General features: G+C 34.0%; 2 protein-coding genes across 4 annotated transcripts; both read right to left on the reverse strand.

Moving 5' to 3' along the window:
- Positions 1-17,671: 17,671 nt before the first annotated feature.
- LOC131848778 (potassium voltage-gated channel protein Shaw) lies at positions 17,672-57,652 on the reverse strand. Of its 3 annotated transcripts, none has more exons than XM_059198714.1 (8): positions 57,539-57,652; positions 48,649-48,859; positions 40,299-40,416; positions 27,653-27,847; positions 23,978-24,658; positions 21,120-21,255; positions 20,507-20,638; positions 17,672-18,783 (listed from the first exon to the last, which is right to left on the reverse strand). In XM_059198714.1, the coding sequence occupies exons 2-8, from the start codon at positions 48,855-48,857 to the stop codon at positions 18,383-18,385; spliced, it is 1,872 nt and encodes a 623-aa protein (XP_059054697.1). In that variant the 5' UTR covers positions 48,858-48,859; positions 57,539-57,652; the 3' UTR covers positions 17,672-18,382. The 3 variants fall into 3 exon arrangements, with proteins under 3 accessions (XP_059054697.1, XP_059054694.1, XP_059054696.1); XM_059198711.1 differs by lacking the exon at positions 17,672-18,783 and adding an exon at positions 19,644-19,936; XM_059198713.1 differs by lacking the exon at positions 17,672-18,783 and adding an exon at positions 19,644-19,936 and having other exon boundaries at positions 57,543-57,575.
- On the reverse strand, positions 52,680-55,570 carry LOC131848807 (uncharacterized). Its single transcript, XM_059198742.1, has one exon. It carries the CDS (start codon positions 55,568-55,570, stop codon positions 53,015-53,017), a length of 2,556 nt encoding a protein of 851 aa, XP_059054725.1. The 3' UTR covers positions 52,680-53,014.
- Positions 57,653-70,696: the final 13,044 nt, after the last annotated feature.

Consider the following 70,696-nt stretch of genomic DNA (forward strand, 5'->3'; position numbering starts at 1 on the left):
ACGGTTATGAAACAATAAGCGATTATTATGAAAAAGTAGATTAACTTTAAACGATTAATATGCCAACAAAAATTTTCAATTAAAATTTTTACACAAAATGTGACAGCCCTGAAATACATACATTACATTGTAATACCAATTATTTAATTAATTACAAATGAAGATGAACGATAACCAAATTTAATTACAGATATGATGAATGTAACGCCCGTAGTCACACAAACCAAAAGTATCTCCAAGACAAACAATTCTGGCCTCAATCGATCAAATTAAATGGCTTTACCAAAGACATAAATAATACGCAATATACTAGATGTGAATTTATAAAAGTACAATACTGGGTACTTAGCAGAAACTCCTTATTAAATTAATTAATAAAAACTAAATAACCCTGGATATTTATTTTTTATTAATAATATAATAATATATATATATATATATATATAAATAATAATAATAAAAAATAAATAAACACAGCATCATCTAGTCCCACGGTAAGCAGAGCTTGTGTTTTACCCATAATACAAACTCTGCTTACCGTGGGTAACTGATATAAATACTTAGACTTCTTTTATAAATAAACTATCCGTGGAGTTATTCATGTAATCTACGGTTACCCCTTACCATCAAGCTGGCCCTCAGTTTGTTTACTATTCCAATGTGAGGATAGAACTCGCAACCATCCCAACATGAGGCCGTATGATAAATTGTCCGTGGCGTTATTCAGGTAATCTACGGTTACCCCTTATCATCAGGTTGGCCCTCAGTTTGTTTGTCATTCCAAATCGAGGATAGAATTGTGACCATCCTAACGCGAGGCTGTGTGCTAAACTGTCCGTGGTGTTATTCAGGTAATCTACGGTTACCCCTTGCCATCAAGTTGGCCCTCACTTTGTTTGCCATTCCAAAGTGAGGATAGAATTTGCGACCATCCCAACATGAGGTCGTATGATAAATTGTCCGTGGTGTTATTCAGGTAATCTACGGTTACCTCTTACCATCGAATTGGCCCTTAGTTTTTTTGCTATTCCAAATCGAGGATAGAAATGTGACCATCCTAACGCGAGGCTGTGTGCTAAACTGTCCGTGGTGTTACTCGGTTAATTTACGGTTACCACTTGCCATCAAGTTGGCCCTCAGTTTGTTTGCTTTTCCAAAGTGAGGATAGAACTCGCGACCATTCCAACATGAGGCCGTATGATAAATTGTCCGTGGTGCTATTCAGGTAATCTACGGTTACCCCTTATCATCAGGTTGGCCCTCAGTTTGTTTGTCATTCTAAAGTGAGGGTAGAGCTCTTGACCATACCAACATGAGGCCGTATGATAAATTGTCCGTGGTGTTATTCAGATAATCTATGGTTACCTCTTACCACCAGATTGGCCCTCACTTTGTTTGCCATTCCAAAGTGAGGATAGAACTTACGACCATGCCAAAATGAAACTGCCTGATAAACCTCTTTACCAATGAAGTAAATATAGCCCTTCCGCCATCATATTTTAGATCTGCATCAATTTATTTTGGAACAACAATCCCCTAAGGCGTCTAAGGGATTTATCATCCAATTTCATGTATATTGATTACCTTCTGTGGCATCCCAAAGGTTAAACGGAGCTGCTATGTTTACCTGTCTTCCTCTTTGTCTTCGAAATATATTCGTGCCGTTAAAAAAGTCAACGAGAAAAAGAGGTGACGTGAAAACTGATACCGTATCTAAACAATTTTAATAATCCAATTTATAAACGTCTGTTTTTTTATACCACGGTGGTGACAAACAAGCATACGGCCCATCTAATGGTAAAGCTTACCGTATCCTATGGTTGCCTGAGACACCAGTTGAGTCATGTGCGTGTCGCCTTTTATAATAGAAATATTTTTTATTCAAATTGGTCCAATTGTTGGATCAATTTGAATAGAAAATATTTCTCGCTTTATATTAGAATAGAATAGAAAATCATTTATTGAAATAAACTTCATTTAAGCACTTTTGAGTAATCATAGTTATTCTTCTTTTAATATACCGCTCATTCGGAAAATTGTCAAATATTAAATACACAATAAAATTAAATCAGCACTCGTTCACGAGTATGACGTATCAGTCAGCCATCACTGCACTTGACCATATTTTAGAGAGCCCAATGACCCGGCCTATTACGCCGCCACATGTCTGGACATTTAGTGAGCATGACGATGCAATCCACTCGACCACGTTGAGGAAATTTGTCGTAGAGATAAGTCCTTTTGCTAATATTTTTCAAATTGTCTATAATAAAAAGCAAGGAATAAGAACTGAGACTTTCTACCTATTATATATATTAACGCTTACAAGCATCCCGAATACAGTTCCTTTTTTTCTAGCTCTTGGAAATTAATTACAAAGTCATTTAGAGCAATAAATCTTACTAAAATTTCTATTTTGCACAATCAAGATACGATATTTTTTCTGTTATTACATACTGGTGTCTCGTAAATTATTAATTCAGTACAAAATTTATAGAGCGAACTCCAACACAGCGGGCAGATAAGAGAAACGGGTGTGCAATAAATCTACATGAGGGAGTGTTGCGATTTTTTCAAGGCTACTGTATCAATACTTGAGTTTAGAAAGTCATTCAATAGACAGGGTACGCACCCTGGGAATATTCAAGGCAAGGAATTTTAGAATAAAATAGTAAATTCGGTGACAGTGTTTAGGACAAGGAGGTTTAAAATAAAATAGTAATTTCGCTGATAGTGTATGGTCCGAGGAACATTGAGGACAAGGAGGGGAACAATGAGGACAAGGACTTTAAGAATAAAATAGTATATTCGGTGACAGTGTACCTGGGGAACATTGAGGGCAAGGAGTTTTAGAATAAAATAGTAAATTCGGTGACAGTGTACCCGGGGAACATTGAGGGCAAGGAGTTTTAGAATAAAATAGTAAATTCGGTGACAGTGTACCTGGGGAACATTGAGGGCAAGGAGTTTTAGAATAAAATAGTAAATTCGGTGACAGTGTACCCGGGGAACATTGAGGGCAAGGAGTTTTAGAATAAAATAGTATATTCGGTGACAGTGTACCCGGGGAACATTGAGGGCAAGGAGGTTTAAAATAAAATAGTAAATTCGCTGATAGTGTACCCGAGGAACATTGAGGACAAGGAGTTTTAGAAAAAATAGTATATTCGGTGACAGCGTACCCGGGGCACATTGAGGGTAAGGAGTTTTGGAATAAAATAGTATATTCGGTGGCATTGTACCCGGGGAACGTTGAGGGCAGAGTTTTAGAAAAAATAGTATATTCGGTGACAGTGTACCTGGGGAACATTGAGGGCAAGGAGTTTTAGAATAAAATAGTATCTTCGGTGATCGTGTACCCGGGGAACATTGAAGACAAGGAGTTTTAGAATAAACTCATTCACTCGAGTGCTCACACTATTAACTTTAGACACCATTTTCTGTTTAGCACTTATGAATAGTAAGCTTTTTGACTATTACTCTCTGTTGATGGAGACAACGGAACAAACTAAAACTTTATATGAGATAATGCAAAAAACAAAAGTTGCTTGGCGGTTGAAATAGGTGAGATTGAGGTACCTACGCTGATGACTTTTTACAAAGTTTACCTTCTACCTTTCGAAACGTGTGGATAAAACACTTCAGTTAAAACGGAAAAATTAAAAATTTAGAAAATCTGCTGAAGTATTTTACATAACAGAATCCTACAGTTTCTATAATTCAATGAGACGCCTCATACGAAGGAGCTGAGAACATGTTGTATATATTATTTAACTGTACACCTTGAAGTTATCTTGGTTTAAATAATTGAATCCGTACATCTTGTCTGTATATCTGCCTCCATTTTGCCTAATGTCGCAAGATACCGGCTGCGAATGTCCTACGTGCTGTACGATAAGATAACTTGAATGTAAACCTACGGCTGCTAAAATAAGTTGTATACTTACAAATAGGTATTATCGGTGTTAAGAAGCGTGAAGAAAGCCTAGGTCTAGAAATTTACTACCGAAGGTCGCGACTTCGATTCCTCGCAGGATACGAACATATTGTATTCATGAATATGATTGTCTGTATCGGTCTGGGTATTTTCTATGTATCGAAATATATATAACTCAAATGTGACTGACTGACTGATATAGTGATCTATCAACGCACAGCCCAAACCACTGAACGGATCGGGCTGAAATTTGGCATGCAGGTAGATGTTATGACGTAGGCATCCGCTAAGAAAGGATTTTGATTAATTCTACCACCAAGGGGATAAAATAGGGGATAAAAGTTTGTATGAAACATTGTCAATTTTAAACCGATCGGGCTGCTTGGATAAAGGTACTATGACGTAGGCATCCCCTAAGAAAGGATTTCGATAAATTCCACTCCTAATGGGATAAATTAACGTGAGCGAAGCCGCGGGAAAAAGCTAGTTGTATTATATGTTGGACTCTATTTTCATATTTAACCTCTCATTTGAATAGTGTATACATAGATAATGTACATTATTTAAGTATATACAAAAAAAAATGTAATCTTGTATTATTTGTGATATATTTCAGTTATTGTCTTACCGTAGTTCTCAGCTGTATTATAATAATATATCCCATAACTAGCTGTCCCGGCAAACGTTGTATTGCCTTAAAATAAAAAAAAAATAGGGGTGGACTACCCCTAATATTTAGGGGGATGAAAAATAATGTTGGCCGATTCTCAGACCTACTCAATACGCTCACAAAATTTCATGAGAATCGGTCAAGCCGCTTCGGAGGAGTATGGGAACGAAAACTGTGACATGAGAATTTTATATATAAGATATCATACCCATTATAACCTACTTATTATCACAATATAGATACCAATACAGTCGAGTGATCTGTTACACCGCTTATACATTACCATTCCAGAGTTTTATCAAATCATGGCTTCTTATCATTAAGCTCAGAGTCACTCAGATGGCAATGTCCTCTCCATTACGCTATGCTCGGAGTTTCTCTGCGTGATCGAATTAGAAATGAGGAGACCGGCAGAATAACCAGAGTGACCGACATAGCCCGAAGAATTGCGAAACTGAAGTGGCAATGCGCAGAGCACACAGCTCGTAGGACAGATGGCCGTTGGGGTAATAAAGTCCTCGAATAGCGACTGCGGACCGGAAGACGTAGCGTAGGAAGGCCTCCAGCAAGGTGGGTCGACGATCTGGTTAAGATCGCTGGAAAGCGTTGGATGCGAGCGCAGGACCGATTTTCGTGATGATCTTTGTGGGAGGCCTTTGTTCAGCAGTCTTCCGGGCTGAAATGATGATGATGATTTTTCTTATCCTGTAATTTCACTGCTATGTACCCTTCAACCGAAACAAGCTTATAAAGCAAGAAGCTTAACTACTGAAACAGGAGAAGTATTGATAACTAAATGGTATTCATTTTGGTCTCTCTTTTTGATGTCGGCTCAAAATTAACGTAATGAAGAAAATGCAACCCTACCTAAGCGCCTTGATTACCTATACAATATTTATAATCTGTGTCCATAAACAACCTTAATAGGCACGACGGTACCTAAAGGGCTATTAATCCGTCTGTGCCCTCTGAGATATGGACCCTAATCATTAATTACTGTTTGTACTTAGGTTACATTAACTGAATATTTAATGTCTTATATTCTTGGGGTATTGTAGTTGCATTATTAATATATCGAGTCTTAACACGAATATTAGGTCTACCCCGGTTTCGCACAGGTGTATTATAAATGTTTGAAGATCTCGTCTTATAATACACTTCTATATCCCTCTGATCCAATTCCAACGGTGATCGAAGTTACCAAGGCTTGAGCCGAGGTTCGAATCCTTACGGTGCCCTCAGACTAAAGTCGTATCCTGGTGTCAGATGTCAGTTGGCCTTCAGGCGCATTATAAATCCTTACGGTGCCCTCAGACTAAAGTCGTATCCTGGTGTCAGATGTGAGTTGGCCTTCAGGCGCATCATAAATCCTTACGGTGCCCTCAGACTAAAGTCGTATCCTGGTGTCAGATGTGAGTTGGCCTTCAGGCGCATCATAAATCCTTACGGTGCCCTCAGACTAAAGTCGTATCCTGGTGTCAGATGTGAGTTGGCCTTCAGGCGCATAAATCCTTACGGTGCCCTCAGACTAAAGTCGTATCCTGGTGTCAGATGTGAGTTGGCCTTCAGGCGCATAAATCCTTACGGTGCCCTCAGACTAAAGTCGTATCCTGGTGTCAGATGTGAGTCGGCCTTCAGGCGCATCATAAATCCTAACGGTGCCCTCAGACTAAAGTCGTATCCTGGTGTCAGATGTCAGTTGGCCTTCAGGCGTATCATAAATCCTTACGGATACGATCATAAATCCTTACGGTGCCCTCAGACTAAAGTCGTATCCTGGTGTCAGATGTGAGTTGGCCTTCAAGCGCATCATAAATCCTTACGGTGCCCTCAGACTAAAGTCGTATCCTGGTGTCAGATGTGAGTTGGCCTTCAGGCGCATCATAAATCCTTACGGTGCCCTCAGACTAAAGTCGTATCCTGGTGTCAGATGTCAGTTGGCCTTCAGGCGCATCATAAATCCTTACGGTGCCCTCAGACTAAAGTCGTATCCTGGTGTCAGATGTCAGTTGGCCTTCAGGCGCATCATAAATCCTTACGGTGCCCTCAGACTAAAGTCGTATCCTGGTGTCAGATGTCAGTTGGCCTTCAGGCGCATCATAAATCCTTACGGTGCCCTCAGACTAAAGTCGTATCCTGGTGTCAGATGTGAGTTGGCCTTCAGGCGCATCATAAATCCTTACGGTGCCCTCTGACTAAAGTCGTATCCTGGTGTCAGATGTCAGTTGGCCTTCAGGCGCATCATAAATCCTTACGGTGCCCTCTGACTAAAGTCGTATCCTGGTGTCAGATGTCAGTTGGCCTTCAGGCGCATCATAAATCCTTACGGTGCCCTCAGACTAAAGTCGTATCCTGGTGTCAGATGTCAGTTGGCCTTCAGGCGCATCATAAATCCTTACGGTGCCCTCTGACTAAAGTCGTATCCTGGTGTCAGATGTCAGTTGGCCTTCAGGCGCACATAAAGTCTTATGCCCTCAGACTAAAGTCGTATCCTGGTGTCAGATGTGAGTTGGCCTTCAGGCGCATCATAAATCCTTACGGTGCCCTCAGACTAAAGTCGTATCCTGGTGTCAGATGTGAGTTGGCCTTCAGGCGCATCATAAATCCTTACGGTGCCCTCAGACTAAAGTCGTATCCTGGTGTCAGATGTCAGTTGGCCTTCAAGCGCATCATAAATCCTTACGGTACCCTCAGACTAAAGTCGTATCCTGGCGTCAGATGTGAGTCGGCCTACAGGCGCATCATAAATCCTTACGGTGCCCTCTGACTAAAGTCGTATCCTGGTGTCAGAAGTCAGTTGGCCTTCAGGCGCATCATAAATCCTTACGGTGCCCTCAGACTAAAGTCGTATCCTGGTGTCAGATGTCAGTTGGCCTTTAGCCGCATCATAAATCCTTACGGTGCCCTCAGACTAAAGTCGTATCCTGGTGTCAGATGTGAGTTGGCCTTCAGGCGCATCATAAATCCTTACGGTGCCCTCAGACTAAAGTCGTATCCTGGTGTCAGATGTGAGTTGGCCTTCAGGCGCATCATAAATCCTTACGGTGCCCTCAGACTAAAGTCGTATCCTGGTGTCAGATGTGAGTTGGCCTTTAGCCGCATCATAAATCCTTACGGTGCCCTCAGACTAAAGTCGTATCCTGGTGTCAGATGTGACTTGGCCTTCAAGTGCATCATAAATCCTTACGGTGCCCTCAGACTAAAGTCGTATCCTGGTGTCAGATGTCAGTTGGCCTTTAGCCGCATCATAAATCCTTACGGTGCCCTCAGACTAAAGTCGTATCCTGGTCGCAAATGAGCCCTGCGCTACAGGCGCATCATAAATCCTTACGGTGCCCTCAGACTAAAGTCGTATCCTGGTGTCAGATGTCAGTTGGCCTTTAGCCGCATCATAAATCCTTACGGTGCCCTCAGACTAAAGTCGTATCCTGGTGTCAGATGTGACTTGGCCTTCAAGTGCATCATAAATCCTTACGGTGCCCTCAGACTAAAGTCGTATCCTGGTGTCAGATGTGACTTGGCCTTCAAGTGCATCATAAATCCTTACGGTGCCCTCAGACTAAAGTCGTATCCTGGTGTCAGATGTGAGTTGGCCTTCAAGCGCATCATAAATCCTTACGGTGCCCTCAGACTAAAGTCGTATCCTGGTGTCAGATGTGAGTTGGTCTTTAGCCGCATCATAAACCCTTCTGCGGGTTTGGAGTGCCATCTGCACTCGCCCCTTATCGTCCGGTAAAGCTGTAAAGGCCAGCTGCGCATTTAGAAGTAGTCCGAAAAATAAAATGTTCTTTCTGTACTGTAATACATATGCATGTATTATACATGTAAACCTTCTTTCCTTTAACTATCGTTTTTAATGTATATTATTTATATATAGAAACGTGGAGAGAGTTAAATACCTTTATTTATTATAAAATTATTCGTTAAAATTCGGTTAACATTATAAATAATGTAAACCTTCCTGTTCAGATTTAACAGTTAGAGACCTTATATAAATTGCTGAAAATTACTTTAAATTTATTTATTTAAACATATCCCCGAATACTCTCTATATAAAACTATTATTTTTTTTTACAATAATTGATGATATTTTATTCCAAGTGTAACGCAACTAATATTAACTTTATGTCAGATATTTTTAAATAAATTTATTTTAGAAAAACACGTAGTTGAAAAAGACGTACATTTATATTTACTGTAATAATAGAATAATCTGAGTAAAGTGGATTCGATTAAGGTTTAGAATTGAAGTTAACATTTAATTTAAGTGTGACTGAAGAAATTTAAAAAATATATTTTTATCCGGTTAGAAAATTTTTTGTTTTTTTTTTATTATTCTACTCATAGTATTAACATCGCATACAGCTATGACGCGCTCGTGATCCTACTGCGGCTGCGCGCCGTGCAATATTCTGCATCTGTGGCGAATTACGATTGCGCGCGAAAATAAAAACTAACAAATTAATTGTTATACCTGATTCTTAATTATTTTGTACTGTTCTACATACTATTTATGTCCGCAATTTACTGTCATTATAATAAAATACTTTTATATATATTTTTTGAACACATTGATGAAAATGCAGATAATAATTTTATATATCACAACAAATCAAATCTGTATATAAATACAGCTAGTATCCTAAACTAATAACTACTCTGTACTTTTGTTCAATGAGAATATATTCGTCGATGTTTTTCAATATAAAATGTGTTAGCGTCTTTTGGTGAGCAGAGGATCTTGATGGTGTAATTAAAATCGGAAATTCTTGGCTAGTTTTTTAATTTAATAAAAATGGTAAAAAGTGTTTGCGTATGCGATTGATTTCAAACTTGAACGTATAACGGTCAGCGTATTGACTCTGACCCGCTCGTCATAGTCGTAGAATACTGACGGATCTGACATATAAATATTTGTCAGATCCGTCAGTCATGACGAGCTGAAAACTCGACGTTGCAGGGTTGCTATATAAAAATAATATTTTGGGCCACACATAGTACAACCGCTCCTGAACAAAATGTTTTGTTTTCAATATTTCTTTTATTTATTGGCGTATTAATCTTCTAAAAAAAAAGGTTGTTGTGTAACACTAATTTATTAAGTCAAATCCTTACCACCGGTAGAAGGCTAACAAATTACTTAAAGAAGACTGTATCGTTGAAACAGACCCTCGTCGTGGGATAATTTCAAAACAAACATTTGTCCCCGTAAAGATACTGGTCCCAATTACGTCTCGTAGAAAATTTATTGGGACCCTTAATTGTGATGTTAAAACAAATGGATATGTAATAAATTATATTTCAGAATTTTGTAAATTATATTTTCTATTCGGGCATATAATGCGTAGGAATGTGGAGAATATTTAAAAAAAGTATTTATATATGAATGTGGATGGTTATAAGACAGAGAAAGGCCGTTTTTTTACCATTGCACTGCTCGCACCTATTGACAGGAACGTAAGTGGTCCCGGACAGTGCAGTTTTAGAGGAGCTTCCTCCCGTATACACTCAGATTGTGGAATGCCTTGCCGAGGTTGTTTCTCGAGACAGCATGTGGTTTTTCAAGAAGGGTATATTATGGTTTCTTAAGGGTCGGCAATGCGCACGTGACAACCCTAATGTCATAGTTGGTTTATATAACCCATACTATAGTAGTATGGATTATATAACCCATCCGATCCAATACGATACAACCAATACTACGATAGTGGCAAACGATGCGTGTTTGCCACTATCGTAGCAAACAAGTATATGCTATATACATATAAAAGAGATGAATGAACTGTGTGAAACATTATATAACAAGAAAGGTAGTGAATAACATGATGACTGCGAACAGGGATGAATGAATGGAAGCGAAAAACATATTATGTTGACCCCAAATGAATGGGATAAGGAAGAAGTAGATGATAAACTTGAGAATTTTTAATCGAACTGTATACAGCGGCGATCAGAATTTGGTAGCATTAAATATTTATTAAAATTATTTTTTTAAATGATTTTAATAATAATTTCGACAGTATAATAATAATAATAATAATAATCTCAGGACAATTCACACAGCGCCATCTAGACCCAAATTAAGCTAGCTAAAGCTTGTGTTATAGGTACTAGATAACTGATATATATATACATAGATTTTTTTTTGTAAATACATACATATTATACATAGATAATACCCAGACCGATACAAACAATCATACGTTAATTTGTTTGCAATTCAATTGCATAATGTAACAGACCATTCCGCGAGATTCGCTTTAGATACCAATGTTGTGAGGAATTTATATTGGTATTGGTTTTGAGTATCAGATATTGAAATTATATTTTTCATAGATAGATATAGAGGAAGTATGAAAGTGGCACCGGTGTCAGAGAGCTTGAAGAGTAATCGTCTATCATGGTATGGACATGTAATGCGTAGGATCGAGGATAATATTTTAAGAAAGGTGTTACATATGAATGTGGATGGTTATAAGGGCAGAGGAAGACCGAAAAAGAGATGGATGGACTGTGTGAAAGATGATATGTATAGTGTGATCGACAAAAATCTTTTGAGAATAAATGTGTGAGAAAAATAGTCATTATTTCGGGGGTCCCCTGAGAATGGGGGCCCTGGGCACGGACCATGTGTGCCCTAATGGTAAAGACGGTATTGGTCATATCAGGTACATCACCAATATTTGTTACACACTTCATGGCCATGTCAATGTTAGTCCGATATATACCAAATGTGTCGTATGATTCTTTTGAAATATTCCTCTAGCACAGCGTCTATGGGCTACGGTAACTGTTTATCATCAGTTTGATCGTATGCTTGATTGCCACAATCTTACTAGTATCATCATCATCATCATCGCAGCCCGGAACACGTCCACTGCTGGACATAGGTCTCCCCCAAAGATCTCCACGACGATCGGTCCTGCGCTGCTCGCATCCAATGCCTTCCAGCGATCTTGACCAGATCGTCGGTCGACCTTGCTGGAGGCATTCCCACGCTGTGTCTTCCGTTCCGTGGTCGCCACTCGAGGACTTTACTACCCCAACGGCCATCTGTACTAGTATTATTAACGCGAAAGTTTGTGAGTATGGATGGATGGCTCTTTCACGCAAAAACTACTTAACGAACTTTGATGAAACTTTACAGTATGTTAGCTTATACATCTGAATAATATAATGTAAATTGGGCGATATATGTCAAGTGTGATGCAGACGAAGTTACGCGGTTAAGCCAGTCATAGTATAGAGAAATAATTGTTGCTGTCAGCTTGTCTACCATTCTTTTTATAAACATTGTATTTTTGATATATGTTTTTTATATGTCACTTTTGACTCTCATTGTCTACCATTCTTTTTATAAACATTGTATTTTTGATATATGTTTTTTATATGTCACTTTTGACTCTAATTGTCTACCATTCTTTTTATAAACATTGTATTTTTGATATATGTTTTTTATATGTCACTTTTGACTCTCATTGTCTACCATTCTTTTTATAAACATTGTATTTTTGATATATGTTTTTTATCACTTTTTTATCACTTTTGACTCTCATCTTACTGTTACTTTCTCTTCGGTGTGAGCCATTTTGGAAAATATACACATTTTGTACTATTATTTACTACTATTACCAGAAACACATTTATATATATATACCTACATACTGTACGTACATAGGGATGACTTTATGCATTATATTGTAACGTGATTTACTAATTGTATTCACCCTTACCTGTTCTTTATCTTTGGCTCTGACCCGTTTAAATGTTTAACTTTATTGTTTTTAAATAACCAATGTAAATATAACTTTAATATTAAAGATAAATTCATGAGGTATCTGTTATTAGCTTTGCTAACTATGTAATACTATATATTGTCTATAAATGGTATAAGCTGTTGATTACCTAAAATAAATAAATAAATTTGATTTTTAATAAAATAGTAGTTATATTCCTGCTCCAGTCACAATAATATATAAATGAAACACATTGTAATTTCACATGTTTAATGAACAATATTTCAAATAATTTGTTCTTGTATTGTTCAAAATTGTATATGTATATATAGAACGCTATACAATAAGATACAAGCCCTGTTCACTCACTGTGTAAGCCTTATAATCTAGGTCATTGCTTAAGAAAGTTTACTTTCGATAATACATTTCAGCGATATTGTGACACCGCATTTTCATCAATATAGAAAATATTATATTTCAAACACATTTCAAATATACGTAGACACACGTTCATATCAGGGGAAAAATACAAAGTGGTATCATGACTAAAGTTTTGGCATCAGACATTTCTCATGAGTGATACATACTCCTGATAAATATCTGATACCAAGTCTTATATAATAATAATATATAAATAAATTTCCCGTTTCTGTTATGTTTCGGTTTCATGTTGGATAAATGACTTTAAAGACTTGGTATCAGATATTTCTCATGAGTGATACATACTCGTAATAAATATCTGATACCAAGTCTTATATAATAATAATACATAAATAAATTATCCGTTTCTGTAGTAAAATAAGTGCGTTCGCGTGGGTACGAGTTGTTTTAATACGATAATGCGCAAGTGGTACGCTATTCTGATACCCAACGTAGATGTCAGGTGGGTTCCAGGATGTATAATTTTGGTGTAAATAGTCTACATGTATTTTGTACACATTGATGAAAATGCAGTGTAAAACGCATACACATTATCCGATATGAATACATTTGTTTTATTGGATATGAACTCCCAAGAGTAGAGTAAATACGGTTTACTGCTGCGTGCACACACATTTACTTTTTAAATATATATCCTGATGTCTGTATCCAATAAAATTAATGATTTTGTATTTTCATATTACTTGAATAATGTGTATTCGCCTTTTATTAGTAAACTGACAATGATGGTCAAAAGTGGAGAGCTATCTCCGAATTAAATATTATTATGTATCTTGTATACTTGTATAATCAATTTATTATTATTTTGTTACATAATAAATTACTGAAAATAAGAAATAAAACAAAATATAATGTTTACAATACAATACAAATAAAAATTTAATATAAAGGTGATTTAAAATAAATTAATTAATATATAAAATAAGCATGCATCCCCAAGATGCAATTTTGTGTCAGTAATAATTTAATAGCATATATTATATTAATATGTATTTATAACATATTAATTATGATATAAATAATAACCTTGCACTGCTTATGTTATGTTTCATTTATTAAAAATTAATTGGACAACCCTTTTATTAATAACGGTATTTTTTATTATTTATATTTATATTATTATGAATGAGTGAGAATTCAAAAAATAATATTAAAGATACAGGTTTGAATATTCTCAATGTATACATATTCTCAAATATTCTCATATAAGAACATTCTTATATGAGAATATTTGAGAATATATAAAATTAATAAAAACAGTTAACAGTAATTAATACAGTTTAGTTATAAAGCCGTATCGTCTTTAAGAAATTAAGAAGCAAATTAAAAACCGAATCATTTCTCATGAACTGTAGCTCAGTTTATGAGAAATGATTCGGTTTTTAATGTGTTTATAAACATGTGATTTAGTCTGAAAATTAAAATAATATTTTCACTATAATTTTATTTATTGTATGTCGTTGAGTTACATGATACATTTCATTTAGGAATATCTTTTCTAATAAACCCTCTATTATTATGTTTTATAAACTTCCATCTTTGATGTATTTCAGGTACTATATCCTTCCATTACAAGCTTGTATCTATTTTGTGAAATAACTTATTCCATTAAAATAAAAAGGTTGTATTCCAGCTTTGAATAAAGAATGTGTTTTTTTCAGATTACTTTTATTTATATTACGTTACTTAATGGATTTGTATTATATTAGCCATCGTAATCTGATTGCGTAATAATCAACACTAGATTTCCAAACTCTATTAATTGCCTGATGATGCGTCTAGAGGAGAACAGATGTCGCAATGAGGACTTAGATCCAATAATGGTCGGAGTTTGATCACTAGTGGGGAAAGTCGTAACGCTTTCAGTAGCAGTGGTCAGGTTTCCGCACTGAATGTTTATGGTCTCACACATGCTAATGGTAGCGAAATTAAATAATATAATTGAAATCCATTAAGTAACGAAATGGTCTTCAACAAAATGACAACAAATTATTAATTATGTTCATTATGTTTTTCTTTTATATTGTAGATAAAGTTGCAAGTTGTTTCGTTAGTATAAACAGATAAATAATAATTTAAAATTAATATTCGTGTAGCTTCAGTTGATTTGTTTAATAAATAACGCAATGAATTACATAATTATATAAATTAATTATAATTAACACATATAATATTAAACAAGATACATTTTCATGTAACTTTAGTTGATTTGTTTAATAAATAACGCAATTTCTGAATTATATAATCATATAGATTAATTATAATTAATACATGTAATTTCAAATTATAGTTATCAAAATGTTTGCCTAAACAGATATTAACAATACAAAGGTATGCAAGTATGGTATACATACTAAAATTCTATATAATTATATATATACATTAAAGTAAGTTTCGTGCTATCTACATAACATTAGATTATTGCATTTTATGCCAATTATATAAACATGTATATTGTATATTAAAAAATGTAAAATAAAAATCCATAAACATTTTACGCGAAACAATATTTAATAATAAAACATATTATACATTCAATTATTACAATAACAGCGTTATAAAATGTTTAAGGTCCCCGTTTTTAGACATAAACATTCGTTTTATTATTAATATTTTTTTTGTGCCATTTCTCTAATGTTGCCAAGCAACAGAACATTTGAAAATTGCTATTTTTATTACACTTTCACAAAATCAACTGAAAATAGCCCAAGTTACTTTTTTTAACTGGATTGAATGACAACCTGATGGTAAGTGGTACCCTCGCTATGTGTGTGAGAAGTTACACCACCGCAAGTCTTCTTGTGACGTCAGTGGTACCACTCGTACGTTACCACTGATTTCACTGTTACCCATTAACCGAAGCCATTCTAACTAAGTAATAAGGTCTCATTTTGTCTAGCATATTTATATTAAATCGTTTTTTGTGTTTCTTATGTTTGCATTTATAAACAGTTTTATTATTATTATTATTTGGCGCCTGAAATAGATAAGATATACAAGTGATCCAGACATTTTTTACAATATCTACCTCAGTTAACTTACCTGCTTTAAGAAAATTATATGCATTTAAAGTACTCAATTTGTAGAACCGTGGCAATTTGCAATACTTCCTTTTCCTAAATTGGCCCCACCGAAAATCGAACCAGCATCCGTAAATGAGGTCTCACTGGCTTATCTTCACTCTATACATATCTTCTCATGTATATGAATGTATATTCATTCTTTATGCAGTTTATTTTGTGAAAGTGTAATATTCTCATATTGCATCGAATATTCAATTCAAGAAATATTTTTTTTACCTCTATCTAAACCTTAAATATAATATTAGCATTATAAATATCGTATTATATACACGTAAAATAAATATAACACCAAGAATGAAAGAAAGTGCCGATGATATGTGTTACTAGTGATTTTATAATTATGCATCTGTCAAGATATAAAATTATTAACGCTACTGTATTTTTTTTATGTACATACATTAAATTGTTTTTATACGCTCTCTTATATGAATACATTGAAATTGATTTAGTGTATTACACATAACGTGATGAGAAAGATCAAAAACTGGATCATTGTTTATTAAAAAATCAAGTGTGTTCAATAACTTTATTCGAATGATTTTGCTGCATTTATAAATCTGTACAAAAGATTGACATTTTCAGATTTTATACCATCTCTATTGAACAGTAAGGTCGATTGTTCATTGTACTTGTATTATAATTTGAGATTTCTGATTGTTAAAGGCTATTCATAATAAATGAGATAAAGACCTTAGGACTGGAAAATATAAAAATGTTTCATTCGATAACCATTTACATTTGCAGCGCATGTCCAATGAATTAACTCTACCATAATATTGAGAATGCTTTCTATCTAAGACTAACTGTGTCCGCGGTGTCAGTAAATGTCCCAATTTCTAAATCTTTCTATCTGTGTGTAATACATAAAACCTATTCCTCTCTCACTAATGGACAGTAAACTTTACTATGCATAAAACTGGTCATAATGATTATATATAATGATTAAATTTACTACCACTTTAAGTAGAAATTTCATTTATTGTTTCCCTTTAAGTATTATTACATTCATTATTGTTATTGTGTTTCATTAAGTTTTGATTTGTATTTTCATTATCTCTATTTATTTAAGTATCATCGTTAGTACTGTACCTTTTTAATGTTTTATGTATGTATCTATATATGTGAATTTAATGAATTTACCATGTTTCCGCCTTTGCGACAATTATTTTGACTTCATTTAGAGGTCTTCAGGATGTTTTCAGCGCGGAGTACATTAAATTTCCCGAACATAGTTATGAAATATTAGTGCGAAAATACATTTTTTTAATTTTCATACTTTTTACATATCATACTCCTCTCCTTCAGGTTGTTTATAAGAGATGGTTATAGCGATAACGTTTTTTGTTTTACTTTCCTACTTACTGTCTCCATTTTGTTACTTTTCTCTGTGCTCAAGAAAGAGTTTATTATTATATACACATGCTGATTTTATGTAGAATGTGGGCATAGAGAATTTATAATGATACTATGCAACCTTAGCAAGTTCGAATTGATTTATCTATATGACTATTAGACTAGTCATAATAAAATTGTAAATGATTGTAAAATAAATTGATCACATGATATGTAAATGTTATTCATTGTAAAAATATAGAAAAATGGTATGTAAACAACGTGTATATTTCATTATAAACATTTTATCAAGAACAACAACATATTTGAATTAATGAAATAGAATACGATAATGATATGTTTTGAAATTTAGTTATCATTATGACTACCACCAATCATTATTTATATTTATACCAATTTAAGAGAAACATTCAAAACTATTATAGTTGTAAACAATGAATTACTGGAACAATAGTAATTTCTACTTAAAGCGGTGAATGTTGCTTACATTCAATTCACTAGTTTGTGATAGGCAACTATTATTAACGTTATATGTGTAAAATAAGTGCTTTAAACACTTGTTACTACCTTATATCTATCACGGCCTTCAAATGCTGATCTTTCCTATAAGACGAAATTATCGAATATATTATAATCCTTTAATAAATCATAGCATTGCTAATTCAAGGCATTTCTCGCACATGTCCACGTAACTTGTGAAGTTATTACATTTGCAAATTATACACTTAATTAAAATTAGAACAATATTTCAAATATCTTACAGAAGAATGTTATGATAGCTCGCATTTCTTGCATATATTTATTTGTTATCACCAATTCTTTACAAAGTTTTGGAAGGTCTTATCTTACTTGTAGTAGTTGGTATTTATTTAGTTCTAATAGAAACTGAAATTCCAATTTTTCAAATACATACTCAGACAAGTTATAGTATGGTGATGACCATAATACTTTTTTTTTAATATATTTGAAATACTGAACTAATTTGCCTTATAAACCTTTCATAACATGTTAGAACATTCCAGTATACTTCGCTTAAGGAGAAAAACATCGAATGATCATGAGATTTGAAATCATTCTTAGTACTTACTATTGGTCTCATTGACATTATGTTTAATTTTGCAGTAGCGTTAATTTTTAATTAATAATACATTAGAAGTTATTGTTATGTAGAAGCTGAAGATTTTCTCTTCTCTGCTTTGTTTTCACGCATTTTGTTCTCATCAAGCGATTCGATTTTATGATCTCGTAACAACGGAGTCCTGGCATCTGTTTTCTCTTCATTCTTATCTATATAAATTTCATTTTTATAATTGTTCACTCTCACTGTATTATCGCTTTCCATGGATTCCTGTCGGCTAGTATTTCTGCTATTTTTATCGTTATCCCTTTTTTTGTCTTCAGTTTTCTCAGCGTGGAACGCCATGTTGTCAAAACATTGCGCTGGCACAATGTTAACCGATTTCATCATTGGTAACGCTATAGCTAGAGCCGGACTCATATCGCGAGGGTTAGGAGAGAGACGAGTAGTTACTGACAAGTCCATCCCTGGCATCAAGGTGGCAACTGGTAAGAAATAAGTAGATGTAAATATTTGTGACAGTGATAACACAAATACAATTAAGTTAAATGTCATGCATTAGCATGCTTATTTTATTAATGTTCAAAATTTAAGAAGTGTTACACTGAATTATTTAATTTTATTTATTAATACAGTAACTAACAAAATATTTTACATTATAATTTTAGAATAACATTTAAAACAACACAAGTGGTATATAAAACACCAAGGACAGGACAATAAGACAATTAGTACATTACAGACAAAAAAAAATAAAACACCAAATAGTGCATATAGGACACTTCGCAATATTAAGTTCGGAAACTTAACTTTCCTCCAGAGCGATGAATTTCTGTTTTTTACTTCAATTTCTAAATTCATTTTGTAATTAATTTCGCTGAGTGGAAGAAAATTAAATCGTTTATTATTAATGGAGTAAAAGCTTTATTAAAGTATACGTCAATACTGCATTTTATTTAGTGAGAAGTGTTAGTGTTATACGTAAGGATTTCTATAATGTGTACCGCTGTGTTTGGTTGTGGTTTCAATGCTGCAATTGGTATATTGTTTAGACGTGTAGCTGATATATGGTGATGGTTGCCTGAAAAAATATACTTATGGTAACAAATATTTATGAACTTAAATCTCGTAATCGAACTCACTAGTGACTAAACTAAATTAAACAAGAAATTGGCCACAATTCACAATGACGAATTATTGTACACAAAATAAGTTTACGATTTAAAATACCATTAATCTATGGAGATCTACGACAACACCGACAATGAAGGAGCAAGCAGCCAAGCAGCTAAACTATCTCGACATGGGAATTCACACAACATTCTCAAAAATCTCCAACCTTCTCCTTGCGCCGAAGCAATAGGACCTAAATGTGTCTCCGTTGTGCTGCTTGAAGATATTGCCAGTTTGTGCAATGATGATGATGATACAATGATATCGATGATTGGTTAGTGATGACTAAAGATTTGGTAGCATTCCTGTAAGCTAAGTCCGTGTGTGCAGGCGATATAGAAAGCCCGTTCGGAGACCCAACGACGCCAGTACTGTGTTTTGCTTTCTAAAGCATGTTTAAATTCTTTCTTTTGCAGTTGTTTGGTGTTGTTTGGATCATAGCTTCAAGCTCGCTACGATCACCATCTGTGGAGGATTACATTGCATAAGCTACAGTTAGTTGAGTGAGTAGCTCGTTTACATTAATATTAATTTTTGTGTGAATATTGTTAGTCAAAAAAAATTATAACTGTAATATTTCTATGTTTGCTGAATTATTTTTTGTACTTACAATATTCAGTTTAGATTATATTTTAAACGCATGATCACTAATATTATTATTTTTAGTCACTTGTTATTTATATGAGTGTAGTTATTTAGATATTATTCACATAAAGTGAAATACTGTGATAAGATTCTGTATTTTGTGAGAAAATTGCCAATTTGCTCTAACACATTTATTTTGTTTGTATATTTAATTTATATTTTCTACGTTGTGATTTATTACACTTAATGTGCTTTTAACTACTTGTGAGCTATCAAAACTTAAAGACCAATGCTAGCCTACGCATATTTACGCTTATAGAAAATTTCCCTTAACTTATATAATACAAGAGTCAGAAAAACTATGACAGTTTTCTAAAACTTCATAGTTTTATGAAAAATTAGAATAGACACGTTTGGATACAGTTAATATTTGCTTGTAAATGGTCTTACCCATGTTAGGTCCCATCATATCTTTGGGATGATTAGTTTTAATAGCGTTCATTCTACGATTGACCGCTTGGGCTCCCATACCGGGTGCCATGGGTCCTCCTCCTCCAGGAGCACCAGGAACTCCTGGAGCACCTATTCCAAAAATTATAGAACATGATCGTAACTGATCTGAGATTGTCAATAAATCATTATCAGACAAACAAACACATATTAGTTGTCAGTTAATATTAGTAAGTTAATAGCATATTGAAAGACAACAAAGGTATTAGAAATGAAATAATGATAAATGTTACTTCATAAGTGAACGCAATACCTTTAGCAATCACGTACCTAGTAATTTGAAAATATAATGACAATTACTAACATCTATAAATCTTAATTTATAAATATGTACAGTTTACTGCTGCACAAAAGTAAGTTGGGTATAGAATCAAGAATTTCAAATAAATGAATTGTTGCTGAGTTACAATGGTACTTCTTTATACAAAGATCTTCCGAACCTTCTTGCTTATTAATATCGTTATTTATTTTTATTTCTGGCTCATTTTCCTAAATTATACTCTATTTTATAGTCAAGATCTTTGTAATAAGTGTATCATTGAAAAGGACTTACGCATCGGTGGCCTCGCTGGTTCGACGTTTATGACTCTTCGCCTCTTCTTGGGCAATTTTGCCCTCGCTTGCGTGTGTGAATAGTACATCGCAAAGTTGGATACTATGACCGGCACTGGCAGAGCTATCGTCAGCACCTGTTCAATGCAAAATGTTATTAATATTGAGAAAATAATGTCAAAGTACAATAAAATTAGTCAGAGTATAACATGAAGAATCTGTGTAGCTTAGGAATTAGTTTAGACATATAAACTCCAAATTCTATCGAGGGCTCACAATTAATAGTAGAAGTATTATTACCAACATTTTTTGTCTTTTTTCTAGGTTCTTATATAATATTATTACCAAAATAAGAAATACTTAATCACAATTATTTAATAAGAAATACAGTTAATCATCTTTATGATTGGCTTTAAATATGTTTAGATGAAATATTAATTAAAATTTATGAATAATTTTTTTACACAAGATATATTTAATCATTTATACAAGTAAAGTTTTTATGTATTAATATTATTATCCCCATCGAACTGCAGTTGTTATCATCATATTTTTATATTGTTTTTAAAGAAAATACATTATAGGCTGATTAAAAAATCTAAACAATAAATAAATAGAAAGATATAATGCAATCATTTGTATTGAAAAATTTAACTACATTTCTCTAAAACACAATTTATAGATTAACCTAGATTCCCTATGTAGGTTCATCAATAAATTGTATTTTGGTTTTTTTTTGCCAGTTTACCTACCCTCTTTACTGTTTGTATGTTTTTATATAATTGTTTTAAAAGATACTGTATTTGTATTAACCTTTTTAGGTCAATAAAATTTTATTTTATTTTTTGTTCAAATATCTATTATTGATATATTGATATTCACAGTTCTTAATGCAAAGTTTATTATGAAATTTCGAACGAATGTACTTAAAAATTACTAGAAGCCCATAATGCTATTTGCCTTAATTAACTCTATTCTTATACGATCAATGTTTATAATCATTTGACTTGGTAATAATATGAGAATCCTAAATAAACATTTTGTTTTCACAGTATTACTTATAAAGTTGTAAACAATATACTAACTTCTAAGTAGATAAGCGTTTACAACTTTATAACTTCCTAGATGTTCTCACTATATTAAGAAATGGTTAAGGAATTTTTTATTTTCAGTTTTATTTTCGTGACCGACGTGCTTATTTTGAATGCAATATTTTTTTTTGAAAAAACCATTAGTTTTTTAGAAAGTGTATATTAATGTTTCTTAGGGGTCGGCAATGCGCACGTGACACCTCTAAAGTATTAGGCGTCTATAGATTACAGTAACCATTTACCATCAGATGGGTCGTATTGTTTGTCACATTGGTGGTATTTAAAAAAAATCTAAATTAATAATTTAGATTTTTTTTTAATTCTAAATTAATTAAATTAGATCTAAATTAAATTATATAAAATACACTTGAGGTATATATATATATTCACTCATTACTCTATGTATATAATTCAAAGGTGACTGACTGACATAGTGATCTATCAACGCGCAGCCCAAATCACTGGAAGGATCGGGCTGAAATATGGCATGCAGGTAGATGTTATGACGTAGGCATCCGCTAAGAAAGAATTTTGATTACTTATACCCCCAAGGGGATAAAATAGGAGATGAAAGTTTGTATGAAACTTTGTCAATTTTAAACAGATCGGGCTGAGACTTTGCACGCATAAAGCTACTATGACGTAGGCATCCCCTAAGAAAGGATTTAATAAATTTCACAGGGGATAAATTAACACGAGCGAAGCCGCGGGCAAAAGCTAGTTTATTATAAAATAACAAGAAAGTAAATAAAAATATACTTTCGAAAATATATAGATATATATAAAGAGATACAAAACGCTAGCTACAAATTTATAAAATAAAAAGAAAGAAGATGTTTCGTATAGGAAAAGTTGTTTTAAATATCAAAACTGCAAAGTAAGAAAGTGTACTTATTCTAAGAGCGATAAATCATTAATTTGCTATCATATCAAATATATGCGTTACATTACTCAAGCTACGAGTGGGAATTACTCCATTATTATAATACTCAAGAGTAAATGATATGCAAAATATAATATGAAATACGCTAAAGTCTTAAGGTGTTGGAATATCAAATATAATTTAATAATACGGAGTTAAACATAAATGGAGATCGTTTCATGGCTGAGAAATATATATTAAAATACACGCGCTATATTACTTTCATTGGCATTTGTCTGCTTATATTACTGTTAATGATATTCATAAGTAATATAATATTAAATTATCACGTAATATAGACTCTAAGGATATGTTAAGAAAAATACAATGAAAGTTAAGAATACAAATAGAATACTTAAATCTCTATTTACTTTGACATGACGTACAATACATAAATATGCATTGTTCACTTATATGATCTGGTGGTTTACCACATCGCTATATTTTCGATGGTCGCAGGTTCGATTTCTCGCATGGTAGAAATATTTGTATTCACGATTATGATTGTTTGTATTAGTTTGGGTGTTATCTATGAATATTACGTACGTATTTACAATGAAAATGTATTTAAGTATTCTATCAGTTGTTTAGTACCCACAACACAAGCTTTGCTTAACTTCGGACAAGATGGCACTGTTAAGGAAAGCATATGTAATATAAAATTTGCTTTATCAATTACCACTGAATGTGAATTACGGCTAAGAGAAATGACAATGAAAATTTAAATGCGCTTTCAAATCTTCCTTGTCTAAGAATACAAAATTTAGAATACTGAAATCTCCATTTACTTAGACATAAAATACATAAATGTGATAAATATGCATTTATTAAATTAAAAATACTTACACCAGCTAATGCACATAGCGCTCCAACAAACATGCCCACGTAGGTCTTCGGCGCCATATCCCCGTAACCTACAGTAGTCATGGTAACCAACGCCCACCACAGTCCTAATGGTATACTGTTAAAGTCATTATGAGGATTGGTCTGTATCCTCTCAGCGTAATACACCAAACTGGCGAATATAACAATACCGAGCACTAAGAAAAACACCAGTAGAGTCAATTCTTTGGCTGACGCTCTGAACGTCTGAATAAGAATCTTCAGACCAGACGAATGTCTCGTTAGCTTGAAAAGCCTCATTATCCTAATGATTGAAAAGAATTCTAAGATGTCTGCGTTCTCCACGTGAGACGCGTACTTTTGAAGTATTAAATCGATATAGAAACTCATTGTAGCTATATAATCGATGATGTTGACTGAGGACTTAATGAATTCGCACTTATTTGGCGATGATATGAATCTCACTAAGATCTCTAATGTGAACCACGCGTTGCACACACATTCAATGTAGAAGAACGCAATGTGAGCGTTTGTTTGTACTTTGTCCAACGCCCAACTCTGCGTTTGGTTCGCCGTCGTCACTGTATAGTTTCTTATCACTGGCACTCTCATATCCGGATGAGTTTTTAAGCAAAACGAGATTATGGACACACATATAAAAAACACTGATATCACCCCGATTATCTGGAAAGAAGAAAAAATTATGTAAAATTATAATTCAAATCAAATCTTAAATCAATTATATAGGACATTATAGTTTTACATTTTAGCGAATTGGGTGTTATTGTCATTTATAGGAAGTACAGTTCATAATTTAATAATTTCGTTTACTTCAGCTACCATTAGAATTTCTGAGACCATAAATATTCGATGAGGAAGTCTGCCCACCACTACTTTCGACTTTCGCCGCAGATTGGTAACGGAACAGTCAATACTAGGCTTCCAAACTCAATTCATTGCCTGATGATGCCTTGTTTAGAGTCGAAACACGTATCGCAATATGGATGTAGATACTGTAACGGCCAGAATTTGATCATCAATACGAAAGGTCCTATTGCTTCCAGTAGCAGTGGTCAGGTTTCCGTACGAAATATTTGTAGTCTCACATGTGCTACCAATAGTTGAATTAAACAAAACTATTAAGCAATACATTTTAGTCGCTCATGAACATCAAATTCATATTTTTTCCCTTCCTAAGAAATTCAACTGAAAGAATTATTTTTTTTAAAAACCAATTTATTAACATACTTATTTAGGTACCTACGTCTAACATTAAATGAAAATCCCGCGCATGAACAACCATTGCCATACACTTTAGTAATTTTGTAAGATTTAAGTTAAAATATAAATACAGTTTTGAATTCAATGTTGAAGCATTGGAAATAATTTACTGTTAACTTGGATATTGTAATCAATTGGTTCATTCACTACTTTAAAGTATGCTAATGGTATTACATGAAGTTCCCAAGTTCATGATTGTCTCAAAACAAAGGAAATCCACTTCGGTCAGAGGACTTTTGATTAACATAAATTTGAATCAAAATGGCCCTTAGGAAACTTTCTCCTAGATTGTTCTACAATATTTTACATTTTATAATGTTAAAGGATTACATTTACTCATTTAACGGTTTTAAAAGACTATTTTCGAACAGAGTGTGTTAATTACAGATTTTTTATTGTCTATTCATGTAAGGGCATATACCTAATTATATTTCTTTTTATAACATAGACAAGTAATTAAAGATTTGATTAATAAAACAGAAATACTACAATTCAATATTTTTTAAATAGTTTAAATAATAGATATGGGACACAGTTACCTAGATACATCAAAATAATAATTGCATTTAATAATGTCTAGTAAGACAAATCCAATATTATGTACTAAGCACTGCTGTGTCTAAACTGTGTCACCCCACCTTACATTTTCCTATTGTCAATTGGTATATAAGATCAATATTTCTATGTACATATTAAGAGCAACACACAAGTTTTTTACTCGTTCTTCTTGTGATAAAACAGCTTTCCGAATGAGCGATAGATTAAAAAAAATGTGATGACTATTCAAAAGTGCTTCAATGTAAGTTTATTTGAATAAATTATATTCTATTCTAATTATTATTTTGATGTATCTAGGTAACTGTGTACTATAATAGATAAATAGATAAGATACGTCTTAGAAAATTATTGATCCATTTTAAAAACAGAACTTTTGTTGTTCTGCATTACATACTTATTAATATATTAATAGGAGAACTTTACACAATAGAATATACAATATTTATTTAAATAAACCTAATAACATTTGAGAATTATCAGCTATCAGTCTCGACTTTGCATGGCTGAACATGTTTTGTACATAATAAACCTTCCTCTAGAATCACTCTATCTATTGCTGTAAACTGCAATAGTTTAAAAGATCTAAGCGAACAGAGAGCGGAAGCGACTTCATTTTATACTAGGTCCAGCTTTCAGAGATTAGCCGGAACAAACAGATCGACAGACAGACAGACAAAAATTGTAAAAAATGTTATTTTGGTATTTTTTTAAAATAAAACATAGCTTAAGAGTATCATATGCTATGTTTTATCTAAAAACATTCAGTGTTTAAATAAAAACAAGTAGAAAAAGTAATATGATGTGATATAACTGTATGATAATCTATTGTTCGATGTCATAACCGTTTAACACGTTGAGTCACCTTTCGATATTGAGGATTCTCTCATTTGTATTCATGAGGTATTCTGTTTGTATTACTCTGGCCTTTTTTTCTTTGTGTCAATACACCGGATGACTTTTATTACCATTTGGAGAAAGGTGAAGAATTGAAGGTCGCGGATTCGATTCCTCGCACAGTACAAAAAATTGTATTCATGAGTATAATTGTTTTTATTAGTCTGGGTGTTTTATAATATATTATGTATGTATTTATATGTATATATATATTTAAGTATTTATATCAGTTGTATAGTACCCGTAATACAAGCTTTGCTTAGCTTAGTTAGGGTTCACATCGATATTGTCGAACAATCTGATATTTTAAAAATATTAAAAGAAGGTAGTTTCTTTATTACTCGGTATCGTTAAACTAGTTGCGTATTACCCCCACTCATATTTTCTCTGTATAAAAGGGAGGGTTTTTGTAAGCCACGATCGATCACCCGTCCAATTCAACGGGGATCGATGTTACGACGGTCTGAGCCGAGGTTCGAAACCCTAGTGGTGCCCTCAGACTAAAGTCGTATCCGTCAGACGGGAGTTGGCCTTCAGCCGCTCCATAAGTCCTTCCGCGGGTTTGAAGTGCCATCTGCACTCGCCCCCTATCGTCCGGTGAAGCTGTAAAGCCAGCTGCGGCCAAAAGCATTAGAGTAGTCCGAAAAAAAAAAAGCCACGGCATTCGGTCTTTCAGCACATGATGTGCTGGTTGTATTTTAAATGCTAAAGTGAATTGTGTTAGAGACATAGTTAAATTAATGCTATATAGTTGTTATTTTATTATATATATATACATAGAGTTGATATATCTTACATTTGTGAATTGATTGTGTGAAGTTACGTAGTATCAGCATTGGTATTAATTTCTCCTTAGGTTAGGACTAAGGAGATAATAATCTAATATAATATCTAATCATGTATGTTATATATAGAGGTTATTAATATTATTGTATAAACACTAACCTTAGCGGCATTAGAACTGTACGGCTCGTCGAACAACGACCACATTTGTGGTTTCAACTGCTGCCACCAAGACACAGTTCCTTTATAATAGTCCTCCTCGAAACCAAACTTCCTCGCTACTTCTTCGTCCGACGGCTTCTCGGTATCCAAGTCCAGGCGGTCCAACACTGCCAGGGTCTCTTGGGTGTCCCGATGCTGGTAACAGAAATATTATTTTAAACTTTTACTATTACTCAATCAGTTGGTCGTGTATTTAATAATTTAGCTAAAGATAGAGAGAAGAAAAAAAGTAGTGCATATTGGTAGTTTGTGTTTACATATATCAAAAGTTTATCTTTTAGGGGTTGAAATAAAATAGGGATGCAAGTTTGTACGGAAATTCGTCATTTTTGAAATTGACATTGAGTACATGATATAAGTTTTTAATGATGTTTTATATATAAAATAATTTGCCTAAATAATTAAAAATCCAATCCGAAGTCACTTTTCTAAGCGGACAAAGTCGCTGGCACAGCTAGTACGTAATATTCGAACATTATATAATGTTATTTATATATAAAAATTCGATATTATAATTTTTATTCTGTCTCAAATGTTTGGTGTACAACAACGACATTTAATTCGTTATCAGACCTCCGCCGTGCATTACCGCAAAATTTTCCATTACGTATTCCAAGTACCTATTGTATTGGCGAAAAATTAAATTTTGAGAGAATTCTCAACCGACGAACATAACCGCAAATTCACAAAAGAATCTGGGTCATCGGAAACAAAAAGATCTTTATTATTGATTTTATATTAAACTATGTAGCTACTCGCCCCGTTTTGTTTATAATTGTAACCCATATTCCGTTGGGTTACAATTGTAAATTGCGTTGGATTAAATCATCATCATCTGCTTCTTCCTTATCCCATTTATTTGGGGTCGGCGTAATATGTTTTTCGCTTCCATTCATCCCTGTTCGCAGTCATCGCGTTATTTACTTCATTTCTTACCATATCATCTTTCACACAGTCCATCCATCTGTTTTTCGGCCTTCCTCTGTCCTTATAACCATCCACATTTATATATAATACCTTTCTTAAAATATTATCCTCATTCCTACGCATTACATGTCCACGCGTTAGATTAAATCTTAACTAGAAATATATAACTGATATTTCTATGGATGTATATTTAAATCTCTAAACTCTTCTTGTTTTTTTTTTATTTATTAACACACTTTATTGCTCCATATACCGAAAATACTTTTTTAATAAATATGGAATAGTGTCATTGCGTTTGGCCAAGGATGTTGCGGCCTCTTTGACAGGATTGCTTGCTGGCCGGTTATAAGACGTGACTAAGACTGACGAAAGAATTGACAAATAGAGACGACAAGAAAAGAGACGGACAATTACATAGAAATTTGAATAATTATATTTTACATTTAAAACAAACTCTCTTCTTTCATTACGACGACATTTTTTAACGGTTGGCCGAACAGCAGGCCGTTCAAGGCATCACACGTAAATGACTGGATCGATTCCGTTAATTCTTCCTTGTTGTGTTTGTTATTAGTCAGGAGGTTGTTACGAAAGAAAAAATTAAGAAAGATGTGCGGCTTTTTATATTTATTAATTACTAACTACTCGCCCCGGCTTCGCACGGGTGTACATGTATTATATATATAAACCTTCCTCTTGAATCACTCTATCTATTAGGGATAAGGAAGAAGCAGATGACGATGATGATGATGATATCAAATATATCCAATAACTGTTACACTTCCTTCTTTCTATAAAAAGAACAAACAATCTACAATTATGAATAGTAAATGCAATCTCTAAAATTAAAGTGGTTAGCATAAAATTTAATTTGCTTTTTCCCTGTGCTTTATGGCAAAATATAAAATGCAGTAAATGTACGTTAAATTTTTGCAGCTTCAGCAATAAAACGAAACTTCCTCTGGGTTTATTTATTTTAAAGGTAGTTTTAAAACTTGAATAAATAATAGTTTAAATGTACAAAGTAAAGTTATTAGTATTTAAAAATAACTGTGTAATGGTAAGAATAATTAATGACTCGGAAATGAACTTAGTTTTGTATGTATAACTGAAAAACTTTTCTTATGAAATATGCAGCAAAATCCTAATAATTGAAATATTTATTTGGTGTACAAAAATATTTAAAAAACAAAATTTATAAAAAAAATAGATACATACATCAAGAAATATATACAAACTAGCTTTTGCTCGCGACTTCGCTCGTATTAAGTTATCCCCTTAGGGGTGGAATTTATCAAAATCCTTTTTTAGAGGATGCTTACGTCATAAGTAGCTTTATGCTTGCAAAGTCTCAGCCCGATGGGTTTAAAATTGTCAAAGTTTCATACAAATCTTCACCCCCTATTTTATCTCCTTGGAGGTAGAATTAATCAAAATCCTTTCTTAGCGGATGGCTACGTCATAACATCTACCTGCATGCCAAATTTCAGCCCGATCCATCCAGTGGTTTGGGTTGTGTGTTGATAGATCACTATGTCAGTCACCTTTGAGTTATATATATTTAGATGCACAGGCGGGCTTTTTCCAAATGGAATAGTCATTCTTCTAGTCAACATTGCTATTATTTCAAAGAAGTTCATGACTTTTACAATTATCACTGTTGAAAATAGTAAAGTTATTGACAATAGGCTTCCACGATGTATTATGGTCTGGTGTTTTTATCCGAGGGGTTTTTATATCAGGGGCAGAAGCAAGGCTGAACCGATCATCATCATGAGAAACGCGAAATTTATACCAAAGAAATTAGTGGAAAACCGTGGGAAGTGAAAAGATCTCCAGCGACAAGGGAACATGATTCTTAAATTATGAATGAACGAATGAACGCAGAGTATTACCAGCCCACGGCTACTTCAGCTTGCAAATTCGTTTAACTATGTTCTCTGTAACTTTGTACTTCAAATTACTTCGGCTTTGATTTGATCCTATAGAGGAATTTCAACATAGCTCTTTCCTCAACTCGCTGCGTGAATTTAAGTTCATGCAATCGTTATATTGTGAATACACTTCTATCGTATTCTGTAACTGATACAATGCATTGATTAAAAACTTTTGCTTTAAAGTCTTAGCAAAGGTAGCAAATTCGTTAAACATTGACGATAATTTTAATTCTCAGGCGAATTATTTCAATCTTGGATTTTATATTTTAGCGCAATTTGATATAGCTCTGCGCACTGCTAGCTTCATTGGAGGAATAGTTGTATTGTAGGAGAAAACAGTTTGATAAGGTATAACTTAATAGGTCAGATATATTGTTAAAATACATATTCTGTCATCATCATCATCATCATTTCAGCCCGGAAGACGTCAACTGCTGAACAAAGCGCTCCCTCAAAAATCTCCACGGCGATCGGTCCAGCGCTGCTTGCAATCAACGTATTCTATATTGGGAACTTATCATTTTTATTAGATACTAGCTGACCCGACAGACGTTGTCCTATCTTAACTTTGTCGTATTATATGAATGTTGAAATGGCATTAGTATCATTACATAGTATAAAACAAAGTCGCTATCGTTGTCTGTCCGTCCCCTATGTATGCTTAAATCTTTAAAAGTACGCAACGGATTTTGATGTGGTTTTTTAATAGATAGAGTGATTCAGGAGGAAGGTTTATATATATAATACATATACACCTGTGCGAAGCCGGGGCAAGTAGCTAGTAATTCATAAATATAAAAATCCGCGCATCTGTCTTACTTTCTTCTTTTATAACAACCTCTTGACTAATAACAAACACAACAAGAAAAGAATTAACGGAATCGGTTCGACCATTTACACATATAGCCGTAAACAATTCCAGATTCATTAAAAAAAAGTATTTTCGGTATATGGAGCAATAAAGTGTGTTAAAAATTAAAAAAAATGAGAAGAGTTCAGAGATTTCAATACACATCCATAGAAATATCAGTTATACATTTCTAGTTAAGATTTAATCCAACGCAATTTATAATTGTAACCCAACGGAATATGAAACGGGCGCTGTAAAAGCAGAAAAGAAACACTAGGAACTCTAGAATATAAATGAAATGCTGAATTAAAAATAGAAATGAAAAAAAGTGAACGAGCGAAATGAATGAAAGAGCTCGTCGAGGTAAGAGTATTGTGTATCTAGGTAAAACAATTAACCTACACTCGAGTGTAGGTAAATCGGTTTTAAGGTTTAGAATTTATTTCAATTCACACAGCGTCCTAAAGTCCTATCCGTCACGCGCAGTTGGGCTTCAGCCATTCCATAACTTCTTCCGCAGGTTTGGAGTTCCATCTGTATCGTGCGGTGAAGTTGTAAAGGCCAGCTGCGGCCAACAGCATTGTAGTAGTCCGAAAAAAGAAAAAAAACAGCGCCATCTAGGCCCAAGCTTTGCGGAGCTAGTGCACTACAACTGATATACGTAGATGCATTTTTTTGTAAATACTTGCATAATATATAGAAAACACCCAAAACGACACAAAAATCCTCAAGGAACCCGCGATCATCGGAAGTACAGTATGCTATACCGCTAGACCACTGAAAGTTATAAAAGGTGGAAGATATCTATACCGCATTTGTATGAGTATAGTTTGTAATAATAAAAAAAAATATTAAGCGACTCCTCTATCATTATCTACTTCTTCCTTATCCCATTTATTTGAAGTCGGTACAATATGTTTTTTTCATCTATATGTTTCATTCACCCCTATTCATAAACATATACAAACGCATAACAGTGTTGTAAAATAATACATAGAACGTAGTAGTATAATATGAATGTGGATGGATGTAATAGGAGGGGACGCCCTAAGAAAAGATGGATGGATTGTGTGAAAGATGATATGAATAAAAGAAGAGTATGTTCAGATATGACGACCGATAGAGAGCAGTGGAAGAGAATGACATACTGCGCCGATCCCAAATATGGGGATAAAGACAAGGCAATAATGAATACATAGAACGTAGTAGATAAACCAAAAGTCTACAGAAATAAAGCACGTAATCCAATATAGAAGCGAATCGATAAAATGTTTCTGGAAGATCTATAAGGGTCTAAGAAATCATTACTGCCAGATAAAATGTCAGACAATAAAAACCAAGTTTATAGTAAGTAAGCACATAAACGCAATATTGCTTGTATTGGTTTTATGTACTTAACTATAGAGGCTGCGGAATGGCCTAATAGAGTAGAAGTTTTCCACCTTACTGCCAAAGTTTCTGACAAAAATATGCTGTGAGTTGTTTCGGTTAGTTTTATGTTTATTATCAAACTAGGATAGTGTTTTTGTATATTGGTTAAATATGTCATACAACTATATGAGGTAGGAGGAGGTATATTGAATTTGGACACAATCTCCAAGAACACCAACACACATCTATGTACGTGAAACAAAAACTTTGTAAAACTTTTTACGAAAATTGCGCGAATGGACGTGTATGAAATTTCGCACACTTATAGTTTATATAGAGTACTACACTGCTTCTCTATGTGTGTCTTTTTATTTATACATAAAGAAACATTAGACACACTACTATATATTTGGCACCCATATACATAGTCTTTGACTATAACACACTTATACTTCAAACTAGCTTTTGCCCGCTGCTTCGCTCGCGTATATTATACCCTTAGGAGTGGAACTTATCAAAATCCATTCTTAGGGGATGCCTACGTCATAGTAGCCTTATGCATGCAAAGTCTCAGCCCGATCTGTTTAATATTGACAAAGTTTCATACAAACTTTCTTCCCCTATTTTGTCCCCTTGGGGGTAGAATTAATCAAAATCCTTTCTTAGCGAATGCCTACGTCATAACATCTACTTCCATGCCAAATTTCAACCCAATCCGTCCAGTGGTTTGGGCTGTGCGTTGGTAGATCACTATGTCAGTCACCTTTGAACTATATATATTTAGATTGATATATAGATTAAATGTTATCAAGTTTCGGTCACTAGTCTAAATAAAAGTATGAAATGAAACGTGTGTATAAATATCTAGAGAACAAATCGGGGTTACAAACGGAACAGAATATTCAATATTGATTTAAAGTTTTCGGATAATGCCACCTCATGAAATCGAGATCACCGATAATAGAACCTTTACTTCTCGAGTGGAGTTTCACGGGAGCCGAAAACTTTTACAGTCAGTTAGATTTATTGCGTTGCGACTAAACTAGGCGATGACCTTGTAACAATTGTGAATTGAATGGATAGTTTCTTGGCAGTTTTTTTAACTGTTGCTTCTAAGAGAGGATCTGAAAATAGCCATGATATATAGTCTGAAAATGGCAATGATATATTAAAGTTCATAAGTGGTCAATAGTATACTATAACTAAAACACTATTCCCACATACTCTTATGAATTTGTATAGTATTTTTAATATAAATGAAATACATAAATGTTCACTTTACAATATATATTTGAACATAGAAGTAAACAAATTTATAGACACATCATAATTCACAGAGTACAGATCGGAAAAAAGGAAAGTTTTTTTTATATTACAAATTTGACTTTAAATTAAATCAGTTGTATATAATATCTAGCTATTAAAGATAACCAGTTCATCCACGTGATAAAATGTAAATGACAAATTTCATTTGAATCTGTCCTGCTGTTAAGGCATGACAGGGTTCAGATGGATAGACAGACAAACATACTTTCACATTTATTCAATTACAAGTTGGAGAAAGATGGTTGGATGGAGAAACATGGATTACAAGATTATTCTTATCTAATTTCTTTTTAAATTGTGTAATTATAAAGTCAATATTCCGGTAGTCGCTAACCTAAAAGTTAATATATATGTACTACCTAATTTTGGTAGCTGATTGGTTAGATAGGTTTGAGATCTATTCTGAGGTACGATCCAACCAATTAGCAAATCTGAAGCGCGATCTGATAAACTCTAATGAATACTATTGTTGCAAATTCAACTAATTTCGGGAGCTTCTCGCGCGTTTCATTTGTGTGCGTGGTGGAATAAAATCATGTCTTTGGCAATTCTTTATTTTATGTTTTATTATTATTAAAAAACTACACAGTTGAACTTCAACGCTTTCAATTTTTCGGTATACCTATAATACTGGCTTTACAATATGAGTTCCGGTAAAATCATTAAAGAGTAAATAAATCTTAGTCAAGCCAAAATGGATGGAACTTAAAACCAAAACTTTAGTAAAACTCCGATGCTCAGGTATGGATTAAATATAAAATGTCTTTGAGTAATTACATACAAACTTGTTTGGCTGTTTTTGAAATTTAATCATGCCGAGTTTTATTGAATTGTTTTATAAACTTAGTTGCTTGCGAGTTTCCTTCATTTACTTTTAGGAGTTTGACAGCTCGTACTTTGGATAGTGGTTTTACTTTGTGCCCCAATTTGCGATTTCTGCTCAATAATGCTGAATTTCTTTCCGAAATAATATGAACGCCTGTTTGCCTTTCATATGATTCATATTTGACGGCCTCGGTGGTCTAGCGATTTAGCATACCGCTTTACTTACGATAGTCGCAGGTTCGATTCCTCGCACGGTGCAAACATATATATTCATGAGTATGATTTATTGTATCGGTCTGTGTGTACACTATGTATATTATGTATGTATTTACAAAAAAAATCTAAGTATTTATATCAGGTGTCTTTTCTGTACGCGCTGTGCTAATTGTCCAGGGTTATTTATTTATTTATTATATGACATAAAAAATAACAGAGTTATAGTCAAAAACAAACATGAATACGTAAACACATAGTTGAAAGAAAAAGGCAATGATGAACTAATTAAAACTGTGTCCATCGACACGATCAATTTAATAATATTTCTTATCCAATACAACAATATGTATAAATTAAAGATTGTTTGCGATCACAAATAGCCATTTAATATATTTAAAAATAAAATAATAAAATTCAAATTTGGAACGTCACGTGTGGAACATCGATGTTGTTTTGTTTCACTTTATATACCTACAATTTATCGCAATTATTCTGGAACATTCCGTGGCGTCTTAAATTCTGTGTACAATACATTCTAAACATTTTTTATTTCAATAATGCAACAAATTAAACATTGCAATATTCCTCCATTTTTTTTTTCGGACTACATTAATGCTGTTGGCCGTAGCTGGCCTTTACATCTTCACCGGACGTTAGGGGGCGAGTGCAGATGGCACTCCAAACCCGCGGAAGGACTTATGGAGCGGCTGAAGGCCAACTCCTGCCTGACGGATACAATTTTAGTCTGAGGGCACCACTAGGGGTTCGAACCTCGGCTTAGGCCGTCGTAATATCGATCTCCGTTTGAATTGGACGGGGGATCGATCGGAGGGGTACGGCAAAAAAAGATTATATAAAATACAAGAGACTAGAGGTGATATGATCAATAGTTATGATAGTGGATTTAAAGATTTTAATACATAATATAAAACTGACAGTGAATCTTATTGTAGGTCTTAAAGATACAACACTATTAGAAACATACTAGAGGGATATTCAATCGAATTTATGATAACTGGATCATCTGCGAATGTACTCGCAAACTAATTATGCAAACGAGATATCGCCACCGAGACAGATCTTGAAAGCGTAGCGAAATGCTTCGACGAAATTTAATATCACCGAGCAACATGTGATGCTACTTTCATAAAAACCGAACATATTCCGAAATCCCGGACAAACGAGAAAAGTTTCCTGGGAAAAACGTAAAAAGTCTCCATGCTGAATGCTACGGAGGAACGTACCATGTAATAAGGGCACATGTGCGCGTCATATTGAACATGTAGTTTTATGATTACAGCGCGGATTACGAAATAAGAAAGCGACATAATAAACTCATAACAAAATGTATTCCACCTGTTTAAAATAAATATATAGAGAGTATAAATTGCTAAATAAATTCATTAACATGTTAATTATTTTGACAAATATATGGTAACGTACCATGTAATAAGGGCACGTGTGTGCGTCATATTGAACATGTAGTTTTATGATTACAGCGCAGATTACGAAACACGATGCTACATAATTATATAAATAAATAAATAAATAAATAAATAAATCCATTTATTGCCAACATCAGCACAGTTACACAGTTACACATTTATACATATTTAACATGATTGGCAATAGGTACAAACTCAGCTATTGCCGGACTGATGGGCGTCCAGCGCTGGTTTTCAGTTTGTACCTACGCAGGCGTACTTAATCACACGTGCTAGATAACAATACCACAACATAATGAAATAAAAATTTAACAAATTACTACATAAATAATAATAATATCCAGACGGATATTATTGGACACGTGACATGCATGCAATGCATGTGCATCTACACAATAAAAAAAAAAAAAATCACATTTTATGTCGAGATTTGTCGCCGCTATCCAAGGGCTGTCTCTGTCTATCTAATATAATTTTCCTTAAAGAGATTTTAAATTTTAGCGGTATTATCATTTGGCGTAATGGCGGAGGCAGATCGTTCCAGATTTTAGCGGCAGTGAATTTGAAACCTCCTCTATAATTAACGGATTTGTGTGTAGGTATGCTTAACATATCACGTCTGCATTCACGAAGTCCCCTGTTATGTCTAGTCTTTGCCCACTCCAATTTCTCATATAGATACTGCGGACGACCGCGATGGACAATTTTTTGAATTAAGCAGGAGAAGTGCAACTCTCTACGGGAAGTCATATTTAAAATTCCATTTTTGTGGTAATAAGGTGTAACATGTTCACGTTTAGGTATGTTGTAACAAAAGCGAAGGCAAGCATTTTGAACTCTTTGAATAGACTTGCGAGTTTCCTCCAACAATCTTGGACCATATACTGTATCGCAATAGTTAAAAAGAGACAATATTAAGGTTTCTACTAGAGTTTCTCGCATGGGAATACTTAAGTGTTTTCTTATACTGTAAAGTGTTTTTAGTTTGTAAAAGGACGTTCTTATTTTAGAGTTTATATGATCTATGAAACGTAATTGTGAATCAATTAACAAGCCGAGATTCTTTGCTGTATCTACTCTTTCTATTGATTGGTTACCAATAAAAATCTGTGGATTTTGATGTTTAGTTTTTTTACATTGTACTTTAGTACCTAGAATTAAAAATTTCGATTTCAAGGGGTTTAGGACAAGCTGGTTGTTTTCAGACCATTTAAAGAGAGAATCAAGATCTTCATTTATGTCAATTTCTGCTTGCCTGAGATGTTCTGGCAAAAAGGAATAGTAAAGTTGAGTATCATCGGCATAGAGATGCAACCGACAGTGACCGATAATAGCAGGGAGATCAGACGTGTACACTATAAATAAGAGAGGACTCAATATGGAGCCCTGTGGCGTACCTTTGTTGACTGACTTTATTTGAGATTTCTTTATTATGCCATCACTTGTCTGTAATTCTACGTACTGGCGTCTACCTCCCAGAAATGACCCAAACCAATTACATGCTGCCGGTGACACTCCATAATAAGCCATTTTTTCCAAAAGGAGCCGATGATTTATACAGTCAAAGGCGCGTGAGAAGTCTAACAGTACCAGTATACTTGCTTTGCCCTCATCAGATGCTGTTAGTATGTCATCAGTGACCTTAGAGAGAGCAGATGCCGTCCCATGGTCGCTCCGGAATCCTGACTGTAGTTTCGGCAGCAATTGTTTATCTTCTAAATAACTCGAGAGCTGTTCATAGACAATCTTTTCTATAATTTTGGACAGAATTGGAAGAAGACTGATCGGTCGCAAATCCTTTAAATCATTACCGATTGATCTTTTTAGAATAGGTTTTACTTTAGCAAGTGACCATTGTTGTGGAAAGTAATTGGATGTGATTGAATCGTTAATTAAGTTTGTAATAATTGGCAGCGTAGCTTTCACTGTCATTTTCAGCATTTCGATAGTTATCCCATCATGTCCACACGCTTTAGTATGTTGTTACAATCTAGGTCGTAATGTAATTTACATGAGCTGCAAATCAAATAGCGTCTGCTCTCAATATTTCCCAAACACCCGGCGCATGTAATATTATTATTTTTCTTTGACATATTTATTTTTCTTTTGTCAATAAATATTTAGTTAAAATATCCAGCAGAATCAGGCAGTAATTGTTATAAGTATCGTTAACGTCACTCTATTGAGGGTATATTGAAAAACGACTTGCAATGTACTCGATTTGTGTCACTTCATAATTTGTCATTTAGCACTATATAGTTTCACTTTAGTCAATACAGTCCGTACAAATATTAAATTCTTGATAGTAAACTATGTTCGTATATATTTTTTATACTGAAAGTTAACTTTTATATTTAAAATCATTTAAGTATCTGGAGCGCCTAAATTTATATTCTGGCTTTTTAAAATGATTATATCTCAATTATTAAGATTATTTTTTTATTTACACACCTCTATTCCTCACTTGTCAATAACTTCTCTTATCCTTTTTTATTGATTATGGGGATGGTTATATATATATATTATTATATAGAAAACAATATATATACATCAAGATTAACAAAAATGAAAAATTGAAGTGCCCAATAAAAGTCTTATTAACAAAATTAATATTTCAATAAAAAATATACAGTTCCCAATAGTATATTGATTTATCATTTTGTTTCATATAAAAGAGAAGCTGAAAATGATTGTTTGTCAAGTTAATTAAAGAGCTGAAAATTTAATTACAGAAGTGAATAAGAAACATATAACAATGGATTCGATTTAGAAACTTTTAATTACAATTAACAAGTATTAATACAATTGTATTTCGTTGTTGTGCTATAGATTTATCTATTACTAGATTTTGCCCGCGGCTTCGCTCGCGTTAATTTATCCCCTTAGGGGTGGAATTTATCAAAATCCTTTCTTAGGGGATCCCTACGTCGTAGCTTTATGCATGCAAAGTCTCAGCCCGATCGGTTTAAAATTGACAAACTTTCATCCCCTATTTTTTCCCCTTAGGGGTAGAATTAATCAAAATCCTTTCTTAGCGGGTGTTTACGTTATAACATCTACCTGCATGCCAAATTTTAACCCGATCCGTCCAGTGGTTTAGGCTGTGCGTTGATAGATCACTATGTCAGTCACCTTGGAGTTATATATATATAAATATATAGATTGATTGTTTATACTAGCTTCCAGCCCCGGCGTCGCATGCGTATATATCTATGTAGTATGTATAATTCATATACTATTCTCTTGAATCACTCTATCTATTATAATATCTATATGTAAACATATATATATGTAATAAGTAAACTTAGAAAATACTTGACCGATTTTAAAAATCCGTTCACCTATATATATTTCAGCTAGCGGGGCCCTATTGGACGAGGATGAAGTGAAATCAGTTAACCAATGATGATCAAATTCATCTGGATATAACAGCAATGGTTGCCAGGCCACTATTCCCTCTATATATATAGAGCTATAGATAGATAGAGCTACAGGAAGGAAAGTTTGTAAGTATGGATGATTAGATGGGTACATGGATGTCTGTTACTTTTTCACGCAAAAACTACTGAACGGATTTTGTTTAAACTCTACAGTAATATAGCTTATACATCAGAATAACACATAGGTTATAATAAAATTATATAGGTTTAACGGCGCTTCTAGTAACAAATAAATGACAGCTAACATACCTGCGTGTAGGTCATCCAGCAGCACGGCTCCACCTGGTTGGCGTCGAGACCCCAGAACTCCAGCTCCTCCTCAAACAGAGGTCCGCAGACGTCTGTCGGGTAATGGAGCTTGCCCGTTCTATGAACAAAAATAATTTGACAAGAATAAGAAAAATCTTTTTGTCAAAAAATAATTGAAGGAATACAGTTCAAAATTCATTCATTACTGCCTTGCCTTTATCCCATTATTTGGGGTCGTCGCAGTATGTCATTCTCTTCCACTGCTCTCTATCGGTCATCATATCTGAGCATATTCTTCTTATATTGATATCATCTTTCACACATCATCACATACATCCATCCATCTTTTCTTAGAGCGTCCCCTCCCTTTACATCCATCCACATTCATCTTCATTTAGTTCAAAATTCTTAATACAATATTGTTTATTTAGGTGACACAATTTTTACAAAGGACATGCTTCTAAATGCATCATGACAATTCAACACATAACTGTATTGTAGAAGGCAAGCGGGGCAGAAAATTACGCGTCTCTGCCCCAGACACCGCTTTACCGAGTAGAAACGAACCCCCTCAAAATTCTATAGAGTTGTTGAAACCTCCTTTTAAGCATAAAAATGTCTGTGCCAGGTGGCTCCACTCTTGCATAGGTTCTATTTTTAAATTTTGAAAATTATTTTTAATTTTAAACGGCTTCAATTTCCGGGTAATATATCTTCTATACAATACACCTATGTATGTTTTGATATCAAAAAACTACGTGAATTTTGATGTGTTTTTATTTAAAAGAAAGAAACAATAAGTCGAGACACTGATTGTTTTGTGCTGCTGAAACGCGTGTATGGTTGCAACTTTGTTTTATTTTGTTTTAATTTTGTTTTTCAATTATGTGTGTGCTGAAGATACATATAAATCATTCACCTATCTATCTAAGATAATTTTTATGTATAATTAATTCTCAATATTTTGTAAGTAGTCATTAATTTTTTTAATTGCTACTACTGTTGATTTTTGTTATCGTTAGATAGAATTAAATAGTTTGCTGTATAGGAACGAGTTCGAACGAAAATTATAGGCACTACAAAGGGAAGTTTATATTCAATTTTAGAATTATAATACTGATAATGGTGATATTAGAAAAATATTTATCTTACTTTTGTGACTAGTCAGTTTAGTATTTTTTTTATTTTTATAGTATTTTATGACGCGCAAGTTTCTTGCTCGTTCTTTTTATGGTGAGATAGCATTCTGAACGAGTAGTAGATTAAAAAAATAAGTATGACTATTAAAAAGTGTTTAAATTTAAGTTTATTTTTTTCCATAATAATTTTTATTTTTGAATTAATTATTGATTAATTAATAACTCTTTAAATTACACTAATTTGAACATACATTAAATTACTAATGAAATTAGTACATAGTAAGTCTTATACGTGGACTGTAACCGAAACCACTACAATTTGAGAAACCGTTTAACTATTTGAAAGGAAAATTCCTTGCTCATTCTTCTTCTATGAGTCTGCGTTCCAAATTAGTGATAGGATAAAAAAGTATAAGCACTTTTGAATAGTCATATTTTTTTTATTTACTCAATACTACTTATATTAAGTTTATTTGAATAGTCAGTGATTGATAAGTGTTTATATTATATATTTATATTATTTTCGAAAAATCTGATATTTTATATTAAAAGAAGGTAGTTTCATTATTACTCGGTATCGTTAAACTAGTTGCATATAACCCCCACTCATATCTTCTCTGTATAAAAGGGAGGGTTTTTGTAAGCCGCGGCATTCGGTCTTTGTGCACAGGATGTGCTGGTTGTATTTTAATTGCTAAAGTAAATTGTGTTAGAGATATAGTTAAATTAATGTTATATAGTTGTTATTTTATTATAATACATACTTTTACTAGTACATAGAGTTGATATATCTAACATAAGTTATACGCATGAGGTTTTCCTTGTCAATATTGAAGTCATGTGTGAACACAACTCAAAATGTCTAAGCCACTCAGTAAATCAATATTAGCCGAGATTACGACCAAATGTTAATCAATCTTGGCAGCGTTATCTAAAGGATTTGACCTAAATAAATCAAAGTTTGCCAAAGTTTACCGAAATATTCGCTATCAATAGAATCAATTTGGCTTCCTTTTAAGTAAACGTCTTAATGAAATCGTGGTGTAAAAGAGTGATCTTGTATATATAAAAAATAAATTTTCATTGTCAAACACACCATATAGCCAAAAAGAACCTTAAGAAATGGTTATTAACACTAGATTATGAACAGACAGAATTATTGATACGGTAATAGCACTTCTATAGGCGTTTCTAGATTATCACCAATTTCTCAAGACATACACACATACACACATACACTCAAACTCACACATACACATACACACACACACACACACACACACACACACACACACACACACACTCCTATGATTACACTAACCTACGTAAATTGTAATATATCATAACAAACTCACTTAAAGTACACCTAAATATGGAAGAGGACACTGACTTCTGAAACACAGGTATTTTCTATACCTACCTCAGAATTCAGGGACTTCTAGGGATTTGTATTTGTAAAAAAAAAAAAAATTTTTAGACAATAAAGATTATGATTATGATTATGATCTTGTATATATATCTGTATCCATAATAATACATATAGCTAGAAATTAATCAAATTCAAATTTAAAATATCTTTATTCGTGATATGACTAAAGGTACTTTGAATTTTTTTTTAAATGTAATTATCAATTTATTTACATAACCTAATTGTACAACTAATAACTTAAACTAAAAAGCTTAAAAAATATAATGTAATGACTAAAATATATTATTATAAGGGGTCCCTTTAGGTAACGTTCCGAAGATACTGGCAGCGTTCCCTCTTTGAATAGCTAGCTTGAATTTGAATATAATAATTTCGATTCTTATGATATGTCAAATCTACCGTCAGTTCGGAATGATTTCAATATCAGAACTGACAAGAAACTGATCTCGTATTCATTTCAAATAAATGTTGTACATGTTTACAATAATACCATCAGTATATGCTATTGCTTTTCGTTCGTAACCTGAACAGATCAGTCCCCACAAGCAGCACCTGTTCACGAGTCACAACTCCTCACAGCTGTTCACGAGTCACAACTCCTCGAGTCTCTCAGCTTACAAAGAGAGAGATGTAAGACTCGTAGGGTAAGATTAGGCAGTCAAATTATAGTTCTCTGTAACGGCAATGATTGAGTGGTGTCATGGGAGTTACACAATGATTTCATATCCGTGATGCTGTATGTTCAAGTATGTAGATGACGGTAACAGCTTACCATCAGGCGGGACGTAGCTTATTTGCTATTCATATTATTTGCTAAAAATCATATATATATATATATATATATATATCTAGGTTTACCTTACGGTCGACTGGAAGAAAATGCCTTATGGTGTTAAGACCGCAATTTGCATCTTTATTTTTGTATTTGTGCATTAAACTTTTAATAAATAAATAAATATATATAACACTTGCTTTTTTATCTATTTGTAACAAAATACAAAGTGAATTAATAGTAATAATCTCAGAACAATTCACGCAGCCCCATCTAGACTCAAGTTAAGCTGGCTAAAGCTTGTGTTATGGGTACTAGATAACTGATACATATGTACATACATACATAGATATATATTTTGGAAACACATACATATTATAAATAGAAAACACCCAGACCGATACTAACAATCATACTCATGAATACAAATGTTTGTGCCGTGCGAGGAATCGAACCCACAACCATCGGTCGTAAAGCGGTGTGCTAGACCGCTAGACCACTGAGGTAGTCATTCTATTCATTCTATTGTAGGTATTTATATTATTTAAAGATTTTGCATATTAGCAAAATCTTGAAATAAAATAAAAACATTTCAATTTCACCGATCAAACCTGAAATAGTACTTTTTATAACGTCACAAAGAAATCCACAGTGAATTGAAAGAATCTCCGCTCGTATTTTTTCATTACCTCCCTTACGTTTGGGGAGGGCTCTTCTATTCGTGAATTTTTTATCCGATATTTTTAAGGCGTTACCAGTAAATACTTTGTTAGACGGTAGAAAATTACATAATTCAAACTCTTTTTATTGTACTCTTTTTCGAGAATCCACGCCTCTTATATCGAACAAATTTGATCATTATTGCAATGGGCTCTGTTAGGGTGTTATGTAGCTCTGTGTGCGTTATATTCTATTCAGAACGCCTTGTTACGATGCGATAATAAAGGTGTGGGATTTTATTCTTAGAAGTTCTTAACAATACACAATGATTATGCTAACGAGGTATTAAGTAATAATTCACTTTTAAACAAATTATAAATAAGTTTTTATAATAATATTTTTGGTTTTTCCATGTCTGTGACAATACCCGATGATGGTGCTGAATGAGACGAATTTATTCTTAGTTGATCATGGTAAACAATAGTGGCCTTGACGATCTAGTGGTTAAGCATACCGCCTTACTTCTGATGGTCGCGGGTTCAATTCCTCGCACGGTACAATAATTTATATTCATAAGTATGATAGTTTGTATCAGTCTGGATGTTTTCTATGTCTATTATGTATGTATTAAAAATAACTTAGTATATCAATCAGATGTCCAGTAACCATAATACAAGCACTGCTTATCTTGGGACTAATCAAATAAAAATATCTTCATTCATATATATTACAGACTTATAATTTGTCAAATCTACCGTCTGTCTTATGAAATATCTAATCCACTACTACCTTTATTTTATTTATTTTGTGTATCTATTTTATGTTTTTTTTTATATTGGCGGCAAAACAGCATACGGCCTATATGGCTACCGTATGCCATAGATGCCTGAAACACCAGAGGTGTCACGTGCGCGTTGCCCGTGCGTCCCTTAAGAAACCTTAATATACCATTCTTGAATGATGTAGTCTCTCGTAGAAACCTGGACAGGTAGTTCATTCAACAAATTAAGTGTACGCAGGAGGACGTATCTCTGAAACCGCACTGTCCGCGACTAAGCGTATCGAGATGAATTCCCTGTCGGTGTCGAGTGATGCGGTGGTAAAAAGTAGCTGAGCATCATGCCTGCAATTCTTCTACTTCTACTAATATTACAGTAAGAATTACACTCGAGCAAAAGTATGGAATCACTTACTTGGCATTTATTCCGCGCGATCTTGAGTACTTACTAACTATAATAGTGACAATATATAGACATAGAAAACACACAAAATGATATATTACATAAACTGATACAAATAGCTATAATTTGTATCAGTTTCTGTAATACATTTTGTGTGCTTTCTTTGTCTGGTGCAATAAAGAGTTTAAATAAATAAATAATATATATCTCTGTTTATCCTGTGGTCGACTGGGAGAAAATGCCTTGTGGTGTTAAGTCCGCAATTTGCACCTTTATTTTTGTATTTGTGCATTAAATTTTTTAACAATAAATATATATAATACATGATTTTTTATCTATTTGTAACAAAACACAAAGTGAATTAATAATAATAATAATCTCAGGACAATTCACACAGCGCCATCTAGACCCAAGTTAAGCTAGCTAAAGCTTGTGTTATGGATACTAGACAACTGATACAAATACATAGATAATTTTTTTTCGTAAATACATACATATTATACATAGAAAACACCCAGACCGATACAAACAATCATAGTCCTGAATACAAATGTTTGTGCCGTGATATCATATTCATTTCTATCGCACCAGTATTTAAGGAACTATCCCGGATTGAGTGAAGGAGTAAGGAAAAAGATGTTTCAATTGTTTAGTATCAATTTAAAATTAACAGTTTAAGCTTTCAAATTGTACCATTTTTATTACCGTTAACTAGTTATTAAGTACTCAGGATCGCGCGGAATCAATTCCAAGTAAGGGATTCTATACTTTTGCTCGCTAGTGTATAATTCCTACATTATTAACTACTAATATTACAGTAACAACTATAATTTCTACATTATTAAGTTATAGCTAGTATATTATACGCAGGTATTGTGTATTTGAACTATTAATCACGCCAAACTTTTCTCATTACCCTAATATAACGTTAGTAACATCAACCTTTACAAACACTGATTACTGCCTACATTTAAATCCAGCAAATTGAATTTCTAATAATGACCTAACCCTGCAGAAGGTTGTATTGAAATTAATCATGGATATGTTAACAGATTAATGCCTACATTAATTGGTATTCAGAATGCGATCATGGGATTCTTGACTCATCGGAGAATTTGTAAATTACTCTCGCATATTTAGCGACTCCACATTTTAGTACGAGAAAGTTTTAATGAAGTGTCCCACATATTTTTGTATAGTAGCGTTACATATTATTTCATAATTAACTGATAGAACAGAATAGAATAGAATACAAAATCATTTATTCAAATAAACTTAATCTAAGCACTTTTGAATAGTCATAACAATTTGTTTTTTATCTACCACTCGTTCGGAAAGCTGTCTCATCACAAGAAGAACGAGCATGAAACTTGCGTGTTGCTCTTTTAAATAATCCTTGTAAGTTTACATTTACAAGTCGAAACGTGTGAATACAAACTACCAACCAGCACTAATTTTTTGAGTCAAATATAAATATACAATAAGATTAAATCAGTCGTAGTGATAAGAGCAGACCAGTCCCTACAAGCAGCACTTGTTCACGAGTATGACGTATGAGCCAGCCATCACTGCACTCGACCATATTTTAGGGAGCCCAATGACCCGGCCAAGCCGCCACATGTCTGGACATTTTAGTGAGCATGACTACTCATTCCACTCGACCACGTCTCAGCTTCAATAATAGTGACATTCAAGTATTATTAAGTAGACGTTTTATTTATTTATATATTTACTAGCGACCACCGCTTATAGTGAGTTAACTTTAAAAGATAAACATATGTTGTACCAAGTTTTTTATAGAAATTTTAAAGGAGATTCTGTTATCCATATTTTTTGCATTACTGTTTACGCGCACGCAGAGTTCTTCCAGTCAAAATGAATTATATACCCAAATTAATATTTCTTGCCAAAATTTTTACTGCTACTCTGGTCTTATTAGTCGTAGCGTAATGTTATATAGTCTATAACACTCAGGGATAATTAAATTCAATAACAGTGAAAGAATTTTTAAAATTAAAATTTTTATTATATGCATTATTACTCGTATTCGATTGATTTATATATATATTATAATATAGAGTTCGGGTACAGCTCGGAAGCCTAGTGTAGACTCATCGTCGACCAAACCGCGACATATGTGGCGGTTTGGTCGCCGATGAGTCGCCGACTCTATTTAACGCCTGATGATGCCTCGTTCAGAGGCGAAACACGTGTCGCGATATGGGTGTAGACTCAATAATGGTCGGAATTTGATCGCCACTGGAGAGGGTCGTAGCGCTGGTCAGGTTTCCGCACCGAATGTCTATGGTCTCACACATGTTGATTGTGGCGGAATTAAACAAAATAATACAAATCCATCGAATAGTGAAATGGACTGCCGCAAAATAACACCTAATTCGATTAAATATTATGATTCGTAGTAATAATAAAAATCTTTTCTGCCGCAGGATTTCAAAACTTAAACTTACTTTATTTACACATTCTTTGTCATGATTAATTTATTAAGTTATAATCTCAGGATAATAATCTCAGGACAATTCACACAGCGCCATCTAGACCCAAGTTAAGCTAGCTAAAGCTTGTGTTATGGGTACTAGATAACTGATACAAATACATAGATATTTTTTTTTTGTAAATACATACATATTATACATAGAAAACACCCAGACCGATACAAACAATCATACTCATGGATACAAATGTTTGTGCCGTGCGAGGAATCGAACCCGCAACCATCGGTCGTAAAGCGGTGTGCTTGACCGCTAGACCACCGAGGTCATCAAGTTGTGCCTACACTTGTAATATTTCTGTCGACACTTGAGACCCTTCCCTTGGTTTACGTCTAGTCTCCACTAACATAGATTTAAGTTAAGTGTAAAATCAGTTTAGTCTACGTCCCGACTCCGCGTCGACTGGACGCGTTACTAATAAGCCATGTAGCATACTACCAATAAACTTAATAATGTCTAATAAATAGTGCAATCATTTTACCGGTATACTCACTACCTACATACTACAATAAATAATATATTATGTAGCGGCACCTCATCACAACATATAGAACGCTACAGTGATGAGGATAACCACCGCGCTAGAAAGTTTTTAGAGTAGTTTAAAATTACAGATATAAATATATTAATACTATACTAGATATAAATACAAGTGTTACCTGTAGTAATTGAGGACTTGTGCGAACACGCCCGGGTGTCGGTCGAAGAAGTACTCGTTCAGCACTGGGTCGTAATTCGCAAGGGCCTCCGTCAGTCTGGACAGCCGCGTCGCGGGGATCTTCTTCAGCGTTGCCTTGTACGTCTCGTGGCGAATACCTCCCACATTAAGAACCACGCGGTTCTCCGCGTCCATATTGAGGAGATTCATTTCTGTTTGGAACAACATAATGAGATTTTACATCACTGGTGGTATACATATAAGGAAAGAGGAGAACCACGCGGTTCTCCGCGTCCATATTGAGGAGGTTCATTTCTGTTTGGAACAACATAATGAGTTTTTCATTACTGATGGTATACATGTAAGGAAAGAGGAGAACCACGCGGTTCTCCGTGTTCATATTGAGGAGGTTCATTTCTGTTTGGAACAACATAATGAGATTTTCATTACTGATGGTATACATATAAGGAAAGAGGAGAACCACGCGGTTCTCCGCGTCCATATTGAGGAGATTCATTTCTGTTTGGAACAACGTAATGAGATTTTACATCACTGGTGGTCTACATATAAGGAAAGAGGAGAACCACGCGGTTCTCCGCGTCCATATTGAGGAGATTCATTTCTCTTTGGAATAACATAATGAGATTTTACATCACTGGTGGTCTACATATAAGGAAAGAGGAGAACCACGCGGTTCTCCGCGTCCATATTGAGGAGATTCATTTCTGTTTGGAATAACATAATGAGATTTTACATCACTGGTGGTCTACATATAAGGAAAGAGGAGAACCACGCGGTTCTCCGCGTCCACATTGAGGAGATTCATTTCTGTTTGGAATAACATAATGAGATTTTACATCACTGGTGGTCTACATATAAGGAAAGAGGAGAACCACGTGGTTCTCCAAGTCCATATTGAGATGATTCATTTCTGTTGGGAACAACATAATGAGATTTTACATCACTGGTGGTCTGCATATAAGAAAAGGAAAGGAAGGTTATATGTGAAATTTTATATTTATTGTTTTTTTTTTTCTGTAATTTCTAAAATAAAAGTAGCCAGCGGTCCAGCCATTTCAGTGATTAGTTGGAACAAACAGACAGACAATCAGACAGACAAAAATTGTAAAAAAATATTATATTTATGTTTTTTTTTAATTTATACTATGTTATGAAATGTGTACTTGTGTATCTGTTGATGTAAATGAAGTAAATTTCTATATTTCTATCTATTCATTTATCTACACAAAAAATACTTTAAGTATTTTAAAATTTTCACAACAGGATGTTCTTCATAAAAGCCGTAGAGTTGTAACGAATAACGTAGGATATTTATGCAAGGAACTTTTCGTTTAATTCTAGTTGAATTGAGAGATAGATTATTTGCCATTCAAGTGTCACATTATTTGCCATTCAAGTGTTATATTATATGCCAATCCAATTAAATAAAATCACATATAATAACTGCTTACTATTAAGTTAGGAATATAATTGATTTTAATTGTATTAAATTTGATATTTTTCTTCCAACATATATTTATTCGTAGCCATCAAGCATGAATTAATTAATTAACAACCTTTGCTCATAACTCAATAAGCCTTTGTGATTAATACTACAGATAATCATATTATAAAGGCTCAATAAATTGTTTAATATAATAAGATATTAATTATAATCTACGCTGTTAAAACCTTTGTGCAGACTCTTGTTATAAAAGTTAAAAGTTTCAGCTCAAAAGGTTGATGATATATGCTTCAAATATTGAAGCATATAATTTGCTAAATTCTACCCGAAGTAATATATTTACATGGAAAGTTAAATAATAATACAATGTAAAAATTATAAAGCAGGAAGATTATTTTTCCTGCGACAATTTATACAGACATATCTCATCCCAAGCTAATCAGAGCTTGTGTTATGGGTACTATTATAGAAAACTGATATAAATATATTACTTTTATTTATTTATTAGACATCCTAAAACTTGATAATTCAATAAATTAAATCAACGGTACATTTACAGAGAAAACAAGATTTGGGAGCCATTGCAAAAGAAAAAAAACGTTTGTCCTTGCAAACAGAAAGAAGATTATTTTATATATAGATACATTTTGTTTTAGAAATACAGACATAATATCCATATAAATACACAAATTGACACAGACAATTATATAGTAATATAATATAAATATTTGTACCACACGAGGAACCGAACCCGCAAACAATGAAAGTAAGTTGGTGTACGAAACCACTAGACCACCGAGGTCGTCAAATATTATGATGCAATTGATCATGAGTAATGGGGTTTGCCCGAAAACCAGCGCTGTTATAATAGTAAATAATAATAATAGTGTATTTTTTTTTCATAAAAGTACACTACAATACATTTTGCCGTGACTTTCAAAATAGGTAAACCTGTCCCACGAAAGCAACTCCCTTCCAACTATAAATATTTTAGGTACATTTGTAGGTAGTTGAGAAAATATCTTACTGGAGTGGGAACAAAACTACTATTTTAATAAAAACCAAATACTAGTAAAAAATTGTATTCTTCCCAAAAGGGCTCACAGTGAGAATGTAACAGAACAATTAGTTAGTCAAAAGTGACATATAAAAATATAAAGTTTACAAAAAGAATGGTAGACAAACTGCCAGTAACAACATATATGAATAAAATTTTTGAATACAAAATAAAAACAATATATGTATAAAAAAACTCCTGTTGCCTACTGTGTATAGTTTGTTCTGATTTTTGTGTATACTTTTTAATTTGTTAATGTTGACTGTGAACGAAGGACTGTATATATATGGAGCTGGTAAATATAATTATGCAAACACGGGTTTTAGGAAGCAATAATATAATATTATGTACAAAAGTATAATTATTAACAGAACAAGAATGACAATGACATATACATTTTTCTATATAAAATAATAGACAAAATACATAAATAATATACAAAGAGGTGCGTCGTGCACATAGTCTAAAGATCAAAAGAACAAGAGTCTTCAATTTAGTGAACTAAACTAAACTCAGCTTTTATACTGGAACAATGACAAAACAATAATACTAAAAGAAAAGTAAATGAATCATTATACATAAAGAAAAATTATATGAAGTACGAACTATGACATCACTATCGGCACTAACTTATTTAAAGAACGTTTTAGAGTTTCTTCAACTGCTTGAACATCCTTGTTTGAACATCAGCCAATTCTTCAGGGAAAAAGTAACCACACGTCATCGGGGCCATCTACCTCGGGGAAAGTTTCCATCGGCTATTATAAGAATGTCTCCAATAGTGGTAGTTCAATCTGAGTTTGAGTTTGAATGACGAGATAATAGTCTTGGGAAGCACTCTCTCACCCATCAACTCCAAAGCTTAAGCATACTGTAATCCTCCAGTTACCGTGTGAAATGAAATCGCAATCTCAGTCGGACTGACAAGAAACTCCTTCAAAAATTTAATTGCATGGCCAAAAATCTGTTGATAAGGCTGTCCACCTCCGCTAATGTTGTAATAATCTCTACCTTTGGAGTTCCTTATCGCTCTCTCACCTTCATAACTCAGAGAACCATCTGTATGTACTAATATGTTCTCTATCTAAAACAAGAGGAAACTTGACTTCGTCGCTGACATCTAAGATAAATACCATACGAGCAGTGTAGTTTGTCAGGACCATTCTGTGGAGATAATACAGTTAACTTTGAGGTTTATGAAGCCAGTGGTCAGCAACACAAGCAATCTTATCACTAAAGGCATCTTCTTGAATATTGAATATGACGTATATCTCAGATATATTGAAATCTTCAACCATCAGGGTATTTCAAATATAAGACGTTAACGCGCGAAGTTAGTGCCGTTACATTAATAAAAATATCTATAAAAGACAGAAAATACAATAATTTAATTTAATTAATTTAGAAATATCAAGTATTTTAAATGTATAAATTGTAAACATAAACTACGCAGTCGCAATATAAAAAAATCAATTTATACGCAATTGCGGTTGTAATTAATGTTGTAAACTATCAACTAAAATGTTCTGGCACAGATGAGTGACAAATGTAAATGTGAAAAATTGATGAACGTTGGCATTAATGCAGCTATGTACTTTAATTTTAGTTCAAATAGTTCTATTAAAGTAATGAAGATAAGTAGTGTCAGTCAATAAACTCGTCCCTGGGAGTCATAATAAACCAAGTGCATGTACTGGTGCGCTAACTACTTCTACATGAAACTCATCTAATGATTGATTAAAGCACAAATACTTTGATATCAGTGACAGCACGCTTGGTTCATCAAATATCTCAAAATTAACCTCCCAATATGTATGAATAACAGCTAGTAAACGAGTAAATCTCTCAACAGACTCTATACCTACTCGTAATGTAGTTGTCTATATAATGATCATGAAAGATGACGTGTGTGACTCTAGGAAACTGATAACGAGATTTATTATTAATTAACAAATCCGTGAACGGACTCGATGCAGCGCCATATATCTTTGAAGACATAAGATATGTTTTCAATGATTCTTTAGAACTGTCTCTCCAAGTAAAACGTTGCGCATCACAATATGTGTTGCGGATTTTAACCTGAGGATATATTGCTTTAATGTCATCGTTAATTATGACACTCTCCTCGTGAAAACGATTTACAATATTAAGAAAAGATTTCAATAGTCCCGGTTTACTCAAAGGTAACCTATTTGAACTAACTCCTAATTTGGCTACCACATCATTGACAACTCGTAAGTTATCACTACATAAATCGTAATCACATACATTATTTACAAAATGAACAGTATTTGTTCTATTCTGAACAAATCCGAAAAGAACCCACCCTAGTACCGTAAGAATGGCAACAGGTTGAGAACTAGATCCCTGTCTTACTGCCATGGGAACAGACAAATTCCAATTATCTATACCGATTATAATGGTAGGTTTGGCATTATAACATAATTCGTCAGCTATATCTAACAAATATGGAAACGCAAGAACATCACTCTTATTGACATTTCGATTCGCCAGTCCGAGGTTAGTAATAGATCTAGCTTGTTTGATGACAAAGGAATCAGCAGATCTCTTTCCTTTTATTTGAAAGTCAACATACTCGACTTGCGACTGTTTTGATAAGCCACCAACACACTGCAGTTCAATTTGTTCTACTGTACCCGTTACTCCAATCTGAGAGGTAATTTCTGAGTCAATGAAGGTAGCCGTGGACCCGTCATCCAGTAACGCGAAAGTATCAACAGAACCCGCGGGACCAGATACTGTGACAGCGACAACCTTTAGTAATGGCTTACAAGAAGTAGTGGTACTAACAGAAGATGTCTGTGATACCAATTCCGACGGAGACTGCTCTGCATTATCATTACCTGCATGTGACATTGGCCGACTTGACTCTTCAGATACCTGTATATTAGCTGCTGAATTAATAAAATTTGGATTATGAAGTAACTTGTGATGTTTATGTGTGCAACCGGCTTTATTGCAAAGTCCTTTAGTACGACAAGTATTATAATTATGTGAACCTCTTTTTAAACATTTCTGGCATAATTTATTTTCTTTAACGAAATGCCATTTATTATGAACTGTCAATGCCAAAAACTTATTACAATTGACTAATGCGTGAAATCCTTTACAATATGTACAAATTTGTTTTGATGAATTTTTTAATGAATTTTCAGCCGTTGTAAGAGATGTTTCAATACAGGAACCCGTCTCGAATATTTGTGACGACTGCTCCAGCAAATCATACACTTCCGCGGCATTCACACGTTCTGGTTTTTTATGCCTGTCAATATTGGAAGTTGTGTTAAAACTGAAGTAATCCGTGACACCAAATTTAGCCTGAATCTCAACCTCACGACATAAAAATTCAGCGAGCATTTCTAGCTTGTTTTGACCACTATATTCATGAGAAATAGCAAAATCATACCATCTACTTTTTAACACAATAGGTAGTTTTAATAATAATATATTAAATAATTCAGGTGATTTTATATAGTCACCGCCATCTAATAAGCGTAGAGTCTCTACACAATTACGAACTTTACTAGCAAATGTTGCTAGATCTTTATCGTTACCTAACCTCGGCAACGATCTCACTGAATAAAGTTCTTGTAATATAATTAAATCTGGTCGTCCAAATCGAACCTCGAGCGCACGCATGACAATATTTGGGTCTCGGGCAGTCACTAAGAGCTTGTCAACAGACTCTCGCGCGATACCTCGTAATGCGTAGCTCAGACGAGCTAAGTTCTCTGTTGGTGAATAACCAGACTGTGTGTCCTGAAACACACGTTTAAAAGAAAGCCATTCCGTAGGGGACTTTCCATCATAATGAGGAAGTTTTATATTAATCCCTTTCGGAGCGGTAATTTTATCTGTCAACTTATCTACTGCCGATACTAAGGCAGCGATCGGTTCAACTAAGGTGACAGTAGGGGGATGTATGTTTACCGTAGGAATCTGCGGATTATTAAGAAATTGAGACGAAATAGGATAATTATTGTTATCTAACCATTTGTCCACAACTTCCGAGCAGCTACGATGAACACTAGCACGACTACCAGATCGGCTGCCCCGGGAACTGATTGCTTCAATTTCTGCTTCGTATTCCTTCCTCGCCGCCTCCAACTTAGCACGACGAGCTTCTGCCGCCTCCATTTCAATTTGTGCAAGGCGGTGTGCATGCTGTGTTTGAGCTGCAAGTTTTTTAGCACGTACCGTGGCAGATGAGCGGCTGCAGGCCGATGTACTGTGAGTACTAACCGCGATCGGTGGTACGGTCGACACCAGCGCCGTGGCGCGGGCATCAGATTGCGTTTCCTCTGCCGGTAATGACAATGGCAACGCTTTTGCCGTACGAGGGATTGCCGATCCTAGTTTACGACCCGACCGTGTTTCCATATTTATAAAATTGTGAATTTATAATTTAGAAATTTGTTAATAAATTATGGGAGAAGGACCAAAAATGTGAACGAAGGACTGTATATATATGGAGCTGGTAAATATAATTATGCAAACACGGGTTTTAGGAAGCAATAATATAATATTATGTACAAAAGTATAATTATTAACAGAACAAGAATGACAATGACATATACATTTTTCTATATAAAATAATAGACAAAATACATAAATAATATACAAAGAGGTGCGTCGTGCACAGTTGACAATAAATGTTGTGTTTTGTACACATAGGATTTGAATATTTTTTTTGTTTTTTGACAATATTTTTTTTCTTGTTTTATTGTTAACAATAAAGGTAATTATGTTATCTATCTTTATCTATCTATCTATCATTAATAAAGGCAGGCTATCGATAAGTCAAGATGTAGTTAAGTGATCTGCCACTCGAAGTATCACTTTCTGATAGTGTCTCAAGTACGATGAAGAGGCCAGCTCATGTGACACACTTCAAAGCCTCGATTGTGCAGTACGTGGATACAATGTTATATCTAATGTAGTACAAATGTTAGAAATGCTAAAAATTTTCTGTCTGGTTACACTACTAGCTATGCCCCGCGGTTACACTCAATTTTCAATATAAGATATAGACTATGCATATGTTGTTAACACTCAAATTTCAATATAAAATATAGACTATGCATATGCTGATATAGCATATGCATCAGAATAACATAATAATAATAATATTAATCTCAGGACAATTCACACAGCGCCATCTAGTCCCAAGTTAAGCTAGCTAAAGCTTGTGTTATGGGTACTAGATAACTGATACTTTATTTTTCACACAGATATTTTATTTTTCGTAAAAACATACATATTATCCGTACAAAACACCCAGACTGATACAAACATGTACCAGTCTGGGTGTTTTGTACAAACACGTACTCATGAATACAAATGTTTGTACCGAACCCGCGACCATCGGACTTAAAGCGGTGTGCTAGACCACTAGACCACCGAGTTCGTCAAATTATCTTGAGATTGTTATTATTCGTATGGATTATGAAACCTATAACTATAAAGACTATTGTAACTAGAAATACTAGGAGATTTGATGTTTAAAATCAATCAGACAATAAAATGTAACGTTGTAATTTTGCATTACAATATATTCAAGTCAGGTGGCTATATAACGCGACGAGAATAACAAAACGGCTCCCTCCAATAACTAAGGTATTGTTGTGCCTTAAATAGCATAATGTGATGTTCATTATTAAAGCAATTTGAAAGAAAAAGAACATTTTTGTATATTCAATTAAAATAGCTGTTTCCGCGACTTTGTTCGCGTGGAATTTAACTTTATTTTAAAATAAAAGTAGCCTAACTTACTCCTTATTAGATCAGCTATCTGCCAAAAAAAGTCCCGTCAAAATCGGTCCAGCCATTTCAGAGATTAGCCGGAACAAACAGATAGACAAAATTGTAAAAAATGTTATTTTGGTATATGTACCGTATGTATATTCATGCATCATCATGCATGTAGTAAAAAACGGTTATTTCAATATTACGAACAGACACTCTAATTTTATTTATATGTATAGATTGGAAACACCAAGCATATAGTACATCATGTTATCATGTGATACTCTTGATTCCACTCGTATATTGTCATTCCAGAATACTAAGATATCACTGTATTATGAAGTCCACAATACAGGAGGTACTGCTTATAAAAAGTATTCTGTGTGGATTAGATATATATTTTTTGTAAGTACATACATAGAAAACATCCAAGGAAAAGAAGTGCAAAGAATCGAACCCGCCACCATCTGAAGAAAAGCGGTGTCATACACCGATGCTGTGCTATGCCTATTAACTTATAACATTGTGTAATTTTCCTAAGTGAGCATATAGGGAAACTGTAGCTTGCGTAGTTTTGATATCAAGAAATAAATAAATACTAACTTACTTAAACTGTTCCCCTACCAATGTGGAGAATACTAAACACTACTACTACGGCGACCGGCTTTGTCCTCTCCTCCACATTACCGCAATGTAGTCGCCCTCAAGTCTACTGAATCTGGCGTGTGGGGACATTGCTGATGGTGAAAAGGTGGAACCTGCGAACAAATGTCTAAATAAATCTCTAATCCAATCACATCATAACAAATTAGAATGCATATACACTAGGCGGTACTCGCAACTTCTTTTATTACACTTAAGAAATTCCTAACCGAATTTGCATCCCTTCTTTCAACTAAAACTTTATTTCGCATTGTCGCAGGTTTGATTCTTTCTCACGGTGCAAACATTACAAATGTTTGCACCGTGTTGTTTTCAGTCATGTTTGCCTGATTTCTATATTATGTATGTATAAAAAAAATTGTGTCTAGTATTAATATCAGTTGTCTTGTAGTCAATAGGTAGATGTCTTTTATAATTAGGCATGTTCTGTCTAATCTATCAATTTTTAGCTCAAACCGCTGAGCTAGAAACATTTTTATATATAAGTCTGGAAAATTCTTTCAAAGAAGTTGTCTATATAATATAGACAACTTCTTTGAAAGAATTTTCCAAAGTTGCCACAGCATTGCAAAATAATGGTTTCTACATAATAAAAGCAACGTTCAGATCTCAGTCTCCGTCTACTAACAGGTCTTCCCTAAACATGTATCCTTCATTTTTTCCATTACAAATCTATTTGACGCATCTCATATACTTAATACAACACAATGTGAACAAAATATTTACTTTAACAGGTGTTAATCTGATAATATTCAAATATATAAACGGTGGAATTATGCAAAACAAAACTAATTACAACGTCACTGAATATTTATAAGTCCCACACGACAAAAACATACGTAATGGAGCAATTTTCGTATGTAATTACAGTGAATATTAAATAGAACAAGTTATAAAACAGCAAACTGAAAATAACTAGTAGAGTACGCTTTATAACTATGCTTTTTTTCGGATTATTCTAATGCTGTTGGCCGCAGCTGGCCAGCTATCGCCTAACGGATTCGATTTTAATCTGAGGGTACCGTTAGGGGTTTGAACCTCAGCTCATCATCATCATCATCATCATCATCATCATCTCAGTCCACTGTTGAACAAAGGCCTCCCCCAAAGATCCCCACGACGATCGGTCCTGCGCTGCTCACATCCAATCCCTTCCAGCTTCAGCTCAGGCCCTCATAATTTCGATCTCTTTTTGAATTGGACGAGAGATCTATAGCTACCCGTGGTTGTAAAACACAAAAGGGCCACAAATCGGGAAAATCACATCTCTCCAGAATACCAGCATTAAGTGTTATATTGTTTCGTAAGTAATCGAGGTTCTGGACGAATTTCCTTCTCTCTCCTATCCCTTTCCCAATTCCTTATCTTTAAAGATTTCGATTATTTAAAGACCAATGACTTATCCGTATTTTCCCTGGAAGGACGGGTGCTTATTGGCGTTGGTGCCCGCGCTATCCCTGGTCAAATTTAAACGGAGATCGAAATTACGACTGCCTGATCCGAGCTTCGAAAATAGCGGTTCCCTCAGACTGAAGTCGCATCTCTTAGACGAAAGTTGGCCTTCAGCCGATGAGACCTTTCGCTTGGAGAGCCATCTGCATTGGGCCCTTATCGTTTTTGAAGTTATAAAGCCCATATGTGGACAACAGCATTAGAATAGTTCCAAAAAATGCTCATTGGCGGCTGTAATCATTTATTATTAGATGTGCTGCAAGCCTATTTGGCTTCAATGCTGTAAAAACACTACGCTACTGTAAAACGCAACATTTTACATGGACGTTTGTCCTTGGTATGACGGTGGTGCGGTTATGTAGGTCGATTTCATTCCAATCGATCCCTCGCAGTTAGTTTACATGTTCGTAAAGACTGTAAATGATAATTATCGACTGTTGGATTGGACTTGTATATTTGAATGTGACGAAAGTTGGACAAATTACTTTGTAATCTTTCCATAAAGAATTCATGGTATTGATTTTCGGCAATTCAAAGAAAGACAGTGTAATATTTATGGTGTATTTTAATTCTTATGTTATTTGGATTTGTTTTGATAGAAAATAAGACTGACGAATGAATGTCATTATAATGTTAATTCTTACTATGAATAATTATAAGGTACCACTCTCGATGATTCGATTTTTTTAAGACTTAATTGTTTTTCACTTAATAGAAGAACGTTTGACAGTTAGATTTATATTTCTTTACTACTCATTCGGAACGACTGAGAAGTAAGAGTTCTTGTGTGAGGCATTACGAGAAGAATGAACAGCAATAACTTGCGCGTTGCACTTTTAAAGAAATGTTGTTCAGATTACATTTTTAAGAAATTTGTGTTACTAAGTTGCATTACTCGTTGTGAGGAGCTGACTAGCGTATAGAGATGTCAATGTTGATAGATGTCAGTAATTTTTTCAACTAACGTCCTAAGGTTATTCAACGAACAATTGCGACACACAGCACTCACTGTATCCGTACTCTTATTGACTGTTGCTACAACTCTATTAACTATAATACACTACAACTACTACAATAATGTGTATTAAACACGAAGTTTAAAAATAACTATGTTCTTACGATTATTATTTTTATCGAGGTAGGCTTTATACGAAGTCGTCTGCGTGACATCTCGGCTATTTTGAAAGGTGTTTTTGGTAAATTATGAGATAAGGTAGTGGCATTACAGAAGATAGATGTATGACATCTTAGCCTTCGCGAATGGCCACGCATTAGTGGTGCCACGGGAGCCAGATGATGATGTGATATCTATATTGCTGTTTAAGTACATATATTGATAGCTACTACTTATCAGTATTATGAACGTCACCCTCATTGTCATTCCAAGTAGATGAACAAATTCCCAATAAAAAATTTAATATAAGTAGATTGTTTTTTACTAAAAATAATCAAAAGTTATCTCTAACATTACACTCGTGAAACTCGCTACATTGTCTGTGCGCTAAGAGTGTCTGAAACGTTCTGGAAACTAGTTATGCATTCTCGTAAACACACGCAAGTAAAACCCAGTTATTTCTACAACGAAAACTTATCTAGTTTATTCAGTCCTTTGTGCTCTAAAAACTTAAAATATTACACACCAGAAAACTTCGCTACAATCTAGTTTAAAAATTTCTCACCATGCACTAGTTTTAAAGAAAAATTTTCAACAATGTGGCTTTGGATAATATAATTTATAACGAGACTTCCCGCTAGCAATGTTCACGGTTTTTTTTGTTGGCTTTATTAAGCTCCTCGTTATAAGATGTAATCAAGGCAGTTTGATTGTGCAAAGTTTGTGCGGACCTCTAAAGGGTATTATAATGCCCCTGATCAGCAGTTAATAGGGTTAGAAATTTCAATTAAAGTTAATCGCTGAGGTGTACTGTTAATGGATTTTGTTGGAATATTATCTTTACCTTTATCTTAAAAGCCAACAGTTTAGTTCGTTGTTAATTTATTATTATTAATTAACAAATTTTCCATATTATTATTTCAAAAACTTTTATATTAAGATTCATCCTAGCGGATTAGCGCGTCGCTTTACTTCCGATGGTTGCCGGTCGATTCTTAGGAAGTTACAAACATTTATATTCACAAGTATGACAAGTATATGACGATGTTTGTATTATATAACATACCTGTTATGTACGTATTTACAAGTTTGTGAATACTTGTAAATACGTACGAAACATGTATGATTGTTTGTATCGGTCTAAATGTTTTCTATGTATATTATGTATGTATTTACAAGAAAATGTATTTAATTATTTGCATTAGTTATACTACAGGCTTTGTTTAGCTTGGGACTAGATGGTGCTGTGTGAATTGTCCTTATATATATATAATGAGTATTTTTTTATTAACACCTAGGTCGTAACATCGTTCCTATGATAATATGTAAATGTGAAAGTTTTGCTTGTGTCGATTAACCAGAAAAATAAGGCAACCTTCGTATTCAGATCACATATTCAAAAAACATTCAAAGCGACCCGACTCCAACCCTTTTTATAGCCAATCCCTTCCAATTTTATTGTATTCTACCCTTGAATGTTCCAGTTGGCTGTTCCACCGCGGTCAGCCCTTATTCATTTCTTTCTTTCATATTGACCGTATTGTATATAATTGTGAACCCATTGTGACGAAACCGAGTTTCTGAATAGTTTCCAACAAAGAATGTTCTAATGGAAGTGTATATAAAAATATTAATAAATAATAATACTGGATAATAAATCTAGATCCATCTGGTTCCACGCAAGGCAGATGGTGTTATGAATAACTGATAGAAATAAAATATAAATAAATAACCCTGGACAATTTACACAGCGCCATCTAGACCCAGGTTAAGCTAGCTAAAGCTTGTATTATGAGCACTAGATAATTGATATAAATACTAAATTTTTCGTAAATAAATACATATTATAAATAGAAAACATCCAGACCGATACAAACAATCATATTCATGATTGAAATATTCGTGCCTTGCGAAGAATCGAATCTGCGACCATCGGAGGAAAAGCGGTGTTATTAACCACTGAACCATCGAGGCTATCAACAAAACAAAATATTTTATTTATTCATTTATACCAAAATAATGTTATACTGATATATCATCTACGTAATGTAGAAATTACTTTAAAAATGAAGAGGCACGTAATATAAATACGTTTGTATTAATTGTCTAGTACCCAAAAAAAACATCAATTCAAAAGAGCAACGCACAAGTTTCTTGCTCATTCTTCTCGTGATAAAAAATATAACAATTCAAAAGTGCTTGTATTGAGTTTATTTGAATAAAGACTATTTCCATTTCGAAATAACATTGTTTCGTTCATTACATTTACATTGGTAATAGAGAAGAGAAGAAAGAAGGAGAGAGAGAGAGAGGAAAGGATTAATTTGTATGTACGTTAGTCTATAAGGTATTTATAAAAAGGACCTGGAATAAAAAAAAAAAAAATTACAAATTATGATCTCATATGTGGGTCCTCGCGTATGCCTGGGCAGGGCCTGATCTGGGGTTTGCTGCTTAAATGTTGCAAACAATACACTGAGGTCCTGCCTTTTGCTTAGTGGTTATGCACATACTCTACATTACTCACACGGTTTTTTTGTATCTGTATTGTATTTTATCTATATCTTATATATAAAATTCTCGTGTCACAGTTTTCGTTCCCATACTCCTCCGAAACGGCTTGACCGATTCTCATGAAATTTTGTGAACGTATAGACTAGGTCTGAGAATCGGTCAACATCTATTTTTCATCCCCCTAAATGTTAGGGGTAGTCCATCCCTAATTTTTTTTTTATTTTAAGGCAAAACAACGTTTGCCGGGACAGCTAGTATTTATATATATATATATGTATTGTATTGTACATTATTGACTGGTCAATGTAATTGGGTATCTAATTTTTAATTGTTCTTAATATTACAGTGCCTTTTGTGTGCCTTTAACGTAGATTTTTTTTTATCTAATATCTATTTATCCGGAAAATCGTAAGTAAAGTATTAAAATATAATTGGCTTTAGTATTACACAATATTTTTCCTTAAAATAAACTGAACGTGACTCGATAACAAAGTTTGATAAACTCACGTATTCAGCCTGTTTCGTGAACTTACCTTTATCTGCGATAAAATTACGTTGTTTTTGTTTGCGAAGAAGGCATTATAGTAGAAGAACTAATATAAATTTCACGCTCACCTTTTATGTATATTTATGTAGTATGTCTCAGTATATTTTATGAATATCTTACTAATATTATAAACGCGAAAGTTTGTGAGTATGGATGGATGTTTGTTACTCTTTCACGTAAAAACTACTGAACGGATTTTGTTGAAACTTTACAGTAATACATCAGAATAACATATTTTAAATTACAGAGGCAGATAGATAGACAGACGTTGTTGTTTTCACATTTATAATATTAGTATGGCTGTTTAGTACACCGCTTTATTCCGATGGTCACGGGTTCGATTCCCACAAACATTTGTATTCATGAGTATGATTGTTTGTATTGGTCCGGGTTTATGTTTCATGTATAGTATGTAATTGCCAAAAAACAAATCTATGTATACTTGAGTTTACATGGCGCTGTGTTAATTGTCCTGTAAGAAAAAAAAGTATGAATTGAGAAACATTAAAAAAAAAACTTCATTCATCTACTAAGGAAGAAAAGAAAAGCCCTCTTTTCGGGGTATCGAAAAGAGGGGATTTCCTCCGAGGGGTCCAATTCAAACGGAGATCGAAATTACGACGGTCTCAGCCGAGGTTCGAACCCCTAGCGGTGCCCTCAGACTAGTCGTATCCGTCACGCGGGAGTTGGCCTTCAGCCGCTCCATAAGTCCTTCCGCAAGTTTGGTGCCATCTGCACTTGCTCTCTAAAGTCCGGTGAAGCTTTAAAGGCCAGTTGTGGCCAACAGCATTAGAGTAGTCCGAAAGTATAACACTAATGAGGAAAATCTGTTAGTCTTTTGTAAACAGTAGAAGGTAAAAAAAAATTATAATCTTTATTTTATTATTTAATTACACACGTTTATAAATATTATCACATACATGTCACACGCATAAAAATACACACACACACTGGCTAAAATGTAAAATATTAATTAAGTTTATGTCTACATACAAATTAAAACTTTTATCCTTGCTTTGGGAAGGAATTGACTCCTGATATACAGCTCACGATAGATTGGGAGTCAGGACTGCATCAAACTGTACACTCATGGAGGTTTAAATAAATAAAATAAAATAAAAGGAAGATGTTATGACGTAGGCATCCGCTAAGAAAGGATTTTGATAAATTCCACCCCTAAGGGGATAAATTAACGCGAGCGAAGCCGCGGGCAAAAGCTAGTTATATATATATATATATTGATAATGTATATATTCTGCCATATAAATCAGAAAAAAAAACACTGAGGAGGAAAATCAGTTAGTCTTTAGTAGCAGTCTTAGTAGTAGGTTAAAAAACTATAATCTTTATGTTATTGTTTAAATAAAATGTTAACGGCTGGCAGTTATATTAATAATTTGTCTAACTAAACAACATTTATTAATATACCTCGTAAAATATAATATAATTATTGACGACCTCGGTGATCTAGCGGTCAAGCACACCGCTTTACGACCGATGGTCGCGGGTTCGATACCTCGCACGGCACAAACATTTGTATTCATGAGTATGATTGTTTGTATCGGTCTGGGTGTTTTCTATGTATAATATGTATGTATTTACAAGAAAAAAAAAATATCTATGTATATGTATTAGTTATCTAGTACCCATAACACAAGCTCTAGCTAGCTTAACTTGGGTCTAGATGGAGCTGTGTGAATTGTCCTGAGATTATTATTATTATTATTATTAATTATTAATTATCCTAAAGCGAATTTGTTTAAGAAGTGAAGCTTCAATAATCTTTCTTTACTTTGCATAATGAATTTCTGAAGCAATTGACGGAGTGACAAATATTTTCTAAAGTATTGTATTGATTGATTGATTGATATTGCACTGTTTCAGCAGATCCCTATTGAGACAGCTCGTTAATCTTACTTAGTGGCCGCATTAAGTGGACTTTGAAGTTTAAACTTGTTATACATACTATATTAATAAAGATTACGTAAAATATAGAATAATAATATAATAATATAATAGCTATTATTTATAATTCTATGTTCAAAAATGACGAATTTTCATAAAAATATGCATCCCCTATTTTATTTTACCCTTTTAAGGGTAACATTTTTATAAACTTTGTTGACCTATTTATTTATATTTAATCAACTGCGTCAAAAATAAGTTTCAAGCTTCTAGCTTTAAAAATGACGATTCTTCAATACAATCTTTCATCCTCAATTTCAACCCCTTACAACCCTTTTTTCGCATTATAAAGTAGCCTATGTCCTATGTCCGGATCTAGACTATCTGTGTACCAAATTTCATTTAAATCGGTTCAGTAGTTAGCGCGAAAGCGAGACAGACAGAGTTACTTTCGTAAATGTATAAGTTATCACTGTTAAATTTAGTACAGGGAAGAAGTGCGGGATGCTAAATCTTTATGTTTATCTATGACTAGCATTTACCAGCGGCTTCGCTCGCATAACTTCATTACTGGCTGTTAGACGGCGCTGAATTAGCAAAATGATGATATTTTGTATTTTTGTTTTTTATAAAAAAATATTTGTTTTTTTAATAATAAATATCCTATGTTCATCCTAATACCTCCAGGAACATGTGTACAAAACTTCATGATGATCGGTTCAGTAGTTTTTGCGTGAAAGTGTAACAAACTTCCCTAGTTTGACATTTATATATTAGTAAGTAGTAGATAATCCATCTGTATTTTTAATATTCTAGTATATTTAATAATAATAACTTCTCCAAAAAGCTGTAATTCTAAACACCTGTAGAATAGTCCGCAATTTTTTTGTGATATTGTAATATTATTACAATATATAATATTGTCATTGTTTGGTGATATTCCCCCGCAATGACGAGTTTAACGCCCCATCAATTAAATCACAGAACAGATATTTAAATAATGATAATAAAAAAAAGTGGAACATATCTATAATCTACTCGTCATGCTACGACGGTACAAAAAAATACGGAAACCATAGACAAGAGTCATAATAATAATAATAATAATCTCAGGACAATTCACACAGCGCCATCTAGACCCAAGTTAAGCTAGCTAAAGCTTGTGTTATGGGTACTAGACAACTGATACAACTACATAGATTTTTTTTTCGTAAATACATACATATTATACATAGAAAATACCCAGACCGATACAAACAATCATACTCATGAATACAAATGTTGGTACCGTGCGAGGAATCGAACCCGCGACCATCGGACGTAAAGCGGTGTGCCCGACCGCTAGACCACCGAGGTCGTCGTAGTCATAGACAAAACACACTAGAAGTAAACGTATATAAAATTCTGAACAGCACATAAAGCCGCCCAGTGCTTCCGACGTGCCGTAAAATGACAACATTCAATAAAGGATCGATAGTCAGCCCTTACGTTTACCGTTTTAGGGTCCTAAAAATAAACGCACCGAGAATACCAAGACCCTTTCCAAGGCGTCCATAATATCTATCGCCATTACAGAATAGCTTTCGCTTGTTTCCGTTCTGTTACAAGATTGTTGCTAATGAGGGCGGCATGGTTAGCTATTTTTTTATGGAATTGGCTAGTTTTTTATGGAATTGGAACAGCAGAGTGATGGCCGAATAGAATAGAATAGAATAGAAAATCATTTATTCAAATAAACTTAATTTAAGCACTTTTGAATAGTCAACATTTTTTTAAATCTACCGCTTATTCGGAAAGCTGTCTCATCACAAGAAGAATAAGCAAGAAACTTGTGTATTGCTCTTTTAAACAATCCTTGTAAGTTCACATTTTACAAGTCGAAACGTGTGAATGCAAACTACCAACCAGCACTAATTTATTTGGGCTCAAATATCAAAACACAATAAGATTAAATCAGTCGTAGTGATAAGAGCAGACCAGTCCTTACAAGCAGCACTCGTTCACGAGTATGACGGATGAGCCAGCCATCACTGCGCTCGACCATATTTTAGGGAGCCCAATGACCCGGCCCACCACGCCGCCACATGTCTGGACATTTTAGTGAGCATGACTACTCATTCTCATTGAATGGATGGTAAGTGGTCGCTTGTATACAGCATCACGGACATCACTTTATCATTTCTTTTTTGGACTACTTTAATGGTGCTGCTAGCCTTAACCTTCACAGAACGATAGGGAGCGAGTGCAGATGGTCCTTCAAACCAAGGAAGAACTTATGGAGCGGCTGGAGGCCAACTCCGCCTGACGGATACGACTTTAGTCTGAGGGCACCACTAGGGGTTGGAACCTCGGCTCAGGCCGTCGTAATATCGATCCCCTTTTGAATTGGACGGGGGATCGATCGGAGGGAAGTGGTAACCGTCGATTGTTATATACATGAGCACCATGGACATCACGTTATCATGGTATCACGCTTCGATATTCTATCATGTACTAATTTGACTATTATATCTCTCTCGTTAATTCTCTCTCAATAAATATGACATAGTATTACATATTGGCGGTCTATAGTTTAATACAGCGCTTTACATCCGATATTCGCGGGTTCAATTCCGCGCATGGTACAAACGCTTCTATTCATGAGTATGATTGTATTACTTTGGATGTTTACTATGTATATTATGTACATATTTACAAAAAAATCTAAGTATTTATATCAGTTGTTTATTACAAATAACATCTGCTTATCGTAGGACTCATGACTACAAATGTTTGCACCGTGCGAGGAATCGAACCCGGCTGAGTGAGTGCATTGCTATTCTACAGCTACTACTCTCCGAGAGCATTAAATATTATAAGAGTATTTAACTCTAGTGCTGTTTATGTCAATAAGCTATCACTTACCATAAGATGCGGTGTACCTTGATACCCATTCCAGTAATATAAAACGTCTTTTATTAAGAAAAAAGGTACTAAACTTTACCCAATGTAATTGCTGCTCACCAGCAAATGTAGTTAAGAAGGTATCTACGAAGATAAATCTCACAAACCCTTCTTAATATTACGACAATGTAAATTTAATTTCAACTATACAAGCATTTATTGTAATAGGACATTAAATGCGCTGTTATTTCACCCTTTTACAACCCCGTTTGCTTTCCAATGAAATGATTGTACACTAATATAAAATAAGGGTCGAAAAACCTATATTGTAGTCTTAAACGACTTAGTGGTTCAAGATAGCGTATACTTCCGATAGTCGCAGGTTTGATTCTCGCATGAGTGTAATTTGTATTGGTCTAGTTGTTTACAGTTTTATTAGCGGTTTAGCATAGCGACTAACATCCGAGACGGTGTTGTGTGAAGTGTCCTAGAATTTTTTTTTATACTTATCCCTATAAATAAACAGGGAACAACTCAGGGAAAGCCACGGGCCAAAATTAGTGTAGAATAAAACGCTATAATGAACGTTAATCGGTAGATATCGTGTAGATTGTTACTGATAACGTTATTGTTTTGAACGTGGACCATGGCTATGGGATCCAACATTAATATTTAATTTTTAGGGAATTAATTAATAATAATTATAAAATAAAATATCCCTAAAATAAAAAAATACATATAATTTATTGGAAATAAGAGCATCCCGATCACTTCAGATTTCAAAAGAAAAAAATCGTATCGTTTATTGGTCCATTCATTTATGGTCAGACACATAGACACATCAATATTATTATACCTGAGTGGTAGTAAATATATACTTATTATGTATGTTAATAGTCTAAATTAACTATTAAAGTTATATCATACCGCTTTACTATCCGATGGTCGCGGGTTCGATTCCTCGCACGGCACAAACATTTGTATTCATGAGTATGATTGTTTGTATCGGTCTGGGTATTTTCTATGTTCTATGTACAAATACATACATTTTTTTCTTATATCAGTTATCTAGAACCCATAACACAAACTTTAGGTAGCTTAACTTGAGTCTAGATGGCGCTGTGTGAATTATCCTCAGATTATTATTATTATTATTATAAATAATTGTGGTGAAAGACAAAAACAGAGTAACTTCGTAGTACTAGCGCAAAATGAATGTAAGTTTTTAATAATATGTTATTATTATATAAGATTTCCCAATGATTCGATGCTCCAATAAACGGTAAACAGGACTAGTCGAATTTAAATAATGATTATAACCGTAAAAAAGTGGGAGACAAATCCGCGGAAAGACTTATAGAGTAGCGGAAGAACAACTGTTAATTGACACCTGTCAAGTAGGAGTTGTTCTTCAGAGGACTTTAATCTACCGTTAGAGGTTCAAATCTCGGTTTAGAACGTTGTACTTTAAATCGCCGTTGGAATAAGACAGAGGATTGATCAGAAAAGAGGGCGAATATGGCGGGAGTATGAATTAAAAAAACATCAATGCATCTTGAAAAACTATATATATTTTGGAGAACCGACTAACTGGTACATCGGTAATTTCATGCGGCGGCTATCAGACCACATGACAAGAACAGTACTTGACATGAGTACTCAGCCTAAAAGACGCAGCAGACTCCATCTCACATGGATGTGTGTTCTGAATAGGGATTTAAAAAACGCCGAATTAACACCCCTGACCTGGTTGGTCTGGGTGTTGATGGGTCTGGTGGACAGATCGTACTGGGACTATGGACAGACAAAAGAAAAAAACGTTGAAAAACTATATAATTACTAATTAGCTATATCCTATATCCTCGATCTGGACGAAGGTACTGTACATCGTCAGTACCTTCGTCACGATCGAGGATATAGAGTCTTAAATCGGGACATCCTGATTAAATGGGGATAGTTGGCCACCCTAACGAAAGTGCCATGTTTCGCGTGCATTTGGGTACGTAAATAGCACGCCGGGGTAACTATTAACTTGCTAGTATTTCGTAAGGGTTGGTATTTCATAATATGTTTTTAATATCGCCCCGCTTGAGTGGTAACAATCGTTTTGTCAATACTATGGTTGTTTTGACCTAAATTCTATAAATAAATAACAATATACGGTCACGACTTTTATCCTCGATAGAGTAGTTGTTTTATTGAGGGATTCGGGCTATTGCCAGAGTCTTTAGATACGACTGCGCCAGCGGTATACGCTGGACGGACGACGGTAAGATGAGCATGAGGTCAGGTCAGTGAGTCTATCCTGGCAAATTCAATAGGAATTTATCACGATGGTTATCAGACAGAACCGCGTGGTTAACTTGACATGGCACATTGCTGGTAATGGGTGTTATTAGTGTAAGTTATTAAGAATTCCTTTTCGCCCAATCAGCTCAATTAGCAAATGCTTGTGCGTGGCAAAAAGTTTCTGGAAAAATGCTCGATAGAGGATCGAAATTCATCCAGATAATTAGGATTATGCTAGCTTCTGGCAGGTAGTGTGATGATAGGAGCTGATATTAATCTGAAGAATTTCTCAGAATAGTCTCCGTGATGTAGTAGAAAATGCACAGAGAAGCAGATGTCTCTCCGCAAAGCCAAGTCGACGTTACGTCAAGTCTGTCACAAAGATGTTGATAGG

Source organism: Achroia grisella, unplaced genomic scaffold, assembly GCF_030625045.1.
Source record: "Achroia grisella isolate CSIRO2021 unplaced genomic scaffold, CSIRO_AGI_Agris_v1 utg592, whole genome shotgun sequence".
In the NCBI taxonomy this organism is placed as follows: Eukaryota; Metazoa; Arthropoda; class Insecta; order Lepidoptera; family Pyralidae; genus Achroia; species Achroia grisella.

What these genes read in the sequence shown, in the direction of transcription:
- LOC131848778 (XM_059198714.1), bottom strand. Translation starts at nt 48,857, where the DNA reads ATGAATCTCCTCAATATGGACGCGGAGAACCGCGTGGTTCTTAATGTG. An exon ending in CGCTATGTGCATTAGCTGGT is followed by an intron (nt 21,256 to 23,977) that starts GTAAGTATTTTT and finishes TGCATTGAACAG; the next exon opens with GTGCTGACGATAGCTCTGCC. An exon ending in ACCAGCGAGGCCACCGATGC is followed by an intron (nt 20,639 to 21,119) that starts GTAAGTCCTTTT and finishes TTTTTGGAATAG; the next exon opens with GTGCTCCAGGAGTTCCTGGT.
- LOC131848807 (XM_059198742.1), bottom strand. Translation starts at nt 55,570, where the DNA reads ATGGAAACACGGTCGGGTCGTAAACTAGGATCGGCAATCCCTCGTACG.